This window comes from Thamnophis sirtalis, unplaced genomic scaffold, assembly GCF_051295495.1.
Source record: "Thamnophis sirtalis isolate CommonGarterSnake01/CBP01778 unplaced genomic scaffold, rThaSir2_p1.2 scaffold_1, whole genome shotgun sequence".
Taxonomy (NCBI): domain Eukaryota; kingdom Metazoa; phylum Chordata; class Lepidosauria; order Squamata; family Natricidae; genus Thamnophis; species Thamnophis sirtalis.
The window spans coordinates 170,858,931-170,930,651 of record NW_028261381.1 but is presented as its reverse complement, the minus strand read 5'-3'; the positions used below and the strand labels follow the sequence as shown (position 1 = coordinate 170,930,651).

The following is a 71,721-nucleotide window of genomic DNA, read 5'->3' as shown; positions in this document are numbered from 1 at the left end:
ATGTCTTCTCTGTCCATGGAACAAAAAAAAAAGGGGAGGGGAGGGAATCTGTTTCACCAAGCAAAAAGGGAAAGTTTGGCAGCTGTCCTAAAATATTTATTTACTTCTCAAATTTCTACGCCAGCGTTTCCTAACCTTGACCTTTTTAAGATGGCTGGACTTCAACTCCCTGAATACCCCATGTGGGAGTTTGAAGTCCATCCATCTTAAAATAGCTAAAGTTAAGAAACATTGTTCTGGGCCAGTGGGAAGATGGACATTGTCAGGGTTCCAAATAGCATCCAAAAGTAAATCAGAGTCCAAGGCAAAGTATTGCTCAAAGTTCCAATTGATTAAGAGAGACACGTTGGCACATCTGGGAAAACCCGAATCTGAAAACTTCCCGGTTTTCCCCACCCAGTTGAAAGTCCATGATCTTGCCCCCACAGCCACAAGACCATCCCATGGTCCAATCTCCCACTGCCATGCTGGCACTTCCACACATCCAGTTCCAGTCAGGTGCAGAGGTGCAAAGACAAAGGATGACCTTGGCTTTCTAGAAAGAATGTTGTTATGGCTACATCGCATCTCACTCCTACAACCCCCCCTCCCATTTCCCCACAATACAAAATGCATAGTAGAATAATAGAAAGTGTGGCAGGCCAAAGATCCAAAAGAAAAGATGGCGGCAGGCCTGACAGACATTATGCAAACATCAAGAGATGCTCTTCCAGAGGCCAGAGAACAAGGACTCCCTCTTGGATGCTACTAGATCAGATGAATTAATTTACAAGGAGCAGAAGAGAGCTAACTTGGTCATATCTTACATGGTGGACAGAACCTACCCATGTTCTTGTGATAATTCATTGTAAAAGTTGACCTACCACCATACATTTAGTGATCGTTCAAAAGTACAACAGCACTGAAAAAAGTGACTTGTGACCATTTCTCACACGACCGTTGTAGCATCCCCTTGCTCACGTGATCAAAATTCAAATGCTTGGCAACTGGCATGTATTTATGACGGTTGCAGTGTCCCAGGATCATGTGATCACCTTTTCCTGTTGTGGCCAGGCCAGCGGCCAATGGAGATGGTGGAAGACTCAGACAGTGAGGAGGTTGGGGAGGAAGATGGACCAGTCCTGGAGTCTGGGGAAGGGTCTGATGAGGGTTCTGTGTCGGAGGGAGAGAGGGGGCCTGGGCCGTCTGACAGTTATCGGCTGCCTTTGGAGTCGGACATCAGTGGGGCAGAAGAACAACTGGAGCCTGTTCCCAGTGTGCGCATGCGCAGAGCTGCCAGGAGAAGGGAACAGCTAAAGAACAGGGGTCAACTTGGGAGTAAGGCCACAGGTGGATGGTGAATGGCCTCTCCCATAGGGAATAAAGAGGAGCGAAAGGGGAGGGGAGTTTGCAGGAGACAATTAGTTCAATTCATTAGGGTGAAGATCTGTTCCTGACTTCTTGCCAAGTAATTGCTGCTACAGCGTGGCGTTTGGAAGATATCGGCCTGGCAGCTCTCCAGGCCTGATAAAGGCCTGCAATTATGAAATCTCATGAAAAATGGTTTGCCAGGACTTTGCTGGAGAGGAATTCCCTTTAACCTAGATAAAAGAGGTATTATCTGGATGAAGTGTCGGCTTCATGATCGTGGGAGGCCTAGGCCAGAATATTTCCAACCTTCTGATGAGAAAAATCAACGGGGAAGCCAGATTCACTTCACAATCCTGTGAATAACATAACAACCACATTGATTCACCCCAAAGGTGGGGAATCAAGAGGAAACTGGACTTTTGGGTTTTTCTTTGAAGACGTTTCACTTCTCATCCAAGAAGCTTCCCCAGCTCTGAGGGAAAGTTCAGTTGCCCCTTGACAAAGAGCCTTTGGGGCAACCATGACCTGGATGACTGAGAATCTCCATAGACATGTCATGATTCACTTTAGAACTGTGGCAAGAAAGGCTGCCCAATAGGGCAAAAACCCACTGAACAACTGTCTCTCTTAGCAACAAAACTTTGGGGCTCAATTATGGTCTTAAGCAGGGATGGGATTCAGCCAGTTCGCTAATTTTGCATCTGGTTGGCTGAACCGGCTGGCCACACCCATCCCTCCCCTCCCCTCCACGCGGCCTGTTCCTCATGCCATGTAAGGACAGGGCCAAGGTGGAGGCTCTGGGAAGGCAAAAAATGGGCCTACTGGAAGTTCCGGAAGTCGGAAACTGGCTCATTTCTGGCTTCTGGAGCCCGTGGGAGGCCGTTTTCTCCCTCCTGGAGGTTCAGGCAAAGCTTCTAGAGCTTGGGGAGGGTGAAAACTCCCCACCAGCGCCCTGAAGAAGGCGATGGGGCCATGACATCCATGGCCATGCCCACCCAGCAACCGGGCAGACAAGTGGTTGCTAAAAAATTTCAATCCCACCCCTGGTCTTAAACACTGCAAAATGCACAGGTACAGTATAGGTGGTACCTGGCTAAATAGTAGTAACTGTGAGAGGGATCTTGGAGTCCTAGTGGACAACCATTGAAATAGGAGCCAGCCGTGTGCAGCAGCTGCCAAAAAAGCCAACACAGTTCTAGGCTACATAAACAGAGGGATAGAATCAAGATCACGTGAAGTGTTGATACCACTTTATAAGGCCTTGGTAAGGCCACACTTGGAATACTGCATTCAGTTTTGGTCACCACGATGTAGAAAAGATGTGGAGACTCTAGAAAGAGTGCAGAGAAGAGCAACAAAGAGGATTAGGGGACTGGAGGCTAAAACATATGAAGAACGGTTGCAGGAACTGGGTATGTCTAGTTTAATAGAAAGAAGGACTAGGGGAGACAGGATAGCAGTGTTCCAATATCTCAGGGGCTGCCACAAAGAAGAGGGAGTCAAATTATTCTCCAAGGCACCTGAGGGCAGAACAAGAAGCAATGGGTGGAAACTAATCAAGGAGAGAAGCAACTTAGAACTAAGGATACATTTCCTGACAGTGAGGACAATTAACCAGTGGAACAACTTTCCTCCAGAGGTTGTGAATGCCCCAACACTGGAAGTCTTTTAGAAGATGTTGGATAGCCATTTGTTTAAAATGGTATAGGGTTTCCTGCCTAGGCCAGGGGGTTGGACTACAAGACCTCCAAGGTCCCTTCCAACTCTGGTATTGTATTGTGTTGTGTTGTGTTGTGTTGTGTTGTGTTGTGTTGTATTGACAGATTTCCCATAGATACGGGAGATGAGACCCTCTCCACTCCTGGGATCAGCCGATGGGAGGATGTGCCTCAGGGCAGAGTTATGATCCATCCCTGGTGTGCTTGTTTTTTTCCCCAGCAGACCAGGAAAAGCAATTATGAGGCAGTTATGCTTGCTTTCTGGGTGTGCGGGTAATGGCATTTCCCCGTTTGGTAAGAATCAGCGGAGGGGCCTCCCTCATCCTCTTGTTTTCACCTTCCTGGCAGCCTGGCTTAATTAGATAAAAAAACCCAGGAGCAAAATTGCTGTCTTGCAAACCTCAGAATGTTGGAAGGCTGAAAAACATCTCAAAAATATGTTTTTTCCCCCATGTGTGTAGAAGAGACTGCAGAGGTGAGAGGTCCTTGCTGCTCTCTGAGCACAGTTGTTTCCTTGTAGACCCATTTTCAGGGGTGGGGGGGGCAATTGGACTTTTATTGTTTTAAACAGTCGCTGCATTTGGCCAAGAGACGTGATGGCTCAGCGTTTAAGACGCTGAGCTTGTTGATCAGAAAGGTCCGCAGTTCAGCAGTTCGAATCCTTAGTGCCGCGTAACGGAGTGAGCTCCCATTACCTGTCCCAGATTCTGCCAATCTAGAAGTTCAAAAGCATGTAAAAAAATGCAAGTAGAAAAATAGGGACCACCTTTGGTGGGAAGGTAACAGCGTTCCGTGCGCCTTTGGTGGTTAGTCATGCCGGCCACATGACCACGGAGACGTCTTCGGACAGCGCTGGCTCTTCGGCTTTGAAACAGAGATGAGCACTGCCCCCTAGAGTCAGGAACGACTAGCACATATGTGCAAGGGGAACCTTTGCCTTTTACATTTGGGCAACATAGGTAAATTGCTGGTTGACTTAACCCATGTGGTGGGTTGTCCCAAAGGTGCTTTTTCAAGAGGCAACTGGAGTTCCTTGGTTTTTCTAAGACATTTTGCTTCTCATCTAAGAAGTTTCTTCAGCTCTGACTGGATGGTGGGGAATGGAAAGATTTATACTCCTTGCAGACAGCTGGTCATTTGCTTCCTTTTAGAGTCGTTGAGGCCACTTGGACGTTTGTCTGTGTCCTCCGAGTCACCCGAGTAGTGTAAATATTCCTGTAGCCTACAATTTTTCTCTGGGAATCATGCCGTTCCCCAGCATCCAGTCAGAACTGAAGAAGCGTCTTGGATGAGAAGGGAAACGTCTTCAAAGAAAAGTCCAGTTGCCTCCTGAAAAAGCACCTTCGGGACAACCTTGATTTGGATGATTGAGATTCTCCATAGATTTTTTTTGTCTTGCAGATGTTCCATGTCCCAAACTAGGTAACATCATCAGTGTTAGTAATGGATGATGTTACCTAGTTTTGTTGGATGTAATACCCATCTGGTTCAATTCCCATCAGGGAGAAAGACACTGGAAACATGGAGGCTGATTGGAAAGATGTTTTATTGATGGACGCGACCACATGAAGTTGATGTCAGCTTCTGCCTTGCTGTTGCTTCAGCTGCCATGAATCGGGGAGGGAGGGCTGGTATTTGGGAGGGGTTAATTGATGTGCTGGAGGAATGTTCTAGGATGTACAAGATGCTTGGATAGCGCATGCGTGAGTGCTTCCCGCCTAGACCAACGGCCTCGACATTCCATCTTCGTGATGTCTTTTTGAAGTTATCTCACACCTGACATTTGAAGGACTTATGATTGGCCTGAAGCTATGATCCTAAGGGGTGGGGAATGGACTATTCTATATATCCATCGCTTTCGCGCCTACTTAAGTAGACTTTGCTTCGCAACTGCTCGCTTACCATTTATAATTAGTAAAAGTACTTTTGATTTCCAACCCATGGAGTCTCTTAGTCTTTCTTTCCTAATTATGTAATGGAGTGATGCTGACAGTTGAGGTCCTGGGCAGCTGACCACATGGAGTTGCGTCTTGCCCTTGAGCTTCCTGTTCCTATGCAAGAACATGTATTCTATTGGTTGTCAGACTCCCAGGGGGCTATGCAGGAGTCATAGCTAACTTTTTAGGTTGTCTGAATTAAGTTTGATTGAAGTCTGGACTCTCTGAGATGCTATAATGAAGAGGCTTGTGTCTTGAAAGGATGTTGGGCCATTTCTATTATGTCTTAATGGCTTTCCTGGTTTGGATCTTGAGTGAGGGCTGATCCTACCATTCTACCTAATTCTGCCTTTGTTCAGAATATCCTGTCTTGAATGGAATACCAAATTTGCATTTCTAAAAGCTGGCCTCAGCTTACTATCTGCTTGGGGGCAGAGAACTGTGGCTCTTGGGTTTCTGTTTCCTTTAAGATTTCTATTTCTTTTTTTAGGGGAAATATATGTAATATTTCGCCTTTTTAAATACTTCTCAAAGTATTTCATTCTTCTAGGAGAGAGGTGGGTGTTAACGTTCAAGAAACGTCTGCAAAGAAACAAGTAACACCATGGACCTTTCATTTCAACACTGAACTACAAATATTTTCCTTCATTGGGATTGAAAGTTGGACCATAAGGAAGGCCGAGCGCCAAAGAATGGAGGCCTTTGAACTCTGGTGCTGGAGAAGACTCCTGCGAGTCCCTTGGACTGCAAGGCCATCCAACCGGTCCTAGTCCTAGAGGAGATCAACCCTGACTGCTCTTTAGAAGGCCAGATCCTGAAGAGGAAACTCAAAGACTTTGGCCACCTAATGAGAAGGAAGGACTCCCTGGAGAAGAGCCTCATGCTGGGAACGATGGAGGGCAAAAAAAGAAGAAGGGGACGACAGAGAATGAAGTGGCTGGATGGAGTCACAGAAGCGTTCGGCGTGAGCTTAAATGGACTCCGGGGGATGGTAGAGGACAGGAAGTCCTGGAGAAACATTGTTCATGGGATCCTGATGTGTCGGACACGGACTTCACAAATAACAATTGAGACTGCAAAGGTTTTCACCCAAAGGGAAGCAGGTCAGGAGCTCCAGCTTCAAACCCTGCAGAGTGACTTGCCATGTTAAGATGTAAACAGGCCTTTCCAGGAAGCCTGAAACGGCCTCAGGGGAGCTTAAAAAGAGATTAGGGAGGGCTGGGAAACTCAGAAGTTGCCTGACCGGAAGGAAGCTCTGTTTCTGGGCTTCTGTTTCTACAGGGGCAGCTGAGATCTTACCTAAAATTATTTACAGCTTGGTAATTGGAAAAAAAAACATTATGGACTAGAAACTTGCGTTTGACAAGGAGCCCAAAGCTGAACTTTGAATCGAAAGAGAATGGTCTTCATCTAATTAGCAATTAGGGCTAAGCTGTCTTTTATCTAATTGTCCCCAGCATTTAGAGTGTACTGCATCCAGTTTTGGTCAACCACACTATAAAAAAGATGTGGAGACTCTAGAAAGAGTGCAGAGAAGAGCAACAAAGAGGATTAGGGGACTGGAGGCTAAAACATATGAAGAACGGTTGCAGGAACTGGGTAGGTCTAATGTTTAATGAAAAGAAGGACCAGGGGAGACAGGATAGCAGTCTTCCAATATTTGAGGGGCTGCCATTGAGAGGAGGGGGTCAAGCTATTTTCAAAAGTATCTGAAGGACAGAGAAGGAATAATGGCTGGAAACTGACCAAGGAGATATTCAACCTAGAAATACAGAGACATTGTCTGACAGCGAGGACAATCAACCAAAAGAACAGAAGTTGCCTTCAGAAGTTGTGGGAGCTTCATTCACTGGAGGCTTTCAGGAAGAGACTGGACTGCCATCGGTCAGAAATGGTGTAGGGTCTCCTACTTGGTTGGTCTAGATGACCTACAAGGTCCCTCCCAACTCTTAATCTTTAGCTTCTAGAACTATTTTACCCTGCCACAAATCTAAATCGCTCTGTTCCATAATTTTCTGGGTATTCGCTCTTCTGTTTTTTTAAAAAACTGGGGTTGCTATCACACCAACCTTTGAGGGGAAGGGACCATCTAGAAGATTTCATTCCAGGAACCACGGATGGCTATTGTCTTTAGGAAAGCACCGCAGGAGAAGTCTCCTTTCCCCTGATTTTAATTGGGCTTGCCTCATTTCCACTCCCCCCCCCCCGAATGGTAGAGAAACAGTCCCAGAGCATGAGGGCCAATAGGGAAGCCAACACTTAGCAGAGTTGCAAAGGTTAGGAGGGGAAAAGGCTTTCTGTGACAGCGTCATAACAGGAAAACGGCAGAAAGAGGAGAAGAGGGGAGAGGTAGGAGAAGGAGAAAGGGAAAAGGACGAGGGGGAGGAAGAGGAAAAGGAGGGGGAGGAGAATGAAGAAGAGGAGGAAGAGGAGAGGAGCAGAAAGAAAAGGAGAGGAGGAGGAAGAGGAAGAGAAAAGGAAGAGGAGGTGGAGGAGGAACAGGAGGAAGAAGAGAAGGAAAAGGAGGAGGAGGGGAGGAGAAAAAGGGGAAAAAGAGGAGAGGGAGGAGGAAGCGAGGAAGAGGGGGAGGAGAAGAAAGAAGAGGAGGAAGAGAGGAGGAGGAGAAAAGGAGAGGAGAAACAGGAGGAGGAGGAAGAGGGGAGGAGAAAAACAGAAAGGAGAGGGAGGAGGAGGAAGAGAAAAAGGATGGGGAGAAGAAAGAAAAGGAAAGGGGAGGAGAAGAAAAGAAGAGAAAGAGAAAAAGAGTTTGAGTTTGAGTTTATTGGTCTTGTATGCCGCCCACTCCCGAAGGACTCCGGGCGGCTTACAATAAACAAGGGAAGGGGATAAATAAATAAATAAATAAGAGGAACAGGAGGAGGAAGAGAAGGAGAAGGAAGAAGAGAAGGAAAAGGAGAAAGAAGGGAGGAGAAAAAGGGGGGAAAGAGGAGAGGGAGGAGGAAGCGAGGAAGTGGGGGAGGAGAAAAAAGAAGAGGAGGAAGAGAGGAGGAGAAGAAAAGGAGAGGAGAAAAAGGAGGAGGAAGAGGGGAGGTGAAAAACAGAAAGAAGAGGAGAGGAAGGAGGAGGAAGAGAAAAAGGATGGGGAGAAGAAAAAAAGGAGAGGGGAGAAGAAAAGGAGAAAGAGAAAAAGAGGAGGAAAAGGAGGAGGAAGAGGAGGGGAGGAGGAAGAAGAGGAGGGGGAGGAGGAAGAAGAGGAGAGGAGGAGGGGGAGGACCAGGCTAATTGTCACCTTCCAGTAGTGCACAAATCCCTGGATTCACACCTGTCACCATCAGTTCTAATGGGGAAAGAGGAAGGCAGTGGCAGCAGGAAGGGTCAGTTGAGTAGAAAACATTGGCGTTTTGAAAAGTACAACAGGGGAATGTATTTTTTTCTGGAATCAACACCTTTGTCTCCTGCAAGAAGAAACCACTCGACCTGTGGGTGTATTGGTTGCTAGCAGGTTCCACGATGATATTCTTCTGAAGTGTCCTTTCTTTGATGCTTGGGATTTTTCTCGGAAAGCCTATCGCTCTCCTAGAGGACCGATAGTCCCATCAGGAGGAGGATGTGGTCAAGAAGGAAAATTAAGGCCAAATCAACCAATGACCAATTAAGGGCTCACCCACCAGATATTCTGGAGCCAGAATATGGCTGCTGGTGGGTGACATGGACCAGGAGGGAAAGGATGGGCAGGAATCCATCAGCCGCTGTCCTGGAACTACCCCACATAAACAGTGCAAGAGCAACAACTCTGCTCACCCAAATAGGATATTTTAGTATTGACAACACGATATTAAACACACTGTGAGGACCAGAGGAAAGTATCTTTACTTGGCTTCAAGAAAGTTCCCGAGGGGCTTAGATTTCAGCCGATCAAGTGCAAGAATGAATCAGACTTCCATTTTGAGTCCAGGCCAATGTCTAAAACTCCAGTGCTCCCATTTCCAACATTAGTTGGAAATTACAAATGTTTTGGAAATTAGACCAAGGCACCAGGCCTAAAACCAGGAGATGGTGAGTTCTAGTCTTAAGTACGAAAGCTGGCTGGGTGACTTTGAGCCAATCGCTAGGAGTTGGTGAGTTCTAGTACCACCTTAGGCATGATAGCCACCTGGGTGACTTTGAACCAATCACTAGGAGGTGGTGAGTTCTAGTACCATCGTAACCATGAAAGCTGGCTCAGTGTTTTGGGGCCAATCCCTAAGAGATTGCAAGTTCTAGTCCCGTTTTAGGCACGAAGGTTGGCTGGTTGACTTTGAACCAATCCCTAGGAGTTGGTGAGTTCTAGTACCGTCTTAGGCATGATAGCCGGCTGGGTGACTTTGAACCAATCACTTGGAGTTGGTGAGTTCTAGTCTTGTCTTAGGCTCGAAAACCAGCTGAGTGACTATACCATCACTCTCTCTCAACCCAACTCATCTCAAAGGGCTGCTGTGGGAAAACTTGGTTATTTTCACCACCTTGAGTTATTTATAAAAAATAATAAAGGTGGGTGATGTAAAGAAATAAAAAAACAAACATAAATCATTGCTATCTGAATCATCAGGGGAAAACTTTAAGGAAAGGAAATTTATTCCCAGATCAAATATGTTTTCCTTATCATTTCCTTATATGTAGAACCTTGGGAGAAAACTAGAAATGAGGGACATTGTCTCAAACACACTTATGCTGGTGCATTTGTGAAACCACAGAAAAACAACTGGCGTTAAAAATGATCTTTCCCTCGTTTTCCCCAAGTTTACTTTCATACCAAAATGAAAGAGAATCATTTAGGCTACGACCCATGTGTGGCTCAAGCAATCTTTATTTTGTGTTTATTATTTTTTAAACCATTTTAAAAGTTTCTTTTTTTTAATACAGGTAACTTAAATGAGGTGATAAAACAAGTCTATGTGTTTTCCCCTTGCGTTCCCTCCCCCCCAACATTCTTTCAAATCACACATACAGGAGGATCTTTATTTTAATTTTTTTAAAATAATGCTTCTGGGATTCATTTTTGCTGTTACCTAAACGTGAGTGAAAACAGCTGATCCCCCTCCCCCAGGTGACAAATGGGGAAAAATTGGATGAATTAGGGAGGGGCAAGAAGTAAGGATATATACACTCACACACCATACAAAAAGTAGTACATTTAAATACACACTTTAAAAAAAAACATTTTAAAAACCTTTAAAAAAATCCCACTACAGCATCACATACAAAGGAAATTTCACATCTAGGGGAAAGAAAAGAGGAAGTGTAATGACACAATTTGACCAGAGGGGGAGTGGTTACCCACTTCCCTTAGTTGGCAAGAAAGTTCCCCAAAAGGGATGCAAATTTTTGGTGGCCTCAGAGGGTGGGGAAGGCGAAGAGCTGTGCAATTGTCTTAAAATACAAGCAAAACATGAGATGAAAGGGTTACCCTGGATCTTTGCTAAACACAAGGCTGGGCCAACCAACCAAAAGATATTGTTGCCATTACAGAAACTTGGTGGGATGAAACCGACAAATGGAACATAACAGCTAGAAGGATTTAAATTATTTAAAAGAAATAGACCAAATAAAAGAGGAGGTGGAGTTGCACTATATATAAGAAATAATTACCTCTCTACAGAAATAGAGCACAACAATGATGAGAACTATCTTGAATGCATTTGGGTCAATATTAAAGGTTGCGGGAGGGGGGAGACATTGCCATAGGTCTATACTACAGGCCACCCAACCAAGCAGAGGAAGTAGATGAACTTTTTGGTAGTCAGCTAACTAAGGTGTGTAGGAAGCAGACCACAATAGTAGTGGGTGATTTTAACTACCCTGACATCAACTGGGAAACAAACTCTGCACCAAGTGGAAGATCCAATGGGTTCCTAACAAACCTAGCAGACAACTTTGTTTCCCAAAAAGTAGAGAAGGGAACAAGGGGATCAGCCATATTGGACTTAATTCTCACTAACAGAGAGGAAATGATAGAAGGTGTTGAAGCCACAGGAACCCTGGGGGAAAGTGACCATGCAATATTGGAATTCAACATGATGCAAACACAAGTAGTAGAACAAAGTGAAACGAGAGTCTTGGACTTTAAGAGAGCCAATTTCAATAAACTTAGAGAGAGCTTGGGAAAAATTCCATGGATGAGAATCCTCAAGGGGAAAACAACTCAAGAAGCTTGGGAAATTTTGAAAAATGAGATTACAAAAGCCCAATCTAGCACAATACGAATGAAGAAAAAAAATAACAGCTCCCAAAAGAAACCAGCATGGCTGCATAAAGAACTCTCTGACAAATTGAAAGACAAAAAAAGATAAGTATAAAAAGTGGAAAGGGGGGGACATAACTAAGAAGGAATATCAGCAAATAGCCCGAGCATGTAAAGATGAAGGGAGGAAAGCTAAGGCTCACAATGAAGAAAGTCTTGCCACAAAAGTAAAAAATAACAAAAAAAGCTTCTTCCAACATGTTAAAAACAAGAAAAAAGTTAAGGAAACAATTGGTCCATTGCTGGGAGAAAGTGGCAAGAAGGTGACAAGCAACAGGGAGAAAGCAGAACTATTTAACTCATGTTTTGCATCTGTCTTTACACAAAGGGATAACAGTCCAACCTATCAAAAACAGCACCACAAAAATCAGATTAGGAACACAAGTTGAAATAGGGAAGAAAATGGTAAGTGAGCACCTGTCTACCCTAGACGAGTTCAAATCACCAGGACCGGATGGATTATACTCCAGGGTTCTGAAGGAACTGGCAGACGAGATCTCAGCACCACTGAACTATATCTTTCAGAGATCCTGGAGCACCAGGGAACTACCAGAGGACTGAAAAAAAGCTGATGTGGTTCCCATTTTCAAAAAAGGGAAAAAAACAGTTCCAGGAAACTACAGACCTATCAGCCTGACCTCAATATCAGGGAAGATTCTGGAAAAGACAATCAAGCAACAAATTAGCGAACACCTAGAAGCAAACAAAGTAATAGCCAAAAACCAACATGGGTTGTCAAAAACAGATCATGCCAGACTAATCTTATTGCATTCTTTGATAATGTGACAAAATTAGTGGACCAGAGGAATGCCGTCAATATAGTTTACTTGGACTTCAGTAAGGCATTTGATAAGGTAGACCATAACCTACTACTAGATAAAGTAGAAGAATGTGGGTTAGACAGCATCACCACCAGATGGATTGGTAATTGGCTGACCAACCGCACTCAACGTGTAGTCCTCAATAGAACTGCATCTTCATGGAGGGAAGTATGCAGTGGGGTACCCCAAGGCTCTGTTTTGGGCCCAGTACGCTTCAACATCTTCATCAATGATTTGGATGAGGGAATAAATGGGGAACTCATCAAATTTGCAGATGACACCAAGCTGGAGGAATAGCCAACACTCCAGAAGACAGGCTGAAGATACAGAAGGATCTTGACAAACTTGAACATTGGGCACTATCTAATAAAATGAAATTCAATGGTGAAAAGAGTAAGGTTCTACATTTAGGCAACAAAAACGAAATGCACAGGTACAGTATAGGTGGTACCTTGCTCAACAGTAGTAACTGTGAGAGGGATCTTGGAGTCCTAGTGGACAACCATTTAAATAGGAGCCAGCCATGTGCAGCAGCTGCCAAAAAAGCCAACACAGTTCTAGGCTGTATAAACAGAGGGATAGAATCAAGATCACGTGGAGTGTTAATACCACTTTATAAGGCCTTGGTAAGGCCACACTTGGAATACGGCATTCAGTTTTGGTCACCACAATGTAAAAAAGATGTGGAGACTCTGGAAAAAGTGCAGAGAAGAGCAACAAAGATAATTAGGGGACTGGAGACTAAAACATATGAAGAACAGTTGCAGGAACTGGGTATGTCTAGTTTAATAGAAAGAAGGACTAGGGGTGATATGATAGCAGTGTTCCAATATCTCCGGGGTTGCCACAAAGAAGAGGGAGCCAAACTATTTTCCAAGGCACCTGAGGGTAGAACAAGAAGCAATGGGTGGAAACTAATCAAGGAGAGAAGCAACTTAGAACTGAGGAGAAATTTCCTGACAGAACAATTAATCAGTGGAATAGCTTGCCTCCAGAAATTATGAATGCCCCAACACTGGAAGTCTTTAAGATGTTGGATAGCCATCTGTCTGAAATGGTATAGGGTTTCCTGCCTAGGCAGGGGGTTGGACTAGACGACCTCCAAGGCCCCTTCCAACTCTGCTATTGTATTATTGTAACAGAGAGAAATATAAATGGAGTCATTGGAAGCAACAACCTGACATTGTGCAGGCACCCCAAAATTTGTTTCAAGATCTTATTTGGTTGAGCTCCCCCCCAACACTTCTGCAGTCCATCGAAATGTGTTGGATGTATCCAGATGTGTTGAGGCACCTCATTGGAGCAGCTGGCCAACACATCTGGAGAATGCCAGGTAACTTTCCATTCTCTTAGTTTCTGGAATTGTCATCAATCTACAAAGGAGAAAAGGCCGTATCTTCAACCTGACTTCTAACCATGAAATGCTGCAAAATTGTAGCCACACTCAAATGCAAAGCTTGCCCCCTCTCCTATCCTCCTCTGCCCACATGAAATGGAATGATGGACTGAAAACCCAGTTTAATTTTAAAAAATTATAAACTTATTAAAGCAGCAGAAGAGTTGACTAGTCTCTAATCGCAAATCTCATTGACAGATGGGGGGAATGAAAAGTAACGGACACAGGACATAGTTTGAACAGGCAAGAATATTTCCACTGTGCTACAAAAGGTTTTGTGCATTTTCCCCCCCAAAAGGGGAAAATGAGAATATCCCAGCTGCAACCTCCCAAGAGAACTCTTTTTTATTTTTTGACAATGCCTCTCTTGGCCTCAGATTTTAAGGCACCAACTGCTGAAAAAAAATTATCACTTCAAGACCAGGTGCAAATTTGGCACTAGTTTGTGAGCTTGTAAGAACAGATGAGAGGGAAGATAGTGGAGTAATTGATAGGAAAACCTTTTAAAAAACTGCATTTGCTAGAGAATTTATTCTGGTTTTGACTGCCCCCCTTTTTTTAAAGGGGAAGGGGAATTAACATTGGGTACTTAGTAGTGTTACAAACTCCTAGGCCGAGGATGAAGCTAGCTACGGATGGAGATGTCTTTTTCTCCTGTACCCCAATATTTCTTCGATTACCTGAACTATGGAAAAGGTTTGCCTGAAGAGATGGTGGAGCAAAGCAGGAGAAAAATGATAAAAGGAGAGGGAACGCTGTCTGTTATTCCCCCCCCCCCCGTTATGGTTTTCCCGTGTTTTAATGTCTGCAAAATCCACTTGGACAACGTAATGAAAACTCAAAATGGAACAGAAGGCTGAAGAAGAAAAAAAAGGGGGGATTTTCCAGCTTTTGACCTTTTCAAGCAGCCAAAACATGTGTTGGAAAAGGAGTCTTTGCCTTTCTCTTCAGCCTGGATGGCTGGATGGATCAAAAAAATGCGTCAGATGTTTAACAGAAGAGGCGATGGAGAATTTGTACTAGCTTCATCCCTGGTCAATTGTGAAAAAACGCAACCCAGAAGGTTGAGTCACCCAACGATGTTGGCCACCGGGCAAGTCAAGAATTGCCTATTTGCTTGTAGAGAGATCTAGCGAAGTTATTGTGACCTCTTCTTCTCATAAATCTAAGTTTAAATCTAAGTTTAGATTTGTAGGTTGGGGAACCTAGAAAGAAATTCATGGGAAATGTGGTTGTCAAAAATGATTGGTCAAAGATCGAGCTATGAGTCACCATTACAACCTCTGGCCTCGTTTTTTCAGGGAAAGCAGTGATATTTTTATAAACATGTGTTTATATTCATGTCATGACCCAGAGATGCTTAGCCAGGGACCCTCCCTCCTTAGGTTTCCACAGAAATGGGAGTTGGCGGATTAAATCTTTTATTTCAAAAGTTGGATCTATGGATGATCCCAAGTTATTCTCCACACGGTCTTTTCTTTGAAGCTCAAATTACACACACACACACATATATCCACAAACATACTTGTGGTTGCTAGGTCTGCAAAGAAGAATGAGAACTAATTTCTACTGCCTATGAAAAATTACTGGCTCAGATCATAAGTCAATCAGCAACTTAAAATAAAAAAACACACCACCCTAGCATTTAAGTTTCCAGACATTACTTTTGTGTCCCTTAATTAAAAATTAAAAAAACCAGAAACCTTTAAAAAAAAAAAGTGGATGAGAACAAGGACTTGGTCTCTGTAACCAGAGGGTGCAGTTTGTATTCGTGTGCATGTATATGCTTTGGGGCAAAATGGCCTCTGAGCATGGACAGAAAGCCTGGGTCTCTTCATGGAGGATACGGGAAGCAGGATCAAGGATGAAGGCCCTTTTTAGGGGCTAAAAAGAGGCATTGAAAAACCCTCTCGGCAGCTACCCACATGGATGAGGTAAACACAAAAGGGGACCAGGTGAGCATTCTGCCACAGGGAGAACCAAAGGGATTGAATATTAGGGTTGATTTTGGGTGCAGTTGGCAAAAACAGAAATAGCGCAAACTTTTTTTTTTAATAAAAAAAACCCCCCCGCCTTTCTAGCTGCCTAATGGTGCTTACAGCAATGTTTCTTAACCTTCGCGACTTTAAGTCCCGTGGACTTCAACTCCCAGAATTCCCCAGCCAGCTATGCTGGCTGGGGAATTCTGGGAGTTGGAAGTCCACGGGACTTAAAGTCCCCAAGGTTGAGAAACACTGTGCTACAGAATGATAGGTTTTAAATCTTATTTCCCCTCTGCCTAGCTCGTAACGTACTTCGCTGGTTCTTTAAAAACAAAACAAAAAACAAAAAGCAGGCAAAATCGGATCCCCTCTTACGTTTTAATGCACAGAATTTTCTTTTAAAAAAAACTTGCAGTATCTTGCATTCACGTTGTACAATGCGAAGAGAGGAAGCCCTCAAATGATAGGAATAAGGTATTCTTTTACCCTATGTCCCCCACTCCATATCCCCTCTCACTCCTCCATCCCTCCCCTCAAAATTTGAGGGTTTCGGTGTCCCAGCCCCCACCCCCACCCCTGGCACGAGTCACATTGCTTTAAAATGCCCGTGGCGGAAAACATCCTTGGAAGTGAGTAGGGGCAGGGGAGAGCAATGGGGTCTTAAAGGGAGATCAGACAGGTCAAGAATAATTCAGAAATGCTACATATATCCAGGAAGGGAAAGAAACACACACAGATAAGAGGTGTGCAAACACACATACAAGCATACACCCTCATTTCTTTTCTTTCTTTTTCTTCTTTTACCCACCCACCCTCTACTGGGGCCCCTCCCTTAGGCTGAAGAATGCACAGCGCTTCCCATTACACAAAAGTCACCCAAATAAAAAATAATTATTTTTTTTGTTTTAAAAAAAGGAGGAAGCGTTCCAAGACAAACCCGCCCCCCCTGCCTCCAAGTTTCAAACACACACCCCCTTTTGTCAATGCTCGGGTGGGGGAGGAAGCAGCTTTTCAGCCCACGCAAACCGTTGGTGGGTTCGCCCCTTCCTCTTCGGCCTTCCGATCCCCAATGATAAACGTAAAAATTAGGAAGTCAGAAGGTTAAAAGTCTTTTGTCTCTCTCTCTCTCTCCGTTCAATCCATGATCAATCGGTCCGGCTTTTCCCTCTACAGGTATTTTTTTTTTTCTAAGGCAGCCATTGAAGATTCTTCTCTCCGAAATCAAAAGTTAAGCCCACCCCAAGAAGTGTGTTTGCCGTCTTGCTTTCCAAATTGTCTCTCGCTCGCCTGCTTTGCAACCCCCCCAAGCTGTTTCAGTTCTTAAAATAAAAGCAGAACAGTTTTTTGTGTGTGTGTTTTGAAAATAGAAAATACGGTTCCAAGGCTGGGCTGATCCATTTCGGTGCAGCTGAAGACGAGGTCCGCTCAACGCAATCCACAGCAATCCAGTCTTGTGTTAGACTCAAGCACCCAAAAACTTTGCTTCGCGGACCAAAAAATGTATTATTATTATTATTATTACTACTAAATGGTCTTTCGATTCTTTTTTTTTTCTCCAACACTCCCTTGGCCCCACCCTGCCCACCCCAAAAGATGCCATTCCCCCTACCCAAGGTTTATTATTTTTTTATGCTACGACAAATTCGGATTTCATGTCCGCTTTGACTTCGGGTTTCCAAACCGAATCTTCGAAGTCCAGATCGAGGCTGCCTTCGCTGGAAACGCTGCTGTTGCGGCCAGATTTTCGATTGGGCAGCCAGTGGTAAGGGGCTCGGGCGTCCCGCCTCGCCTTCCGGCGCAGCCTTTTTTGCTGCATCAAAAGCTGCAGGCGTTCCACTTTGCAACGGGTGGCGCGGTTCTCCGTCTGCCGCAAGCGGTCGCCTAAAAGCAGAGACACAACAGAGAAACGAAGGTTATTAAAGGAAGAGTTGAGATGGAATCAGATCACTCATTCAGCTGTGAAAAAAGTGGGTTTATATATATATATATAGGGCTCCCCGGTATCTTCATTTGAACTTTGTACTCACAGGACTGACAAAAAAAATTAATGGACTACAGTTAGTCCTTGACTTACAACCATTTGTTTAGTGGCAGTTCAAAATTACAATGGCCCTTAGATTTACCCCTTGATTCTTATACTTAGGTAAATAGCAATAGCAATAGCAGTTAGACTTATATACCGCTTCATAGGGCTTTCAGCCCTCTCTAAGCGGTTTACAGAGTCAGCATATCGCCGCCAACAACAATCCGGGTCCTCATTTTACCCACCTCGGAAGGATGGAAGGCTGAGTCAACCCTGAGCCGGTGAGATTTGAACAGCTGAACTGCAGAACTGCAGTCAGCTGAAGTAGCCTGCAGTGCTGCATTTAACCACTGCGCCACCTCGGCTCTCCTCTGCAAAGGTTCCCCTTGCAAGTATGTGCTAGTCGTTCCCGACTCTAGGGGGCCGTGCTCATCTGTGTTTCAAAGCCAAAGAGCCAGCGCTGTCCGAAGATGTCTCCATGGTCATGTGGCCAGCATGATTAAACGCCGAAGGCGCACGGAACGCTGTTACCTTCCCACCAAAGGTGGTTCCTATTTTTCTACTTGCATTTTTACATCCTTTCGAACTGCTAGGTTGGCAGAAGCTGGGACAAGTAACGGGAGCTCACTCCGTTACGCGGCGCTAGGGATTCAAACCGCTGAACTGCCGACCTTTCTGATCGACAAGCTCAGCATCTTAGCCACTCAGCCACCGCGTCCGAATATATTGGATAACTTAAGTTAAAATCAGGCCACTTTCTTCCCCAAGGCCCTGGTCTGTCACGTGAGATTCCCCTTCCCATGCACTTAAAAGGCCCACTAGGCCTCTCAGCCATGGGAGGGGCTTCATCTAGGTCAGTCTCCATGGCAACAGAGTCAGGATGCTGAAACAGCAGGTAAACAATGGTGCTGGGCATTCATCCGGACCCTTTCTCAGATTTAGATGGCTTCCCCCCTTTTAAACAAAACCGAAGTTGCTCCATTCCCAGCTCCCAAGAAAAGAGGACGTTTTTGGGAAAGAAAATTCCTCCTCTTCTTCTTCGCCACCCCGCTTTAGCAGGCTGTGGGTGGGTGAACAATTGAACGTTTACAAAAAATGAGACAGAAAAAAGTGGAGCCCACTCAAATAAGTCTTGGCCATGGCCTTTTATTTCGCAGGGTCTCCTGTGACCCTAGGGGCCGCAGGGCGAGAAAGAGGGAGAGAGAGAGGGGGGGAGGGAGGGAGGGAGAGAGAGAGATGGAGAGAGAGAGAGAGAAGAAGAAGATAGAGAGAGACGGACAGAGAGAGAGAGATACAGAGAGATTTTTGAAATAAGGGAGTTTAAGACAGAAAGGCTTTGGTTAAAAAAAGCCAAAATCAGAAATAACAGGGCAACGCTCCTTATTCTGCCATTAAAAGTAGCCTTTGACTTAACAATTCATCTAATGACCCTTCAAAGTTACAACGGCACTAAAAAAATCCTGACTTATGACCATTTTTCCCACTTTTAAGACCGTTGCAGCAACCTCATGGTCAAAATGATCAAAATTCAGACGCTTGGCAACTGATTCATAATTATGACCGTTGCAATGTCCCAGAGGTCACCTTTTGCGACCTACTGACACGCAAAGTCAATGGGGAAGCCAGATTCGCTTAACAATGGTGTTACACACTTAGTAAGGGCAGTGATGCACTGAACTCAGTGTTTTTCAACCTTGGCAACTTGAAGATGTCCGGGCTTCAACTCCCAGAATTCCCCAGCCAGCATTCGCTGGGGAATTCTGGGAGTTGAAGTCTGGGCATCTTCAAGTTGCCAAGGTTGAGAAACACTGACTTAACCATTGGGGTAAGAAAGGCTGTAAAATGGGGCAAAAGAAATTTTGGAATCAATTACGGTCATAAGTCAAGGGCGACCTGAATTCAAACCTCAGATTTGCTTAAAAGCTGAAGTCACAGAGCAGCTTGCTTTTTATTCTGCCGTTATTTAAACCTTGTTTTCTCTCCCCGGAGTGACAAAGAAAAAGTAATGTCAGAATGGGCATTTGTGATGGGCCCTGGAATCAGGAAAAAGGAGGAAAACACGCATGTGAGAGGAAGGCCAGGCGGTGCCAGCTTTTGAAGGCCGAAAAGTAGCCATGCATGTTGAGAATTAACTAGCTGATCTCATGCCCTAAAGCGTAGAAGGGCATTTTTAATCTGCACTACGGGTGACAGGCAGGATAGAAGCTGGAGGTGGCATTTATTTTGGAGGAATTCACCCGAAGAGACCACAAGAAAAACCTGACTGGGTGGGCAGAGTGAGGAAAATGTTGTAAGAGGGGATTCATTCTCTCCATCGACATTTTAATTCAGGGGTGGGGACCGATGGCTCTTCCATGACTTGTAGACTTCAACTCCCAGAATTCCTGAGGCTGCTATACTATGCTATGCTGGCTCAGGAATTCTGGGAGTTGAAGTCTACAAGTCATAAAGAGGCCATTGCTCCCCACCTCGGCTTTAATTGGATAGCTTTTTTTTTCTCCCCCCCCCCCACCAAGAAACTCTAGGAATAGATCTCTAATTTCCTTTGGCATCCACCACAAGCCTGCAAGGTAGGCCAGGATGAGACTCTGCCAGGCTGAAGGTTTCCCCCAGTTAAGGTGGACGGGAGGATTTGAACCAGCATCTCCTCAGTCTTAATCTGGCTCTGTCATGTAGTGTTCCCAAATTGGGCGGGGAATGGACTTCAACTCCCAGAATTCTCAGCCGTGGCCCATCTGACTGGGGGATTCTGGGAGTTGAAGTCCAAGCATCTGAGAAATAGTCAGGTTGGGAAACACTGTGGCATCCTCGGGAAATTGAGAGGGTCCAATTGCTTTGGAAAATTAGTACAGCAATGGAATAACAGCAGCAGCAGCGATATTTAAATGTCCAGAGTTCAAGTGCCTTGAACACCCATTCCCATCATGCTTTTGAACACTAAAGTAGGCCCCTACTGCACATGTAAGCCGATGACTCTCAAATAGAATCAATCAGTTGAACTGAACTGTATTCAGTTCAAATATTTATTATAGCCAAAGATCAGCGTAAAGTTGAGCCAAATGTTAAGAGTTAGAAACCATCCCAAAACAGAGAAAAAAAGAGCATAATCTGAGTAATAATTAGAACAATTAATTAATGGAACAACTTGAATCCAGAAGTTGCGGGTGCTCCAACACTGGAGATTTTAAAGAAGAGATTGAATAGCTGTTTGTCTGAAATGGTGTAGGGTTTCCTGCCTGAGCGGGGGGTTGGACTAGAAGACCTCCAAGGCCCCTTCCAACTCTGTTATTCTGAGAGAATAATTCTCTTCCTGATTTGAAATAATCCTGACCAGCTCAGATTCTCAGAACTGTTACAAAACGTTCCCACCAGTCCTCTGCAGCTACAGCCCTCTCCTCCAAATCAACCACCCACCATTGGGCCAGGCCCTTCGCTTTGTCAAATCTTTTTCTACATCCATTCCAAGCATTTTTACACTCCTCCAAGCAAGCAGAAAAACATTCCAGGCCTTTGCACACCACCGAGTGCAATCCTCTCCCGGGCGTCTCTTTTCTGGGAGGACCCTTCCCCCATCCCTAAGTGTGCAAAACAAATGGATAAAGCCCATGGATAAACACACCGATTCGTGTGTTCTTCTGCCTGTTCCTTCACTCCCTCTTCTGTATTTTGCAGGATTTGGATCCAAAGACCCCTGGTCTGTACATTTCTGTAACTCTTCTCACCAGGGGCCTAACATAGCAACTGCATCCCTTAGTGGCAGAAGAGCCGGTCCCAACTGTGGTCGTTATGTCGAAGGTTACGTGTAGTTTATTGAAGCAAAACTGGGGGATATTCCTCTCATTTTGCACACAGAGTGCAAATGTCTGGCATTTCGAATAAAGAAAAGCCTCTTTATTTGGGGTTCCCCAAAGACAAAAGTGCATCTAGTCAAGGCTGTGGTTTTCCCAGTTGCAATGTGTGGCTGTGAAGGTTGGACCATAAGGAAGGCTGAGTGCCAAAGAATGGAGGCCTTTGAGCTCTGGTGCTGGAGAAGACTCCTGCACTGAGTCCCTTGGACTGCAAGGCCATCCAACCGGTCAGTCCTAGAGGAGATCAACCCTGACTGCTCTTTAGAAGGCCAGATCCTGAAGAGGAAACTCAAAGACTTTGGCCACCTAATGAAAAGGAAGGGGTCCCTGGAGAAGAGCCTCATGCTGGGAACGATGGAGGGCAAAAGAAGAAGGGGACGACAGAGAAGGAGGTGGCTGGATGGAGTCACCGAAGCAGTTGGCCTGAGCTTACATGGACTCCAGAGGATGGTAGAGGACAGGAAGGCCTGGAGGAACGTTAGAGTTCCATAGCGTTGCGATGGGTCTGATGCAACTAACAACAAGAAAAGCCTCCGTATTGCTGTAGTGCTTACTCTGATGAAAATAACCACACCTTTGAGCAAAGGTCTCTCTATCTAACACCTTCTGGAAGAAAAAAGTGAAGCCTTGAGAAGAGAGGTGGGTGAAGGGCCCGAGGAAAAAATTAAACGGGAGGACTGGAAGGGATAAATGAGCTATATTTGAGGGAGGGAGGAAGGAAGGCAGGTAATAAATCACATTTGGATGTCAACAAGTTATGGGGTCCACTGTCTGTTTCTTACCAAGTAAATATCTAATTGGGAAATGTTAACATTCCCCTTTTTGGTAGCTGATGATTGGCAGGCAATCCCCCTCCCTTTTTTTGGCAATCAAAATCATTTCAGAACGCGCTGAAGGGCACCGCACTCTGCCTATGCTCAGAGAGGGTCTCTCTCTTCCGCACATACTTACTTACTTTCCTCTGCGGGATACAAGCAGTGGAAAGGAGACACCAGTAAACAAAGCGTGGAATGAATTTTTTTTTAAAAAAAAAAGAAAGAAGAACAAGAAAGGGGTCTTTGTGTCCTTAATTTTGTGCCTATGAAAAATTCGCCCCAAGGACTGACCCTCCCCCCTGCAATATAATGAAGGGAGCGGGTATAGAGCGCTCCCTCACCCCAGAACTGTTTTTTTGCATCTCTCCAACTTGGCTGCAGACACACTGCCCAAACAGTGTGTGTTTTGCAAAGTGCTCAATGCAGCATTTGTGATTTCAAAACCTCCTTTCTCCGGTTCCTTCCCTTGCTTCCTTCCGTTCCTTCCCCATTCATTCTGGAGCCCTTTGTTTGGGGAAGAGAAAAATACTGTCTGTGTGTGTGTGTGTGTGTGTGTGTGTGTGTGTGTGTACACACCCCAATGCTGTGGGTGGGGTGGGGGTACAGATAGGAACCAGAGACTAAGCAGCATTCGAGATCCCGGGGCTGAAACAGCAAAGGAAGCGTGCAACACAACCGCACTTCCTTCGCAGCACACCCATTTAAAAATGTGGCTCCCCCCTCCCACTTGCAACCGTTGGCTTTGGGGTTTCAGGCAGGTGGCATCTGCTGGCCCTCTTCAGCTGGGCATCTCCCTCCTTGAGTTTTGCTTTTTTTCAAAAAATAAAATAAAAAATGCCGTGCCAAGGAGTGCGCCTCGGTGGTTGCCAGCCTCCCCAGGCGTTGAGGGTGACGTCCTAGCTCAGCCGATGTGCGTCTGTGCCCGAGGAGTCGGGCGGCTTTGGTGCACGAGAAGGGAAGGAGGGGGGAGGGAGGCGGGGAGAGGAAGGCTGCGAATTCCCAGCAAACGGGGAGGCGGGAGGAAGGGATGGGAAGTGGAGGCTGCCGGTTCTTTGGAGCAGCCTTGAAAGGCAGACGGCCTCCTCCGCGGCAGCGTTGGTAGGTTGGCGTGACCCCGCCGCGGAAACAGCAGAGCCGAGAAAGGGACGACACTAAGCCAGGTTCTGACGCAAGCCAGGCAAGAGGCTGCGGCCTTCGCTGGCTCCAGCTGGTTGCACAAGCAAGGGAGGTGGTTGGGAGGGGATCTCAAGATCTCTCCCTTGACTTGAGAGAGGGCGAGGCAGTCCAGATAGCCTTGGAAACCAGCAGTGTGTTGCAACATCCGGCCAGATTCATGTGGGCAAAGGAAGGCGGCACTGCGGGTTTCTCACCCAACCCCTTTTCTCACTATGGGCGGAGAGGGGCAGCACAATACAGGGTAGTCCTTGACATACAATCACAATTGGGATCAGAATTCCCAAGACTCAGATTAACAGAGTTCGAAGGGACCGTGTAGGTCATCTAGTCCAACCCCCGCCACCACTCAAGCAGGGTACCCTACACGATTTCTGACAAATGGCAGTCCAGTCTCTTCTTGGAAGCCTCCAATGATGAAGCTCCCATAACTTCCGAAGGCAAACTTCTGTTCCACGGGTTGATTGTTCTCACTACTGTCTGAAACTTTCTCCTCATTTCCAGGTTGAATCTCTCCCTCATCAGTTTCCATCCATGATTCCTTGTCTGGCCTTTAGGTGCTTTTGGGAAATAGCTCAACCCCCTCCTCTATGTGGCAGCCCCTCAAATATTGGAAGACTGCTCTCCTGTCTCCCCTGGTCCTTCTCTTCACTAGACCAGCCATGCCCAGTTCCTGCAACCGTTCTTCATATGTTTTAGCCTCCAGTCCCCTAATCATCTTTGTTGCTCTTCTCTGCACTCTTTCTAGAGTCTCCGTATCTGTTTTATAGTGTGGTGACCAAAGCTGGATGCAATACTCTAGGTGTGGCCTTACTAGTGGTATCAGTACCTCACTTGATCTTGATTGCATCCCTCTGTTAATGCAATTTAGGATTGCATTGGCTTTTTTTGGCTGCTGCTGCACACTCCTCGATTTTATGACCTTTAATTTTTTTTGCCACGTTTCTCCTGCTAAGGGAATCGCATGGTTATTGAGCGAATCTGGCTTCCCCCATTGACTCTGCTTCTTGGAAGTGGGCTGGGAAGGTCACATTTAGAGACCACATGAGCCCCACAGTGCTGAAAACTGCCAAAAAAAGGACAAGTTGGTTCGCCAGGCAGCCAAATGTTGATAATTTGACGGCAAGAAATTAGAAACGGTCGTTAAGTCAGAGGACTGGTCACATCACGGGTTACGGTTGTAATTTTGAATGTTCATTAAATGAGGGGTTGCAAGCCATGTAGCGTTAACGTGTTGTTTTCTCAACCTGGGCCACTTTAGGATGGGTGAGTAGAATAGTTGAAAAGATATTTGGAATCATGCAAGTGTTATTTGTTCTTCCTCTGACACACCACAGAGGCTAAAGTTGGATTCTGAAACAGGCAGGTAGGTTTTGAAATCTGGAGTAGGAGAAGATGCCTAGGAACACTATAGAGCTGCAACCTTAAAACACTCAAATAGCCATTAGGACCCGTTTCCCACATGGGGAGCATCAAAACCTGGGTGGGTGTGGCCAACTCCACATCACTCAATCCCACTCAGTCACATGACACACACCCCAGCCACGCCTACCCAGGTTTTGTGGCTCTCATAGTTTTCTGTGGGAAACAGGTGTGTGTGTGTCTCTCTCTCTTTCCTTCTCTGTCTCTTTCTCTCTCTCTCTTTTTCTCCCTCTCTCTCTCATCTCTGTCTCTCTCTCTCAGGCCAGGCGAGGAGTGACTGGAAGGGGAGGGCGTGGGGCAGGGCCAGCCAGTGATGGGTTCATCCAACAGGGAGCCACAGCAGGGGGACGAATGCGGCTCTGGAGCTGGAGGTGGCCGACACCCGCTATAGATCATCAAACAAATCCATACAGAATTCGCACTTGGAGCACCAAAGACCAGGCTCAAATTAGTCTACTTTGGACACATGATGTGAAGACTAATGGACCCATAAGAGACAAAACCAATTTGATGGTATGAATCTACACCAGTGTTGCTCCACCGTAGCAACTTGAAGATGGGTGGACTTCAACTCCCAGAATTCTCCAGCCAGCTGGCTGGAGAATTCTGGGAGTTGAAGTCCACCCATCTTTAAGCTGCCACAGTGGAACAACACTGTGTTCAGAGCACTAAAACGTATAAATGCTAAACATGAACTAAATGCAGTTCATGTTTTTTCAAACCAGATAGATCCAAAACTGAATCAATAGCCATTGACAGTAGCCATTGAGATGGATTTAGATGTGCAAATCTTTTGAACACATTAACTTCTCCAACTTAATGTAGGCTGGCATCACAATTCCCATACTTTCTTTCGGACTCAGCCTCCGATATCAAGGAACCTCAAAAGGAGATTTTGATTGCAAAAGCTTTATGACCCTGCCTGTTATCAACCAAATGCATCTTTATTATTACTCACTTGCCTCTCTATTCACAAACTCACACCATACCAAGGAAAATAAAAAATAAAAATAAAACCCGTATTCCACTTCCATTGGAAAAGATGCACACACTCACTCACGCAGAGGAGGGGAGGGAAGTATGAATGGGAAAAGGACTAGAATCAAGATCACGGGGAAGTGTTAATACTAATTTATAATGCCTTGGTAAGGCCACACTTGGAATACGGCATCCAGTTTTGGTCGTCACGATGTAGAAAAGATGTGGAGACTCTAGAAAGAGTGCAGTGAAGAGCAACAAAGAGGATTAGGGGACTGCAGGCTAAAACATGAGGAACGGTTGCAGGAACTGGGTATGTCTAGTTTAATGAAAAGAAGGACTAGGGGAGACATGATAGCAGTCTTCCAATATCTCAGGGGCTGCCACAAAGAAGAGGGAGTCAAACTATTCTCCAAGGCACCTGAGGGTAGAACAAGAAGCAATGGGTGGAAACTAATCAAGGAGAGAAGCAACTTAGAACTAAGGAGGAATTTCCTGACAGTGAGGACGATTAATCAGTGGAACAACTTGCCTGTAGAAGTTGTGATTTGATTTTGATTTGATTTGATTTGGTTTGTATGCCGCCCTATTCCCGAGAGACTCAGGGTGGCTAACAATAAAAAGGGGAGGGGATACAAAAATAAAATAAAAAACAGCAATTTAAAATGCTCCAACATTGGACATTTTTTAAGAAGATGTTGGATATTCATTTGTCTAAAATGGTGTAGGGTTTCCTGCCTAAGCAGAGGGTTGGACTAGAAGACCTCCAAGGTCCCTTCCAACTCTGTTATTCTAAAGTTTTCACATATACAAACACACCCATTGAATATCAGTGAAGGAATGTTGGGAGTCCTTGACCAATATTCGATGAGTGTGTTTGTATATGTGAAAAGTATTTGCACACTGTAATCCTGCTATCACTTCTCCCCTAAGCAACAGGCAGTCTATTTACATATGCAAATTCAAAGTTGATAAAACAGTAATCAAATGTCTTGAGGGAAGAAAAATTCAAGGTCTCTTGGGCAGGCAATGGGTTAATGCCATCTATTAGCAAAAGCAAATAGATAACCTATTGTTCCATTATGCTTCAGGGTGCCAGTGACCCAGGTCTTATTAGATTGATAGATCAGGAGTGTCGAAACCTGGGAACTGTCAGCTGAGGAATTCTGGGAGTTGAAGTCCACAAATCTTAAAAGTTCCCACTTTTGAACACCCCTGCCTTAGATAGTTGCAAAAAATTTAGAGACAGAGCTCAGGTGTGGTTCTAAACCGCTGGCTGGGGAATTCTGGGATTTGCGAATTGAGTTGAGAAACACCGCTTTAAACCAGGATTTATTTTAATATCTGAGTTCACACCACATATAAGTCACATTTAATTCCTGACTACAAGAACAAACATATTCTAGCCGTTTTTCTCGGCAAGTGATATAGAGGAGGAAGATTTTCATTCCTCAGCAGGAAATCTAGTTTTGAAATTTCCTGGTGGCCTCCTTTCCCAAGAACTAATCAACCCCCAGGCCGGGCTTTTGGACTTCAGCCAAGGCCAATCAGATAAAGAGGAGGAAGTCTTGGGCTGATCTTGAAGGAAATGTTAGGTCTGCTTTGATTTCACAGCTCCTTTGTTGCATTTTGGGCTAGAGTGGATTATGGGGTGGAGGCTTTGCACGCCTGCAGGAAGAGCTGACAGTTGGGGTAGGGTTAGGGTAGGGACCGAAGCAAGACACTCTTGACACATATGCCACAACACCCACAAAGCAAACAAGCATAAAAACGCCTATACTTAAAAGCCACAAACAATAATATTTCATCCATCCAAGACAGTATTTCTCAATCTTAGCAACTTGGAGACGTCTGGACTTCAACTCCCAGAATTCCTCAGCCAGCACACTTGAATTCTGGGAGTTGAAGTCCAGACATCTTCAAGTTGCCACGGTGGAGAAACGTTACACAGAGGAACTAGACAAGCCGATCTAGGAGACCAAGATCACGTGGCTTAAATCACAAACGATCCTACCTCACAGGGTTGTATCCTGCCACACCTACTCCTGGCGGGAAGAAAGCTAATTGTATGCTTGAGAAAAAAGACTCGGTTGTTGAGAACCTGCGGAGGCGGATTGCTATTTTCCAGGAATGGGATTGATGCAATACCCATTCGAGGATCCCGAGAATGGGGTCATACCTCTGGAAAAATTAGTCCTAATTCCTCATAGCCCTTATCATTAATTTTTCAAGCTGCAGCTGAAGTATACCCCCATATAATTTGCAATATTCCACTACTGTGCAGTCAGGAATCCTATTGGCTCATTTCAGACAGCCGGGATGACGAACCTATGGCACGCGTGCCGCAAGTGGCACGTAGAGCCATCTCTCCGGGTGCGCGAGCCATCGCCCGTTGCTCTTCCGGGTTCCGGCACGCCAGCCAACTGGTCTCCAAACCGAAAGAGCAGCTACCGAGTGCATATGCGCGCAAGAAATTGAAGAACTAGGTGGTGCACTGGAAACCGGAAGATCATCTTCCCGGAGCCGTCCGCTCTTCCAGTTTCTGGCACACACGCACTCCCGTTTTGTCACGTGGTGCTGAAAAGATTCGCTAACACTGATATAAAGTGCACCTACTGCTTGTTGCCATTCTCACAAATGTTCATGGTGGCTAAGGCAATCAGCCACCTCCTCATGAATGTATCATGGTGATAAGCAATCTATGGTTTACTGCAGTGGTTCCCAAACTTGGCAACTTTAAGACTTGTGGACTTCAACTCCCAGAATTCTCCAGCTGGCTGGAGAATTCTGGGAGTTGAAGTCCACAAGTCTTAAAGTTGCCAAGTTTGGGAACCACTGGTTTACTGAGTTCCCTTCCTCCTTCAGGGCATCCTGCAGCGCTGGTAATAACTGGCACTTCCTGGCGTTTTTTAGATTCCCCCCCCCCCCAAAAAACCCCAACCATAAACTTCTTTGGCAAAGAATTAAAACAGCTCACATCAAGGGGAAAAAAAACCACATTACATCAGGAGTAACACGGGCTTATACAGAGGGAAGCCCTCTTTTTCCGCCTTTCAGACAATTTTTCTGGATGAATAACAACCAATCACTCCAATTCTACTCTGCCTGAGGAATTCAACATACGAATCCAATTAAATCATTCAGAAAAGTTCACTGCAACTTAAGTTTCTTTGGCAGAGTCTATTCTTCCCCGTTGCCCAACATCACGGTGCTGGAAATCCAAACGCAGGACTCCAAACACGACTGGCAACAAACAGATAAAAGTGCCAACTTAAATCAGCCTCTCTTTAAATCAGGATTCCCCAAACTCTTTTTCCCCCCCAACTCTACATGCACCCAAGTTCATCCCCTTCATCGACCCCCAAACAATTTATTACATGAAAACAACTTAACAACAACTACTTTAAAAGTACTACAAATAATAATCCTGCTAATCCTCAACTTATGACCATAATTGGAATACCACAACTCTGGTCAACAAGTGAGACAGACATTAAGTGAGTCACACCCAATTTTACATTTTTTTTTAGTGAATCTGGCTTCCCTGGGGGAAACATTGGCTGGGAAGATTGATCTTAATTATAAGCCACCCAGAGTTACTTTTCAGGGTGAGAGGAATGGCTTAAAATGTAATAAATAAATGGGGAACATATGAGTCGAGGCCACTGCCTGAATTCTGATCAGGGGATGTTGTGACAGTTAAACATGAAGAACAGTCATAAGTCACTTTATTCAGTACTATCGTAACTCTGAACAGTTGCTAAACGAATGGTCGTAAGTCGAGGAATACATATAATACTGTAACAAGAATAATACTGGATATTCCATTGATGCTGCGCTAAACTCCTGAAGAATTAGGACAGTCCCGGGGTGGGTTGCTCCTGGCATTGCTGCCGGTTCAGTGTGTGCAAATATTTTGCATACGCAAAACGTTAAAAAAATTTTTTTTGTGCAATTACAATTGTTCTGCGCATGCACAGAACCGAAAATCAAAATGGCGGCCCCGTAGGAGAACCAGTTCGGGGGCATGGCAGACCTGGGTCTCTGCCGGTTCCAGCGACCCAGGCCACCAAATCACTACCAGTTCAGCCAAACTGGTAGGAACCCACCTCTGGGACAGTCCCAATCCCAAGCCATTATTGACCCTGCCCCCTTTACACATGCCCCTCCCATGAACCAGACCCTCCCCCAAGAATAAGACCCGTCCCCCAAGCCCCACCCACCGGAAGGACTTTCTAGGCTGCTCAGAGACCAGTCTGCAGAAAACAGCTTGTTTCTCCGCTTCTCTGGAGGACTGAGAAAGGTGGGAAAGGGGTACACAAGGAAAAGGACCCCCAAAACAGGTTTGTGAACTCACCGGTGGGCTTGCAGGTGGCTGCTTGGCTCGGGCACTGGACCCCCAAGTGCAAGGGCTGGTTAGCAGCAGCTGCCGTTCTTTCTGAGGTAGTGTGGTTGTTGAGATCCAGGGAAGGGGTAGACAAGGAGCACTGCGTCTGGCACCGCAGCTGCGTCAGCGACTGGGGCATGCCCTGGTAGTGCCGCGTGGCACTCAGGAGGTCATTGAGGATCTGCAGGATGGTGCCGATGTCTCGACGCGGCCGGCCGCTGCTGTCTTGGCAGTTGGGGTGCAAAGTGCCTGCAGGGTGTAGGGAAGGTTATAGCAGTGCTTAAAATCTATTGCGGGAAGCAGTATTGGTTTATAGCTGTGTTTTTCAACCATAGGCACTTGAAGGTGTGTGTGGACTTCAACTCCCAGAATTCTCCAGCCAGCATAGGTCCAGCCAGCGTAGCATAGCTGGCTGGAGAATTCTGGAAGTTGAAGTCCACACACACACACCGCTATATGTTGCAGTGAGACTTTTTCAAAATGTTTAATATCTCTCGCGGCTTTTCCAACAAGCCTGCTAGTCCTGTAGGGGGAAGGATCAGCAAACTTTCTTCTCTTTAAGGAGCCAGATCCTGCCCTTCCTTCACATCTGCAAGCACAGCTGGCAGGCCAAGGAACATGCCAGTCCTTGGGCAAGACCAACCCTCCAGCAAGGAGTCTGCTGATAGGCTGCTCTCACCCATAAGCCCCGCCCCCTTGTGTCCTGGGAATTCAGCTGAGATTTGGGTTTGATATTACACACAGACACACACACACCACACACAGCGACATAAAAACGGGGGGCAGGTTGGATTTGGCCCAGGGGCCGCAGTGTGCTGACCCTCCTTCAAGGCTATTATTCAACTTTTTGTAACAGAAGGCAATACATGCAATTTTTTAAAATTCTTTTTAAAGCCAAGTGCATTCTCTTATGATTCAGACTTTAGCTGCAGGAAAAGTTTTTCTTTAAAAAAAAAAACAGGATGAAAAGATAGTTTTGAAACCCCTAAGGGGCTGTTTGATTACTGACTGCTTTAGGACTAGTGACCATTAGCCATGATGTATTTTTTTTACAAGCTGAACGAGGTCTGCAGCCATCAACAGCGAGTTCCACAGGCTGGGGGAGGTGAAAAGCCAAAAAAAAAAAAAAAAGGCATTTAGCTTAAAATAAGGATAAATCCATCAGATATGTTTGCTGCATTTCCTGGGAGAATATCAACCCAGACAAGTATTGGAAATTTCATTGATATCTTTTATCTAATCCAGTATTTCTCAATCTGGGTGATTGTAAGATAGGTGGACTTCAACTCCCAGAATTCCCCAGCCAGCTTTGCTGGCTGGGGAATTCTGGGAGTTGAAGTCCACCTATCTTAAAATTGGCATGGTTAACACTAATCCAATCAGAGCATGTATTCCCTTCTACCCATATGTCCTCTGATGGGGCAGACAGAGAAATGTAATGCAGACGTACCAGAAAACGTTCCCGAAAAAACCCCAGGGGCGTGGTTAACAAAGCTTTCTATCACGGCGCCGTGTTTCCGGGTCCGAGAGGCCTGAGAAGGGCTGCTGCTGGGCGAACTTTTACTTCTTGAGGTGCAGTCTACCTGCAAAAGCAAAAAAAAAAACAGATGCTAAGCAGGGACAAGGATGGACGGGAGGACTCGTGAGACCCCAACCCTTTTGTTGAGCCAAGGTGGCGCAGTGGTTAAATGCAGCACTGCAGGCTACTGCTAGATCAGCAGGTCAGCGGTTCAAATCTCACCGGCTCAGGGTTGACTCAGCCTTCCATCCTTCCGAGGTGGGTAAAATGAGGACCCAGATTGTTGGGGGCAATATGCTGACTCTCTGTAAACCGCTTAGAGAGGCCTGAAAGGCCTATGAAGCGGTATATAAGTCTACTGCTATTGCTATTGCTATTGCTATTGCTATTGCTTTTTCAGACAAGGTGCCATAATCCCCAAAAGCCAATCTTCCTGCTCTCTCCTATCCCTGGGAAAACCAGAAACCTTGCAAAGGTCATCTTTAAGGACAGCATCTTCACGAGGCTCCCCTCCTCTGAGTCCTCTGGAGAGGAACCTAATGTTGCTCTTCCTTGCCGGAAAGTCATTTCTAGAAACAAAGGTTACTCTTTGTTTTTTCCTCCTCCCTCCGGATCGATTTTCCTTTGTAAGTGAAAGGTTTCAGTCCTCAAACTCCCGTGGAAAAGGACCAAGTAGCAGAGTTGTTGGATAAGAAATGGGCGGCAAATGAATTTTATATAAACAGCAATAGTACTTATATACCGCTTTACAGTGCTTTACGGCCCTCTCTAAGCGGTTTACAGAGTCAGCCTATTGCCTCCAACAATCTGGGTCCTCATTTTAGGATGGCACGGCCGAGTTAACCTTGAGCCTGGTGGGATTTGAACCGTCAAATTGCAGGCAGCCGGCAGTAGTAGCCTGCAGTACTGCACTCTAACCACCGCACCACCGTGGCTCATAAATAAATAAATTATGGGGAAGGCTCTTTTCTACAAACTTACAAGGTTTGGAGAATGGCAATCATCAACGTGGCCATCCCCAACCCAATCGAATATGGTGGTGCCTTCCTGACAGATTGGGACTGCATTTCCCAGAATTCTGAGGCAGCCTTCTAAAATGGCTGCCAGGCTGAGGAATTCTGGGAATGGTGGAGCTGCCGTTCTAACACGCCGGGTTTGAAAAGGCAGACTTAACCAAGCATACAGTTATATAGACCAGTGTTTCTCAACCTTGGCAACTTGAAGATGTCCGGACTTCAACTCCCAGAATTCCCCAGCCAGCATTCGCTGGCTGGGGAATTCTGGGAGTTGAAGTCCGGACATCTTCAAGTTGCCAAGGTTGAGAAACACTGATATAGACCACACAATTGACAAAGAGCAATGCCCAGCTATGCATCTCCCTGGATCAATAGCAGGGAGATTATAAAAAAAATACTATGTGTATTCAAGAACCTGGATTAGAAAGTGATTTCTGAACCAGATAATATTTGTAGGAATAACCCATATAAAAAGCCAAGATGCCTAGGCTTACAGTGGGGCTACAGTGCAGGAAGTGAGGGGAGCTTGCTGCCCAAAATCACTTGGTAATGAGATGGGCAGCATATACATATTTTAAAAATAGTAATAATAAAGCTGCTCCAACTTTCTCATGAGATAAAAAGCTAAGAAACACAGGAAGATTCTCCCTGATTCTGGCCCCAGTTCCTTCTCTGCTCTGCCCTACAGCCACTAATGATAAAAAAAAACCACTGAGCCTTTTTAAAAATCCAGAAGGCAATGCCTCTCAATTGTCCATAGCAGAAATCTCCCAATGCATGTACATATTATTTTCTTGATTCCCGGGAGGGTGGAAGGAGACTTAATGACCAATTCTAAACCTTGTGATCTGTTTTATTTATTATTTTTTAGAAATAATTCAAGGTGCCAAACATGTCCAACCTACTTCCTCTTCCTATTTTCCTCGCAACAACCACTTTTTAAGTGGGCTGGGCTGAGAGTCAACCAGCTGGCTTTCATGACTAAGATGGGACTAGAACTCACAGTTCACCTGGTGATTGGCCCGAAGTCACCCAGACAGTTTTGAGGCCTAAGGTTCGACTAGTATTCTCTGTCTCCTGGTGACCGGCCCAAAGTTACCCATTTGACTTTTCATGCCTAAGGCTGAACTAGAACTCTCTGTCTCCTGGTGATGACCCCAAAATTACCCAGAGTTTTGAGGCCTAAGGTCAGACTAGAACTCGCTGTCTCCTTATACTAGCCCAAAGTCACCTATTTGACTTTTCATGCTGAAGGCTGAACTGGAACTCTCCGTCGCCTGGTGATGAGCCCAAAGTCACCCAGTGTTTTGAGGTCAGACTAGAACTCGCTGTCTCCTGGTGACTGGCCCAAAGTCACCCAGAGAGTTTTGAGGCCTAAGGTCAAACTAGAACTCGCTGTCTCCTGGTGACTGGCCCAAAGTCACCTATTTCACTTTCATGCTTAAGGCTGAACTAGAACTCTTTTGCCTGGGTTCTAGTCTGGTGCCTTAAAAGCTCCCAGGGGTCAGGACTCCACACCCCAAAGTCCGGCTTCAGTCTTTTCTGCTCATGCCCCACCCTCGTTGGTTTCAACACCCAGCAAAGCACTCCAGGACTGACCTCTGAACACGAAGACACGACGCTGCCACTCCCGCCTCCGTTGACCGTCTGTGCGCTGGTCCCATGGGAGTGGAACATCCCTGCCGTGACGGGGGTCGGGTTAGCGGTGGTACAGTAGAGAGGCATAGTCTGCATTGGCGACGGAGAAGCAGCAGGACTGGGCACGGGGCTTGGCGGGCAAGCGGGCGCCGTAGGGAGCCGGGCAAAAGTAGGGGAGGAGGCGGGAGTGCTCCCAGGCAGGGTGCGGCAACTGGAGGCAGCTGGTCCGGCCGCCGGCGCCGGCGCGGGGGCTGTGGCGCCTCCAGCTTGTTCTCCGCGGCCGGCAATCACGTGGCGGTGCTGGAGCTGCCCGCTGTTTTGCTGAGCTGCCAGCTGCAGCTGGACAAACATCATGTGATCGCCCACCCGCAGGGCAAGGGTCAGGGGGGACCTCCCGGACAGGAAGTCGTTTACCTGGAAAAGAGAACAGCAGGTGGAGTGGTTAGATCAGGTGGCTGATTTTTAAGCCGGGAGTTTCAACAGGGCACAAAGCTATTTCCGGAACCCCACCAAGACAAGTGGTAGATGGAAATTAGTGCTACTCGGTGCAGGATTAGATCAAATTAAATTAATAAATAAACCTTAAGTTACTGCAGTTACAACACTACACTTGCAAATGCTATAGAAGCAGTCCTTGATTTATGACTGTCCACTCAGTGATATTTAGAAATCACCGCTGATCTGAAAAAAAGGAATTTACTACTCAAAGTTTTAGACCAGTGTTTCTCAACCTTGGCAACTTGAAGATGTCTGGACTTCAACTCCCAGAATTCCCCAGCCAGCGAGTTGAAGTCCGGACATCTTCAAGTTGCCAAGGTTGAGAAACACTGTTTTAGACGGTCAGACTCCATCCACGACCAAAGTTTGGGCACTCAACAGAGCCACATTTATACCCATTTGCAATGCCCAGTGGTAATGTGACTGTTTTAGAATGTTCTTTCCAAAAACCCGACACTGAACTTTCACGGTTCAACAAAACTTCACTCATAGTGAACCACAGGTTCACTTAACGACGGTGGCCATTTGCTTTATGACTGCAGCATTTGCTTCACTGCCACAAAAAAAAAATTGTAAATCAAGTTGGTCACAGGACTGACCCGGTTTTATGACTGTCGCGACCTACAACTGTAATGGGAAGGCTCCAATGTGGTCGTATGTCAAGGACTACCTGGACCTGAAAACATGTTTTAAGATTTCTTGGTCCTTTCTTAAGGAGACAGGGGGCTTCAGCACTCTAGTGGGTCTGTGGGAACGCTTCCTTGTTTGCTATGAAAAGCAAATGTACCCATGTATTAATTAATATGATTTATTATTTCAGATTGCCTTTGGTTGCACTGCTGACATAACAATCAAACTAAGAGACGCATCGCCCAGATCTTAAAGCTGCTGTGTTGTGTCCAGACTTGCCTTGATGCAGTGAGATTGGTGACAAACGACTTTAATAAATAAAATAAATAAAATAAAGTGTTCAAGAAAATACAAACCCCCTGCTCAAAATTGTCTTCCTAGACCAGGGAATTAAAGTCCCTTTATGATTGGCGGACTTCAACTCCCAGTATTCTACATGCACCCCTACATGCACCCAGCAAATGGCTAGTTAGAATAGAATAGAATAGAATAGCAGAGTTGGAAGGCACCTTGGAGGTCTTCTAGTCCAACCCCCTGCTTAGGCAGGAAACCTTACACCTCTTCAGACAAATGGCTATCCAACATCTTCTTAAAGACTTCCAGTGTTGGGGCATTCACAACTTCAGGAGGCAACTTCTGTTCCACTGATTAATTATTCTCACTGTCGGGAAATTTCTCCTTTAGATCTAGGTTGCTTCCCTCCTTGATTAGTTTCCACCCATTGCTTCTTGTTCTACCCTCAGGTGCTTTGGAGGAAAGCTTGACTCCCTCTTCTCTGTGGCAGAGGCCCCTGGAAGACAGCTATCATGTCCACCCCTGGTCCTTCTTTTCATTAAACTAGACATCCCCAGTCCCTGCAATGTTTTAGCCTCCAGTCCCCTAATGGGAGATCTCATGGAGGACGCCACATCCTTCAGCAGCACCGAAACACCCAAGAGATGGAGGGACAGCAAAGGACGCACGACAAGCAAGGACACAAGAGATGGAGGACCGCAGATGATGCACAGAGCCCTCAGAAAGGTGCCAGATGGCAACCCCCGGCTTCCGAAAACAAAGCACACGCACACCGAGAAAAGGACCTGTCTCGCCTCCTCCTCGTTGACAGCAAATCACCCTTCTGCACAACTCCTTGCTTCCTGTCAATGCGCGGATCAGCAACCAACCCCCCCCCCCATCTCCTCTTCCTTCGCCTCTGCAAAAACGTCAGCAAAAGGAGAAAAGGGGGGGGGAGGGAGGGAGGAAAGGAGGCCGGCTGGATTACGCGTTATCCATGCCTCCAGCTCAAAAACACCCAAGTTTATTATTGCAAAACCTTCTCCCACTTCTGCCTCCCTTCTTCACCCTCCCTTGCCCTCCCCTGGTGCCTCACTGCAAAGACGGAAGCACGGATGGGAGGGAGGTTTCTGAGAAACCCGTGGGAACGGCAATTCGAGGAAAGGTGGCGGCCTGAGAAGCGGCCGTCCGTGCACAACAGATCATCTACGGGAGGAAGAGGTGGGTGGGGAGGGGAGTTTCGGACACCAGGTAGGAAAAAAAGAAATTGGGGGTGGGGGGAAGCAACCAAAATGACTGAGTAGGACTTTTGAAGAAAAGAAACTCTTTTTAAATATACAAAACAAGAGTGGGAGGGAGAGCTAGAGAAAAACCTAAGACCTATTCTCCCCAAGAGGGCATTCGAGCATGTGCAGAGGGCACCCCTGCCAGCAAAAGAAAGGGTGCTTGTGTAATTCACACCTCTGCTCCTTCCTTTCGGTGTTATTATCACAAGCCGAAAGGTGCATCCTTTTTGAGATCAGAGGACTCAAAGCACCGCTTAATTTCTGGGTAAGCAATAATCCTTCTTTAAACAGACCGGCTTCTTCCATTACTCCCCCGGCTTTAAAATCCAGCAAGGTTAATCACAAAGGATTGCAGAACTCAGTAAGGTCTTTGGAGATACTTAACCGGGAGTGGAGCCTTCATTTACAGGGGCATTCTACCCCCAAAACTCTAAGCAAACGCTTCAAGGAAAATATTTTTTCAAATGGCATCAAAATGGATGGAGGCCTCTGGAAGTCAAATGAAGCCTGGATCAATCACAACCAGCATCAAGAATTTAGGTTTCCTTGTGGATCTAAAAGGCATTAATGGAATAGAACAGTGAACCCTAAACGCAAACTCCATAGGGTGTAGAATTGCGATGGGAAAAAAAATCTTCTCCCACTTTGTCCCTGCAGGAGTGCCAGTCTACAATGGCCATTGCCCTTGGCCAGCCAGCACAATTGATGGGGAAGAAAGCTAGGGCAAATCTAGATAGCATACTAAAAAGCAGAGACATCCCCCTGCCAACAAAAGTGCGTCTTAGTCAAGGCTCTGGTTTTTCCAGTTTCAATGGATGGCTGTGAAGGTTGGACCATAAGGAAGGCTGAGCACCAAAGAATGGAGGCCTTTGAACTCTGGTGCTGGAGAAGACTCCTGCACTGAGTCCCTTGGACTGCAAGTCCATCTAACCGGTCAGTCCTGGAGGAGATCAACCCTGACTGCTCTTTAGAAGGCCAGATCCTGAAGAGGAAACTCAAGTACTTTGGCCACCTAATGAGAAGGAAGGACTCCCTGGAGAAGAGCCTCATACTGGGAACAATGGAGGGCAAAAGAAGAAGAAGGGGACGACAGAGAAGGAGGTGGCTGGATGGAGTCACCAAAGCAGTTGGCGTGAGCTTAAATGGACTCCAGAGGATGGTAGAGGACAGGAAGGCCTGGAGGAACATTGTCCATGGGGTCACGATGTGTCAGACACAACTTTGCAACTAACACCACCACCACCACAGTTGATGGAGATAATAATCCAGTACAACTTGGGGGGGGGGGGCGCACCAGTTTGGGGAAAGCAATTACTATCCTGTGCTCACAAGGGGAAGATGGGCCCAAAGCAGCCTTTGCTACCAATAAATGGGACCACCAGATTAAAGTGTCAAGGAACAAAGCCCCCCCCTTCAAAAAAGTGGGTTGCAGACAGAATGCAGCCCTCGGAGGCAGAAACTGGGGATACAGATAACAGATTAACAGAGCTGGAAGGGACCTTATAGGTCATCTAGTCCAACCCGCCCGCTCAAGCAGGAGACCTTTCACCATTTCTGCCAAATGGCAGTCCAGTCTCTTCTTGAAAGTCTCAAGTGATGAAGCTCCCACAATTTCCAAAGGCAACTTCTGTTCCATGGGTTGATTGTTCTCACTGTCAGAAAGTTCCTCCTTGTTTCTAGGTTGAATCATCTCCTTGGTCAGTTTCCATCCATTATTCCTCCTCTGGCCGTCAGGTGCTTTGAAGAATAGCTTGACCCCCTCCTCTCTGTGGCAGCCCCTCAAATATTGGAAGACTGCTATCCTGTCTCCCCTGGTCCTTCTCTTCACTGGACTAGCCATGCCCAGTTCCCGCAACCGTTCATCGTTTTAGTCTCCAGTCCCCTAATCATCCTGGTTGCTCTTCTCTGCACTTTTTCTAGAGTCTCAACATCTTTTTTATAGTGTGGTGACCAAACCTGGATGCTCTGGGCCAGCCAGGAGATTCCTGGGCCTTAAAAGCTCAGGTCTCCAACACTGGTTACCCCAAAACGTGGGAGCATCGGTTAAAACCTTTTATTTATTTTTTTAAAAAACTCTCTGCAGCCCAGTTCTTCCGTCTCCGATCGCCCAGCCTTTCTTTATGCTACCAGTCACGAAATTCCAGATCGGTCACAAAAGGCTCCCTTACCAGCAGGCGGCCTTCCCTGCAGTCACGACATCCGCACTCAGCTCCCAGTGCGGACGCAAGGCACACGACCCCACTGGCAGCACCTTAAAAACCGCTGGGCACTCCCCCCACCCCAAGGCAGTGCCTACCGCAAGTGGGTTAAAATGCAAAAGGGGAGGGAGAAAAAGAGAAGGGAGGGGAAGGGGGGGGAAAGCTCCTTTAAGGAGAACAAGAGCACCAGCTGCACAGACACCCCTCCCCACTAACCTCCCTCTTCATACATGTATGCATGTCGTTTTGATGTGCTTCGGCCCTCTCCCTCCCTGGAATTCCCTCTTCTGGGTGTCTGAATGCAAATCATTCCTTTGTTCTCCCCGGAACATCCAGCACAGATGGTAATTACCATATGCAAAAAAGAAAAAAAAAACCCCAGCCAGAAAGGTTTGATTGACTGGGGGTCCTTGGCTGGGGAGCCCCCCCCCTTCCCCAGATCTGCTCTCGGCGCTTCTTTGTCTTCTCGGTTGCCAAACAACACAGCTCTTTTAATTCCCCCCCCCCCCAGTCTGCCTCCTTTTTATAGCCTCTTTCCGATCTACTGCAGCGGCCCGCCTTGCAGGGAGGGCTTGCCGAGGGGGACAGCCCCTCCCTCGACAGCCGCCCCACACAAAGAGGGGGACACACAAAGCCGGGTGGAGAGGAGACAGTTCCTCAACCTTAAGGCAGTATTTCTCAACCTTGGAGACTTGAAATCCTGCGGACTTCAACTCCCAGAATCCCCCAGCCAGCTGTGCTGGCTGGGGGATTCTGGGAGTTGAAGTCCACAGGATTTCAAGTCTCCAAGGTTGAGGAACACTGCTTTAAAGGGGTCTCGATTTCCAACTCCCAGAATTGCTATGGGGGAGGGGAGGATTCTGGGAGTTGAAGTCCTCCAGACCTCTTCAAAAGTTGCCAAGGTTAAAAAACACCGGCTCAAGATCCACCCCAATCTGCTTTCTTCTAAGCCAAAGGAGATTTAGAGCTGGGCCTCCAACCCAGAAGGGATCACAGAAATCTCTCTGGAACAATATGCCCAAGAATTGATCCTCACAATCCCCCCCCCCCCGCTCCTCTCTCTCCATCCCCAGCACGGGAACTAAATCCACGGGCTCTTGAGATCTAGCCTCCTGCTTCTGGTTTTGGGATGAGAGCTGGCCATCTTAAGACATCTTAAGTTTGCCCCCCCCCACTCCCCTTCCTTGCTGAGGATCAGGCTGGCACCTTTCCCTCAGACAGTGCCCAGAGGGGGGCCCGTTTCCCTCCTTCCCATCCCTTCTGCTCTTCCTCCAGATCCCTTTGACGTCAAGAGAGCAATCTTCGGTTAGCGGAGATCTCCCCCCCCCCGCACCCTGGACACCTCCCTCCCCCCTTTTGTAGATGAGTCACTCAGCCTCAGCGTCATCCCCCCCCCTCCCCTTCTCCGGAAAAAGTGGAAACACTCCGTGACCAGGCCCTGGCGTGCCACAGGATTCTTGGCAGCGCCAACATGTCCTTTCCTAAGCTGCTTGCTGCCCCCCCCCCCCCCAGGATATGGGGTGGGTGAGCAGGGAATAGAAATGTTGCCCCCTTCCAACACCCACGATTTGCACACCAAAACCTGGAGGTCACAAAATGGGAGCCTCTCTGTGCAGGGAAATCAATAAGCCACCCTGGTTTGATTCAGGCAGCCCCTTTAAGGGGGGACCTCCAAAGGTATCTAGACTATCCTCTTGCTCCGTAGTGCAGTCTACTAAAACACTATGGATCCCCCAGGCTATCCAGCTTGGGATTCGAACACCTCCAGCAAGGGGGATACATGCCACATATCAAGAGACCAACTCTCTCCTAGTGATTGACAGCTCTTAGCTTCAAACAAATCCATCCTAATCTCAAGCGTGACTTTCATTCCCTCTGTAGGTGTCATTCCCGATTTTCATGCAGAACGGGTGGGGTAGAAGATCTTTAAAAAGCCCATCCGAGAAGGATTTTTTTTTAGGCTGCAAAAGCAGAGTTTCAGAAGAGAAAGAAAAAAAGAAAAAAAAAGCACAAATGATAATTCACCGAACTGGAAAATGCCCCTGAGGTCATCCAGTCTGACCCCCCTGCCCAAAGGTGAATGAATGTCAAAGAACAACTCTTCAGCAAAGGAAAGAAAAACTCCCTTCAGAGACAGGCCATACATACCATATCAAAAACACCGGGAAGTCTTTACTAATGTAAAATATATATATATATTTCCCCATTGATCAGACTCCTGCCCTCTAACCCAAAACAAATCAGTCTTGTTCCTCTTTAGGTGTGACAAACTCTTTAAAAGTTTGTCCTATTTTGGATACACATATTTATAGCCCTTTCATGCTTTCCTCCCTTCCACCATCCTTGCCAACATATAGCTAGTCCTCAAACTTAGGATCATCTGTTCAACAACCATTCGAAATTATGACGGAACTGGGGGGGGAAATGTGATTTATCATCACACCATCGCAATGTCCCCAACAGTCGCACCATCAAAACCTGGGAGGTCGGCAACAGGCATGGATTCACAATGCTTGCAGTGTTACCACTGCAATCACCACCTTCCCAGCTGGCTTCCAACAAGCAAAGCCAATAAGGAAGCTGGATTCTCCCTTAACAGACAGCTGGGGAATTCTGGGATTTGAAGCCCAGGACATCCATAAAGTTCCCTGAGAGTGAGAAACACTGCTCCAAAGGGACGGGAGCTAGTAAAAGAGGAAGAAAATCCGGAGCGAAGGTTCATTTGACTCAGAAAGCAAAGTCCAGCTTCCAAAAGAGAGAGAGATAACTCAGATTAGACTCCAGTTTTTTTTTTTCCCCCCTGGTGGCATTCAACCACGCCTGGCCTAACTTAACCCTGGCTTCTATCCCAGCTGTGGGTGGTGGCATTGTAAACACAGAGTGAGCTGGGCCTGATAAATCTCCTTGCCAGCAACGCCGCCGACCTCATTTCATAACCAGGAATGCCCTCTGGGTGTCAGATGATAACCCCCCCCCCATGTCCCAGCATCCACAGCCAGAAGAAACAATGGGATTTGTAACACAACCAGGAACATCAGGCAGGCTACGGGTCGCTTCTTAGTTGAATAGATGGGGGGCAAAAGTAGTAAGCCCTTCCTGCTTTCCTTCTTATCCCTCCCTTGGTGGGGCTGAGGAATTCTGGGAGTTGAAGTCCACAAGTCTTAAAAGGTGCCAAGTTTGGGGAGGGGGGGAATTTTTTTTTTTTACTAGAGCCCCTGCTCGGCCTTCCTCAATTTGAAGCAATCAGAGGGCCGAGGGAACCCCCACACCCCGAAAGCATCAGGGGGCACATGTGGCAGGTAGTAGGACAGCACTCCCCAGCATCATTCAGCCCCCCCCCAATTAATAATTAAGAGCAAGAAGTATCCAAATTTACCAAATATGGGCTTCCTAATACTGGGTCTTCATAATACTACTGGGGATGGGTTTAATTCATATTTTTGAAAGATTGATCCACAAACATGTCTTGTTGGCCAGTGAGGCTAGGAATAAGAAACATCCCGGCAACTTTTAGTTTTTTGTGTGCTTTCTCCCACCCCCCCCACCGCCCACCCCCGGTCCAATTTCTTGAGAAATAAGCCATGCCAAAAGTATTTTCCAAAGCCCAGAACTGTTACAGATTAATCCACAGACCACGGTGCACCCTTCGTCTTCTTCTTTCCCTCCTCATCGCTTCTTCCTTTCATCTCCTGCCTTATAATATCAGAATGGTAACTTTAAAAAAAACTTCCTGCTTTATAATATTATTGTGGGCCATCGATTCACAGAGGCTTGGAAGGGACCTCGGAGGTCTTCTAGTCCAACCAAAGACCCTATCAAACCCCACTGCCTGCATTGCTCCTTCCTCTCTTCCAAGAAAGACTACCTTAGTCTCACGGAGAATTCTCACCCCTGAAAATATGCCAACCTGTCTGGGCGGAAGAGGAAGGAATGTGCAGATAACAAAGGCAATTTAATGAGAGCCAGAGCTGTAGACAAACAGAAGGCCAGCTAGCAAGTCACCCTTCACCGCTCTTTAGTATCCTTCCTGCCCGCAATCCTCTATCTATTTCCTCCAAAGGTCTCCCTATTCCATCCAATCCTTCCTCTTTTGCATTTTAAATACAGTAGACTTTGACAGACTTCCGTACCCCTCCTTCCACCCTCCTCCTCCTCCTCCTCCTCCTCCTCCAGGGAACTCTGCAATCCCTTAACCTCTTCTTGCAACTCGGTTTTCTAAAATTGCAAAAGAACAGGAAGGGATGTCACGTCGGGTTAAAAAACAAACGAGAAGAGTCCCATGCAACAAGGGAAGGGACTGGATTGAGCGGAGAAGAAGTTGGAAGGGAAGAAACCTTTTTGGGTGTGTTTGCAAGGTGAGGGAGGGGGAAGGCTGGGGGCAGCAGAAGTGAAGGATGCGAAACCCTTTGGATAAGGGAGGGGGGGGAAATGAGCAAGCATGCAATTAAAATGAAAGGGGCTGTTGAGACAGCCTAGGCAAGAATGTTAAGGGCAGAGGTGGCATTCACCATAAATGTGCGTGCGCATGGCAAACCAGTGGCACACAAAAGTGAAACCACCGCTGGTTAAGGGGGTCCAGCTTGAGTAGGGAGTGAGGAAGTCATCCTAGTAACAGTAACAAGAGTTGGAATGGACCTTGGAGGTCATCTAGTCCAACCCCTTGCTCACGCAGGAGACCTGTACTAGGGATTCGAACCACCGACCTTTCTGATTGATAGCTCTCTTCCCAGCTAAGAAATAGTATTATCTGGCTGGAGAAAAACTCTTATTGTTCTCAGCTCTTTGGAGAAGCAACTTTGTCTAAAAGACTTCCTTTAAAAAAGGGGGTGAGGAGAGGAGAGAACCTTTGAGAATAAGGCCCACAAAATCATAGCCAATCTTTCTACACCTCACCTCAACCAGGCTTCACCAAACTTCGCATTTGTGATCGAGCGCACCACAAACCTACTCACAGTACAGGTAGTCCTCGGCTTACGTCCACAATTGAGTCCTGAATGTGTTGCTAAGTGAGACATCTGTTAAGTGAGGTTTTGCCCCATTGTACGACCTTTCTTGCCACAGTTGCTAAGTGAATGACTGCACTCCCCCACCATAGAGTCTCCGCCTAGCGTGGCGTCCTTTTTCTTCTACCTGTCCTAACCGAAAGCCCCTATCCATTGTGGCGCCGACTGGCGACAGGGAGCCACAGCAGAGGATGAAAGAGCCACATGCGGCTCCAGAGCCATAGGTTGCCGACCCCGGAACTAGGTCATCAAGTAGAGGATAGGTTTTTATTACTATTATAATAATAATAGTACTGAGTCATAAATGCAAAGAGAAAAGCAACTCCTTAAATAAAAGGGAAATAGGCTGAAAACCCATTCATCTTCCCATGGACTAGAATCTTGACAGAATATTTTGCTTTGTTTCTGATAAATTTTAAACTTAAGAGGAACCAATCCTGGTGTCCTTTCAAGGTTCGTGGCCTGAGGTGACAAACCACTTGGGACTCCTGGGGATTGTCATCCAAACTTCTACAGCAGTGTGTCTCAACTTCAGCCACTGGAATTCTGGGAGTTGAAGTCCACATATTTTGAAGTGGCTGAGATGAAAAAACATGGGGGGATCTACTCCCTTTGCAGTGACCCCATAGTGACAAGTCCTATATCCACTATAATTCCCCCCTTTTTTTTGCAGAGATGTCTGCACCTCTTAAAGATTGAAGAATTGGCCCAAAACAGACTCGTTTAAAAGAGAACAGATCATTTATCTACCTGTGTGGCATCTTACCTGAGTTTCAGTTAAACTTTCTAATGCTTGCATCACCGACTGTTCTGGCCTAGATGCTTGAGACTGTGGAAGAACAGAAGAGAGGAAGTTTAAGTTTCTGAATTTCCTGCCCTTATAGAGCAGGGCTCTCCAACCTTGGCACCTTTAAAGACTTTAAGAATTCTGGGAGTTGAAGTCCATAAGTCTTAAAGGAGCCAAGATTAGAGACCACTGACCTGGAATAATCTTGGCCAGATTCTCACAGCCTCTGGCCTGAAACCCTGATCAGCAAAAGAGGCTAAAAAAAAAAACACAACTTACCATCAAGCCAGCTTCCACCGTGGGTACCAGAGTCAGCTTGCTCCCTTCCCCAACTCCCAAATCTTGCAGCTTGCCTGAAATTCAGACGACTGGAGGAGAAGGTGGAAAGAAAAAGTGAAGGTTTGGTTTAACAATGTCAGAAAGAGCCACCCTAGATGACAAAACACTTCCTCAAATTTTTTTTTTTTAAAGCCAGAGAACTACAACAACTGTTATGAAGACAGAAAAGAAAAAGGGAAAAAAAGCCAGCATGTGGTTGCTAAGGAGGTTGAGATTTTTAAAATAACAATAATAATAATAATAACAATAATAGGGCAACTGTTGCTTTCATTATTATTAAAACGGTTCTCTGGGACAAAATTAGTTCTTCCGGATCTCTAATAAAGATGCAGCCACCAAGATTATTTTTTTTCATTTTCTCCCTCCCACCAAACAGGCGCTCCACTTTCCGCTCCTTATGTAAACATAATATTATAAGTCTCTCTCTTTCCCTCTGCTGCCCCCACGAGAGAGAGAGAGAGAGAGAGAGAGAGAGAGGGAGGGAGGGAGGGAGGGAGGGAGGAGGGAGGGAGGAGGGAGGGAGGGAGGGAGAAGGGCTTTGATTCTGCAGGCAACTCTCCAACAGAAAATGATCCCTTGCTTTGCGAACTGACTACGGTTCCAGACAATGATATTGACAGATCTGGGAAGCTAACGTTAAAAAAATAAGGGGGGGGGGGCAAATAAAGAATCCCATCAGGAGCTATTGAATATTTTTGGTGTGGGGGTGGAGGCTGTAGAAGAAAGAGACTTGAAGGTGGGTGATTTTAATTTTAATTTTTCCAAGTCTGATTCTCGAAAGATGATTGGGGGGGGGGGGAGGCAGCTTTGGGAGGAGACTGATTGATAAAACCGCCCCCCCCTTCAATCTATCATTTTACCCATTATTCCAAAATCAGAATATTTCCCTAAGTTTGTATGGATACTTGGAACTTCAGAATTGCCAGAAAGGCTGGGAGATGTAAACGATATTTGTTTTAAAAAAAATAAAATAAAACTAGATTTGATAACGATTTTTAGATCCTCTTTCGGTGCCCTGTAAGCTCAGAAGGCTGGGAAGGAGTCAACGGAGGGGGGTGGGCTTGGGAGTTTTGGGGGGCCCTGCTGCAGCCAAGAGAGTTGGTTGTAGGAAGGCAAGACCCGTTTTGCATCTTAAGGACCGATCCGCTCTGCATTCTCTAACAAAGCTAAGGGGGGGGATTTAGTTAAACAAAGAGAGTGGTTGAGACACTCCAGATAGCCCCATCCTCCCCACCCACCCCCCAAACCAAACCCTTCCTTCTCTTCCCCCTCAACAAAGGACATTCAAGTCAGCCCCAGCTAGCCTTCTCGGTGCCTCCAAGATTTCTCTAGAGATCCCCCCGGAATTATGATTTTTTTAAAGCAGTTAAAAGGTCTGCATAAGCGGTGGCCTGCATCCGTGTGCATGCAAGCGTGAATGTGTGTGTGTGTGTGTGCGTGCATGTGTGTGTGTGTAGGTGTACATTTCTCTCTATGCACTTGCACGCTACCCAAATTCAACCTTCAGAACAAAGGACACCTCCAAGAGAAGGGAGACAAGGACAGAAAGGGAATCTGAAGCCTGATTCCCCAATAAATCTCTTTTTTTGGGGGGTGGGGAGTGGGCTTGCTTATAAATCTTTATTTTCCCAGTCTTCCTCTCTTCTATCTTCAGCAAAGGTGCCAGGAGAAATTTCTGACCCTGAGATCAGATCGATAGATATTAATATTTCTTCCCCAGCCGGGAGAAAGAGGGGGGGGGAGGGGAAGGGGGAGGTTGACTGGAAAGGCGAGTGCCAACTCTGCCAATTAAGACTACCCAGCATGTTATCTATGGGGAGGGGGCTACACTAGCTCTTTACAAAAGCCTTCTGAGGTTTTTTTTTCCCCTTTAACAAGGGAATAAACGAGGAATAAAGGCATTTTCCAGAAACCCACAAAGAGCGTTTCAAGCTATATTTTTCTCCTCTACCCAAGTACTTCACATAAACTCCCTCTGGCTATTTTTTATATTATATGCCTGGATGTCAAAAATGAACCCCACTGCAATCCCTCCCATTCTCTTCCCCAACCCCTCTGGATAGTCTCCCTTCTGTAGAGATACACCGGTTCCTATCTAAACAGTATTCCAACAATAGGCACATTTCCAACATTTTTTGTAAAAAAAAAAAGACTATATGTATATATTATATATATATATAAAATGACAGGCATGCACAAAGGTTTTTGCAGGCATTTTCACACGCCATACCCAAGAAAGTTCAAGGCAGTTTGTTGAGTTAGCCTAGGCCCTAGAGATTGTACACATTCTACTTTTTCTCCATACACTTTGAGAAGTTTGAAGGCTGCAAAGAAATCTCGAGATCCAGAAAAGAAAAGAAAAAACAGGGAAGCTCCAAGCTGTTCCTGAATAATTACCTTCTCACCTGAACTCAAGGTGACTGAAGCAGCTAAAACAGCTTTTAATTAAGATCTCTCCCAATGAAAAGAAACAAAGGGGTTAAAATTCTAACTTCCCACTATCTTCTAACCCCCCCTCTTTATTTAAAAAGGGGGGGATGAGAAATGGATGAAAGGTGTGAGAGAGAGAGAGAGAGAGAGAGAGAGAGAGGAGAGAGAGAGAGAGAGAGAGAGAGAGAGAGAGAGAGAGAGAGACCCACAAAGAAAGACAAGACTGAATACCTTTCTTTATGTAAGAGCGCCAGCCGCTCCTTGGGGACTTTCAGCCTCTGAGACAGCCTCCGCTTCAGACCTTCCACCGTCTCTTCCACGGGGACAGCGAGCTCATACCGGGCCCCGGTGGTCGTGTGAATGAAAACATTCATAGGAGGGTCACTCTGGACAGTGTCGCAGGCTGGGGGTCCCCGGCTGCAGCTCCTCGGGGTGGGTTGGTGGTCCATTCGATTCACCTGGGGGTGGGGGGTAGGAAAAGGGGAGGGGGGAGAGGAGGAGGAGGAGGCAAGAGATGAGGCCACGAAGCTGGTAGACAAGGCTGCCCCGCAGACAAAGGAGGGCCTTTTCCTCCCCGCCGCGTTTACACGACCCTGGAGCGACCCACTCCGTCTCTCCTCCCCCCTCTCTCTCCCACTCCCTCCCATCCAGCGCAAATTCAAGTCCAACTACCGTCTTCGGATCTTTTTTAAGAAAAAAGTTCCGCTCCGCCAAGCCTCAGGGCGCAGAGATCGCGGAGAAGGGGGGAAAGGGGCGTCTTTTGTCCTTTCACGACCCCCTTTCCCCCAAAAGCTCACTTATTCCGTCCTCCCACCCAGGTGAAAAAAAAAGGTTGGCATTCTCTCGCAGATCGCACTCATCCTCCACATCCCCCCACCCCCCAATAATACTCTCTACCTTCTTAAGCTAATGCAGCAGGGAAGGTTTTAAAAAAAAATAATCTGAAAAAGCCCCCACCCCAAAAGGAGGAAACAAAAGCGGACCCGCGCAGGCTTAGCTCGGCTTCCCCACCTGGGCTTCGAACCCTTGGCCAAACGCGCGCACCCACCGAGCAGCGAAGCAGCCGGCTCCCGCCGCCGCGCCGCTGCTGCTGCTGCTCCCGGAGCTTCTGGTGTGAAAGTAAACCAGCGCCGGGAAGACACAGGGCGAAGGGAGGGGAGATGAAAGAGGAGGAAGAGAGAGAGAAAAAAAAGTTAGAATGTATCAACGTTCTAAAGGGGCGGAGCGACGCTCCCCCTCCCCATTCATTCTTTACTCCCTTCTCTCTCTCTCTCTCTCTCTCCCGCCGCGGCCAATCGGAGCGCTCCTCCCGCTCAGACGCCAGCCCGGCCCGACCAATGGGCGTCGCTTCGCGGCTCTGCCCCCACGTGGAAGGAGACCGGATGCTTCGCCTCGCCGCGCTCTCCCCCCCCCCACCTCCCGCCTTCGCCCAGCGATCAAGCAATAGTGGGCGGGGCTTTGGGTGCCAGAATGGAGTTTTTCCTCCGCCCACACGCTTCTGCGAAGCCGGCCCCCGTATTTCCTCACCCTCCGCCCCCCCCCCACTTTTTAAAGGGCCATTCATGATGTATTATGTCTACAACAAAGAAGCTTTTATAAAAAGAACGATACGGCGTGCGGGAGTTTTTTTTTTTTAACTCGGGACGGAGAGGTGCATGCATGCACTAGACGGCGAAAAACGGAGGGGATCGCAACGGGGGGGGGGAATGGCATTAAAAGAGGCAGAATTCAAACGTCATACATTTTTTTGGCTTCCCCCCAAAAAAATCGTTTGTTTTTTTTTCCCAAAGAAAGGCTGCAATAGCTTTTGCATGTCTTAATTAAGGAAGGATTACATTTGGGGTTTCTTTAGCTGTTCGATTGGATATTCCTTCGAATGCTGGACTACTACGTTTTTCTCGGGAAGTAACTTCCTACTGTTCCCTGGGGCATATTGGAAATACGGCCGTTCCCATTTATGTTTCCTATCTCCACTATCTGTCAATAAGCTTAAAAAGGGGGCAGGAATAGAATCAACCCAATAAGCTGAGTATGCAGTTGTCTGACGGGGTGGTGGTGGTAGAAACAAGAGGGGCTAGAAACTTTAATGGGGGAACTCAAAATAGTTCCCCATTAAAAAAGACGCTTGCTCCTGGGAGGAAAGCTATGGCAAATCTAGACAGCCTACTAAAAAGCAGAGACATCCCCTGCCAACAAAAGTGCGTATAGCCAAGGCTCTGGTTTCCCCAGTTGCAATGGACGGCTGTGAAGGTTGGACCATAAGGAAGGCTGAGCACCAAAGAATGGAGGCCTTTGAACTCTGGTGCTGGAGAAGACTCCTGCTCTGAATCCCTTGGACTGCAAGGCGATCCAACCGGTCAGTCCTAGAGGAGATTAAACCCTGACTGCTCTTTAGAAGGTCCTAAATCCTGAAGAGGAAACTCAAATACTTTGGCCACCTAATGAGAAGGAAGGACTCCCTGGGAAGAGCCTCATGCTGGGAAAGATAGAGAGCAAAAGAAGAAGAAGGGGACGACAGAGAATGAGGTGGCTGGATGGAGTCACCGAAGCAGCCCAGCCGGCGTGAGCTTAAATGGACTCCAGAGGATGGTAGAAAACAGGAAGGCCTGGAGGAACATTGTCCATGGGGTCGTGATGCATCAGACACAACCCATCGTGATGGGTCAGACACGACACAACTAACAACAACAATCTCCACTATCTAAGCTTTAAAACATGCAGGGATAGAATCAACCAGATAACCTGAGTATATAATTGTCTGACTGGGAATGGTAGGAACAAGAGGGGCTAGAAACTTTAATGGGGGAACCCAAATAGCTAGCATGTTGTCAAAACTGCATCATCTGCTTAACAACTTTGGCAAAAAAAAGAGGATAAAATTGGCCGCGGCTCACTTAACAACAGCCTGACTTAGCAATGGAAATTCTGGCACCAATTGTCGTAAGTGGAGGACTGCCTGTAGACAATCACAATGATTTTACAGTGGGCATCTAGCAATTTGGAACTGGCCAACTAGGTCACGCAGACCAGACTCATGTAATTTCAGGCTTCTGTAATGCCTTTGCTTTCTGCCTCTACACTAGGGAGCAACAATCCACGGCTCTGGAGCCGCATGTGGCTCTTTCATCCCTCTGCTACAGCTCCCTGACACAGGTTGGCTCCACAATTGATAGGGCCTTCGGTTAGGACAGAGAGAGGAAAAAGGATGCCATGCTAGGAGGAGACTCTATGGTGGGGGAATCGGACTTCTGGTCGGCTCCAGAATTGAACAGGGGGCTTCTGGTTAGGAGGTTTGTGGCTCTTTAGGTGTTTAAAGTTGCTGACCTCTGCCCTACCTATTTTGGGGGGGGGGGGGAATAGGCAGTATTCTAGTATTTGAAGGGCTGCCACAAAGGAGAGGGGGTCAACTTGTTTTCCAAAGCACCAGAAGGCAAAACAAGGAACAATGGAAGGAAACTTATCAAGGAGAGAAGCAATCTCTCCTTGAGAGAAGGAGAAACTTCCTAACAGTGAGGACAATTAACCAGTGGAACTGCTTGCCTCCAGAAGTTGGGGATGCTCCATCACCGGAGGTTTTTTAAGAAGAGACTGGACAGCTACTTGTCTCAATTTGTATAGGGCCCCCTGCTTGATCAAGAGTCTGGACTAGAAGACCTCAAAGGTCCCTTCCAACTTGTTCTATTCTATTTCTATTTGATCGAGGTTTGAGAAACACTGATACAATATAATGCTTTAGGCTTATATTTGGCAGACTTGAGTGAGAGATGGGGCACAATTAGCCAAAGTTTGACCTGTTTCACACGCTGCCCCATTAGACTGGTGGGCAGGCAGCCTCCCTGTTGATTTCAACAAACCTGGTTTAGGGTAAATAAACCTTGGTTTACAAGTGGTGCTCTCTACCTTCCCAGGTCTTTTGTGTCTTTGCAAGGAGGCCATCAAGAGCCACGATTTAGCCCAGAAGGAAAAGGATCTCCTGCTTGAACAGGAGGTTGGACTAGAAGACCTCCACAGGTCCCCTCTAGCACAGTGTTTCTCAACCTTGGCAACTTGAAGATGTCCGGACTTCAACTCCCAGAATTCCCCAGCCAGCATTCGCTGGCTGGGGAATTCTGGGAGTTGAAGTCCAGACATCTTCAAGTTGCTAAGGTTGAAAAACACTGCTCTAGCACTATGAATCTATGTTCTAATCCAGTGTTTCTCAATCTTGGCAACTTTTAAGACCTGAGGACTTCAACTCCCAGAATTCCCCAGCCAGACTGGCTGGGGAATTCTGGGAGTTGAAGTCCTCAGGTCTTAAAGTTGCTAAGGTTGAGAAACACTGTTCTAATGGCTTCTGCTGTCCCTTAGAGCTTGCCAGATTTCAGCCTTGGGGAGCAAACGGCGCGGGGGGGGGGGGGGAGCAGGAACCAGCCAGAAATCTCCCTGCCAAGCCAAAAGGGCAACACTCTGGCTTCCTTCTGACCAGCCCAGTCACATAATTTGGCCCTTGTGCCAATCATATTCACAGGACATACCTAAGTGGGTTGGTCACTCCAGAGGGGAAGTGATTTAACTTCCTGGTTCTCACTTCCCTTTAAAACAAAGATGCAAATACAAACACCTGGTTTGAAAAAAAATATTATTACCAAATTTATTTGCCGCCCACCTTGCAGTTTGAAACAACTTTAAGCGGCTCTCAGGAACTTAAGCCTCTGACTTTAAAAAGTTCACAGGCCCCCTACCGAATCAAAATTCTGCGGGAAACAGAATTCCCTCTCTTTCTCTCCTCTCTACACGACTAAAGTGCATTCAGCTGAGAAATCTCACTTAAAAACTGACACCTGGCTCAAGAGCCAAGGTGGCGCAGTGGTTAAATGCAGCACTGCAGGCTACTGCTAGATCAGCAGTTCAGCGGTTCAAATCTCACCGGCTCAGGGTTGACTCAGCCTTCCATCCTTCCGAGGTGGGTAAAATGAGGACCCAGATTGTTGTTGGGGGCAATATGCTGACTCTGTAAACCGCTTAGAGAGGCCTGAAAGCCCTATGAAGCGGTATATAAGTCTACCGCTATTGCTATCATAGCATATATCCTCTCGCTCTGGAGAGATATAAGTAGTCCTCGATTTAACGGCCATTCATTTAGCGAATTCAAAGTTACAATGCCCCTGAAACTTACAACCAGTCCTTACACTTACAGTCATGAATCAAAATTCACACCTACTCTGTGCCCATGGGGTTAAAAAAATGGGGGGGGGGCTGGCTTTATTGTTATTTCAGCTTCCTTTTGGGGGGGTGTCAAGGAGTGAAAATAAGGCATGGATATATATGAAGAAGAGTTGCAGGAATTGGGCATAGCCGGTCTAGAGAAAATAAGGATTAGGGATGGCATGATAGCAGCATTCCAGTATTTGAGGGGTTGCCACAAAGATGGGGTCAATTTATTTTCCAAAGCACCAGAGGGCAGGACAAGAAACAATGGATGGAAACGAATCAAGGAGAGAAGCAACTTGGAATTAAGGAGAAACTTCGCAACAGTGAAGACCATTAACCAGTGGAACAGCTCGCCACCAGAAGTTGTAGGTGCTTCATCACTGGAGGTTTTTAAGAAGAGGCTGGACAGCCACCTGTCTGAAATGATATAGGGTCTCCTGCTTGAGCAGGGTTTGTCTAGAAGACCTCCAAAGCCAGCTCTATTCTGATCGAAACTGGGATACTGGCTGGGCACTCGCAAAAGATAACCAAGATGAATGCTAACCAAGTTTAATAAGATGGGGTGGAAATGCAGCTGCCTGGTGCTCAATCAACCAGTTAAGCTTCTTAGCACATTGTGGTTTGCTGTGTCCTGACTGAGCACAATCTATGGGCTGAAAATGAATTACCATCATTTGTAAGCCATGACTGACCCCTTACTACAGTGTTTCTCAACCGTGGCAGCTTGTAGATGTGTGGATTTCAGCTCCCAGAATTCTCACCAGGTTGGAAAAGACTGGCGTAGTCTGAGGCATGGATCTAGCTAATGTTCAGCAGGCTACGATTTCACAGATCACGGCTTAACCCCATTGCCCTGGCAGGATGTATTCAATGGGATCGCCATTTATATCTGTGAGCAAAAGACTTATCAGAAGATTATGAAGTGGGCATGAGTTCGTGATGATTGGAGATACAGCTGATGCTTCGTTTTATGATTTGGGAAGCTTGTATTATCTACTGGGTGATAAAGTGTCTGAAGACTAACCCACAACTCCAGACTGAACTGAATCACTGAGAAAGCGTGTTGAAGATACAATATATTGCCAAAAGTATTCGCTCACCTGCCTTTACTCGCATATGAATTTACTGTAGGTGACATCCCATTCCTAATCCATAGGGTTCAATGTGACGTCGGTCCACCCTTTGCAGCTATAGCAGCTTCAACTCTTCTGGGAAGGCTGTCCACAAGGTTTAGGGGTGTGTTTATGGGAATTTGTGACCATTCCTCCACAAGCACGCTTGTGAAGTCACACACTGATGTTGGATGAGTTTACGTGGCCTATCACTTCGTGGCTGAATTGCTGTTGTTCCCAAACACTTCCACGTTCTTATAATACAGCTGACAGTTGACTGTGGAATATTTAGGAGTGAGGAAATTTCACGACTGGATTTGTTGCACAGGTGGCATCCTATCACAGTTCCACTCTGAGCTCCTGAGAGCGACCCATTCTTTCACAAATGTTTGTAAAAACAGTCTGCTTGCCTAAATACTTGATTTTATACCCCTGTGGCCATGGAAGTGATTGAAACACCTGATTCTGATTATTTGGATGGGTGAGCGAATATTTTTGGCAATAAAGTGTATCAGGCAAATTTCTTTAAACCTAATGCTGTACGTATAATTAGATTAAAATCAGAAATAGCAGTCACACTTAGACTTATATACAGCTTCTTCAGCGCTTTACAGCAGCACTCACCAACCTTTCAGACCTCAGGGATCACTAAATTCGTAATTTTAAATCCCATGGACACCACTAATATGAATTAGGGACGGGATGGGGTCCTTCAGCAGTAATTGCTTCAGCGGGCCATATCCAGCCCAGGGGCCGTAGTTTGAGGATCCCTGATTTAGTGCAATATGAAAAAGGCAAAAATGCAAAGGTCACCAACATTTTCTCGCTTTTCTAAGCGGTTTACAGAGTTTGCATATAGCCCCCAACAATCTCTATGCAGACTTTGGGGCTTCTCTGGGCTGAATCGAGAATTAGACCACTTTCAGATAGTGACAGAGAGAAAAAAAGATGCTCACAAAGTTAAAAAAGAAGAGAGACCAGGGAAATCATAGCTGGATTCCTGTTTCAAAGCAAGTCCATACTGTGGATTTGTTCAGTTCCTGCTTTAAAAAGTGATGTCCTCCAAGAGATTTTATCTTGGAAAAGACTTTCCAGACAAGTCACCAAGAAAAACAATAGTCTTGTGAACGTTGAAAGCTAAACAAGAAAAAATAACAACAGAATAAACTTTGATGGATTACAGATCAGGGGGCTCCAACCTTGGCCCCTTTAAGACTTGTGGACTTCAACTCCCAGAATTCCTCAGCCAGCTTTGCTTCTACTTTATCTTTAGGCCATCAATGGGAAAATAATTTGGGCTGGAGGGACACAAAAAAAAACCAGATCTGATTTCTCTAGGGCTTTGAGGATGCAATGAAAGCTTAAGTTGGGCCTTTTGTCTTTGTTGTTCTTATTTGTGAAGTCATGTCCAACCCATTATGACCTCATGGACAACATTCCTCCAGGCCTTCCTGTCCTCTGCCATCCTCTGGAGTCCATTCAAACTCACCCCGACTGCTTCAGTGACTCCATCCAGCCACCTCATTCTCTGTCGTCCCCTTCTTCTTTTGCCCTCCATCTTCCCAGCATGAGGCTCTTCTCCAGGGAGTCCTTCCTTCTCATTAGGAGGCCAAAGTACTTGAGTTTCCTCTTCAGGATTTAGGGCCTTCTAAAGAGCCGTCAGGGTTGATCTCCTCTAGGACTGACCGGTTGAATCACCTTCAGTCCAAGGGACTCGCAGGAGTCTTCTCTAGCACCATAATTCAAAGGCCTCCATTCTTCGGTGCTCAGCCTTCCTTGTGGTCCAATCTTCACAGCCATCCATTGCAACTGGGACTAAGAACAGACGCCAGGCCTAGAATGAGCGTCGAAGGGACTGATTCTGTTTTTATTGTAAAAAGCCAATAGGGAAATGTTTGTCCACCTTAGGAACTTTAAGAGGTGTGGACTTCAACTCCCAGAATCCCCCCAATGGCCAGCTACCCAGCCAATTCCCCATGGCCAGGTGATTCTGGGAGTTGAAGTCCCCATCTCTTAAAAATTGCCAAGATTGAGCAACATTACTATAGGGCTTCAGCCCACTTTCCAGGCTAACCTGACTACAGATATTCTGTATGAACGTGGCGGCTTTAAAGTGTGGAAGCTAACAAGGGTATTATCAAGAATGAGTCAGCAAAGCAAGAGCACCCTCTGCTGGGAGAAACCCAAGTGGTTGGGGAACAATAGGATTGAGTGACAGAGAATCCAAGGAGATGAATGGTTTGAGGATGGCGGGGTGGGATGGGGTGGGGGTGTGAGGGGAGAAGCTTTTGGGAGGGGGGATGTCAGTGAGTAATATCATGATTGCCCCCATATTAAACTGCAACCTTTCCTATCTGTAACCTTTGTCTGAAAGCCCAGGATGGGCTTTGGAATTAAGATTGCGGTCTGAAACTAATTTCAAATTTCTGGAGAGACAGAAATATTTTCTCTTTCTCCGTCTCCCTGCAAAGAGCATTTCAGACAACCAGTCTTAGATGAAAACAAGCAACGGTCTTGTTCATAGCATCCTCTAGCACTGGAAAGATACAGCTAATCCTAGACGTAACAACCATTTAGCAACCGTTCAACGTTCCAAGCCCCTGGGGGAAAAAAAGGACTTCGGAATGGTCCTCACACTTACAACTGTCGCAGCATCCCCACAATCACGTGATCAAAATTTGGGAGTTTGGAAACCAGTATCTATTCACCATACGTGGTCACCGTTTGCAACCTTCCCAGTCGGCTTTCCAATTCAATAGAGGAAGCTGGATTTGCTTAACGACCGCATGATTCACTTAACAACTGCAATGGTTCACTTAATAACTGTGTGGGGGGGAAGGTTGTAAATCAGGTGCGACTCTCTTAACCACCGCCTTGCTTAGCAATGGACATTGGGATCCCCATTGGGACTGTGAGTTGTGGTCTACCTCTTACATGCGGTTTAGCCACTGCTGTTTTTGGTTGTGTGAGCCCCCCGCCCCTTAAAAAAGTGGCACAAGGAGCAAGCCAAAGGGAAGTGTGTGGTTAAAGTGACCCTCCCTAAGGCCAAAGGGTGAATAACAACTATTATTCCTCCTTCATTTGCATGGAAGGAGAGACACCCCAAAATTTTCCCCTACAACTTAGGGCAGAGGTTCAAACTTGGCAACTTTAAGACTCGTGGACTTCAACTCCCAGGAAGCTTTGCTGGCTCGAGAATTCTGGGAGTTGTTGAAGTCCACGAGTCTTAAAGTTGCCAAGTTTGGGGACTCCTTAGTTAGGGCAATCAAAGCTTTTGTTTCTTTTTCAGTGTTTGGGACACCCCAAAGCTTGGGAAGTTTCTGCCTCCAAACTGACCTTGTAAGTTTGAACCGGTCAGGGAAAAGAACAGGATTCAGCCTGTCTGGGTGTGTGGAGGGCGTATTAATTGCAGCTGACTTATTAATTCAACATAATCTTCCACAGAGGAAATTCCCATTCCCTCCCCCTTCCTTTGGAAGCAAGGGCCTTTTTCCGTGTGTCATCCACAGGTCCCCCACCCCCTGTGGGAGCACCCACTCCTGTTGTAAAGGAAAGGAGAAAGAGTCCCCCTTCAAAATGCCAGAGGGCCTGCCGGAAGACCCTTCCCCTGGCCTGCAAAACTAGTTTGGAAATTTTCCAGCCCCGCTGCATTTTTTCCAAGTGAGATGGGGTGGACGGGGGGCTCTGCAAGCTCACGCACACCCCTTCCGCACCAACAGCTTAAGCCTGCGAGCCGAAGCGGCGGATTTATTTTCAAACCGAGGAAAAATAAAGTCAACTAAATTCTCTCTGCCCCACAGAACCCTACGGAGCGGGTGGGCGGGTGGGTGTTTGTCCCCCTTCTCCAGGACATCCTCCGGACAAAATAGGGACAAGAGGTGTCAAAGCAAAGGGAAAAAGAGAGAAAGGGGGAAAAGCCCTTTGCCATTTGCAAATCGGTAGCGCTATTCCTGTTTCCCCCTTTTTCCTTCTTTTAATTCAGAGGAGCCACAACTAAGGTTCAGGAGTTTTCAGAGTCCTTGCATCAACGTGTTCCGGGGGCAGATTCAGCGCCATAAAGCCAGACCTACAAACTCAGATGCAGAAACACGGGTTTACGGAGTGAGAAAAGACTCAGTGCCTTGGTCTGAAGATGGTGGCACAGGAATAATCCAAGAGGCCCAAAGTTTGCCTGTGCCTCACCAAATCCACAATTCTTTTGAGAATCAGGAAGGGGAAAAAAATTGGCTTCTTTTTTGTTTTACTGCCCCCTGCAACCTACTCTGAACAACTAAGGTGGCAGGATCTGGAATCTGGAAGGTGGCTTTCCAATGGATCTCTACCCATTCCTCAAAGGAAAGCAGTCTGCCCCCACCCCCCACCCCCATAGAGGAGTTCTGGGCCCTCCTTACAAGCCAACATTTTTGCACACGGAAAACCTCCCCTTTTAAACTGGGGCATTGCAAACGCTGGAGCAATATTCCAAGCGGGCAAAGAAGGGCTCAAGACCTGCGTGACTCAGACAGGCAAGCTCTGATGGCCTGAGATTCCTTCCTTCCCCCTCTTCCCCCCCACCCACCCCGCCAGCCTTTGCCAATGTACAGGGCGTTGCGCGTGGCCGAGTTTAATTTTCTGAATGCTTCAGTGACACATCTTTGGATTCACCCACCTTCCCACTTCCAGCAGCCTCCTCTCCCCAGCGCCAAACGAACGCTGCCTTCCATCTCCACCCCGGCTTTTCCGGGATTTCGGAGAGCTGGGGGTCGCCACCCAAACTGTCCTCCCTCCCCTGTCTTCCATTTAGGAAGGCGAACCCCTCGTCCCCAAGGACACCCAAGTGGGTGGCCAGCGGAAGCGGCGACTGGGAGGAGAAGGAATAGAAAAGTCGCAGCAGCAGCAGCAGCACAGAGGCAGAGAGGAGCAGGATAGGAAAGGCCATCCCCAGGTGGGGAGGGTTTAAATGGGGGGTGGGTGGTGAGGAGGAGGAGGAGGAGGAGGAGAGGAGCAGCTGGCTGAAAGATGGCCTCCCTGCCCACGAATCTAAACCTCATGAACGAAGGCAAACCAATATACGTGTCTCAGGATAACGTCCCTGGATCCAATCTGGATCCATCCCCAGGACCAGAGGTTTTGCTTCCATCCTTCACACATTCTAGCGAGAGAGAATGTGTCCCCAGATGATGGGCTCCAGCAGGAGTCCGAATGCTCGGAAGATTAAACCTCTAGTCCTCGAGGTGACTGACCCACATCGGATCCCGCATCATCGGAACCAGTTCCGGCCCACAAAGTTAATTCTTTCCGGCTCCTGAGTTGGGGAGAATAAAGTCACTGTCTCTCTGAGCATATTCAGAGTACAACCTCTCTCTCATCAGAGAGTAAACAAAGGAAGCTTGCACAACACCCAGGGTTTCCAGGTCAGAAGCCATGCGGGAGAATATCGCAATTAATATGTGTGTGTGTGTGTCAATCTATTTGCCTAGAAGGAGGCATCGGACTCTGGTCACCCACGCCTGTACTCCCACCCTATCATGGAGTTTCTGGGAAGCCTGAAAACGGAGTGGGAGAGAGAGAGACAGAGAAAGCTGGGACAGAAGAGCAGAGATCAGTTTTTCCCACCGGAGGGGTGGGTTTTTTTTGGGGGGGGGGAACCAAGGATGAACGGAAGAGATCCTGACAATGCAACAAAGAAAAAAGAGGGGACAGGGTGGGCGCCAGACACTGGGATTAAGTCAGATCCTGCCGACGTGGGCAAAAAATCAATGGGAGGTGGAAGGGCTCAGCAGAAGCTGGCTGCCCCACCTCTCCAAGGGAGGGTGCTTGCGTTGTCTTTGGGCAGGGAAAAAAGTGGATAAATGAATGGGATTCCCTCAAAAGGGAGACACAGATTCTCCCCAACAGACATGGCATTCATAGGTGATGTTTTTTTCCCCATCTGTGTTACTCTCTAGGACAGGAGAAAAAGAAAAATATAGAACTGTCTTTCCTGCTTCTCTGGATTTGTCTAAATGCTTCCCCCAAAATCAGGACAGGGGAGTTTTGTAAAAAAAAAAAAAAAAAACCACATCTTAAGTCCTTGCAATATTACAGAAATGGATCGGGAAGGTTTGGAAAAGTTAGCAGGCCATCCAAACCACCAACCCAAGAAATGGTCTTTTTTGACAGGGGTCCTTCAAAGCAGGCTGAAAGTCCATGGAGATTCTTAAATCATCCAGATTTAAAAAGGAACCTGATTTTCTTGGGGGGATTCCCCTCCCCCAAAAAACCTTTCGCTTCTCATCCAAGAAACTTCTTCGGTTCTAACTGGAGCAGGCCTTTTTTTCCCCCCTAATTTTTTTTTTCTTTCCTTCACCCCAGCAAATTGGTAGTTCAGGAAAGGCTCCTAACCTCCTTACAGGTATTTGCAGGTAGACACACAGAGGAGAATCGAGGAAGGCTAAGAAAGAGAAGCCCACAGCCAGATGGACTTAAAATGCCAACCTCTCCTCTCTCTCCCCCAGGGTAGCCGATTCTGTTCAATTAACATATTATTTCGAATGGTTCCAAATAAAACCATAAAGTTTGGTTCAGAGAGAGCATCTGGCTGGTTGGGGAAAAAAATAAAGCTTTTCTCCTCCACAAAGGCTGGAGAGAACACATAAAGCTTTGTTCAGTCACGCTCGCCCCATTCTCACCCCGAAATCCCACATCTGGGACCATTGTACTGATTTTTTTTCTTCCCTGGAAAAGGGTGTTGTTGGGGGGGGGAATCTTTCTTGGATTAAAAAGGGAGAGAAAAACAGGGTATAATTTTTCCCTTCTTACCCGCAGACCTAATTCTATATTAATTCGGTGGGAAGAAAGCCCCCGGATGGAGTCGCCTCCTAATGAGAGCCCTTCCCTTGTGATGCTAGGCTTGCTTAATCCGGATTGAATCCTCCCCGGGACAATAAACTGGATCTAACTCTCCCAAGCAGTTGCCACCCTAAAGATATAAAGGTTAGCTACGACCGATCTGTGTGTGTGTGTGTGTGTGTGTGTTTTAACCTGCTTCTTTCCAGCACCGCCCGATTTATTATTGTGACAACGATTTCTCTCGATCGTGCCAGCAAGTCTTCGGCGGGACAAAAGAGATCGACTCAAGAGGAAGCGGCCCTACTCCAACGTAAAGTGCCCCTAATCCAGGTTGTGGTTTAAAACAGTTTCGGGAAAGGAGTTGTGGAGTTTCTACTACTCACGGCTCGGCTTTGAGCGGGATTTACTCCGAAGTAAAAGAAAGACCAGAGAGGGGGAAAAAATATATATCCCAAAGAAACCCCGATCATCTACCGTATCAAAGCTGGTTCCGACCCGATCGCTTTGTTTCCCACGGGAAAGCTGGCCCCCGCGTCTCCTCCGCGTAACGTGGGAACCCAAGCCCGGCTCTAACCCAAGTTACAAGGGACTCGCGTTCCCCGCCCCGAGGGGTCCCTTTTTGGCCACTCCGAGGCGCTTTCCAAGGGGACTCACCGATGCCGTCAGACCGATCCCGAATCCCAACAAAACAGGAATTTGAAGAAACTTGGAATAATCGACAATCCGAAATGTCCTCTCGGCAGAAAGGGGGGTATCCTCGCTCCGGACAAGACGGGAGTTCTGGAAGCGCCGGCAAAAGATCCGTAAAACGGGAGGAAGGAGAGAGAGAGAGAGAGCCAACCCGGGTGATCGATCGGTCGTGGGAAAGCAAGCGGCAGGCAGGCAGGCCAGGAGGGAAGGCGAGGATCTCTCGCTCTGCAAGCAGCAGCAGCAGCAGCAGCAGCGGCCGCCGCCTGCGCTGCCCGGTTCGCCAAAGGTGTCCGCTGCTGCCCGCCCGGTGGCTTTTTTAATGTTCAGGGAGGCGCTCCAAAGTTTTTTTTTTTTTTTAAAATATATCCCACACGCGCGGTCCCGCGCACGGGCGCGCGCACGCTCACACACACACCAGGAGAGTCACACGGGGCTGGGTGGGGCTTGCGAAGGAGGAGAGGGAGGGAAAAAAAGATCCAAGTCAAGAGAAGGGAAGGCCGGGGGGGCGGGGGGACAGGCGGGGGGGGGGATGATGGGGCAAAGCGAGGCTGCAAAGTCAGCAGTGGGATTTGCCCGCTGACGTCACGCTCGCCAACCTCGCCGCGGCTCAGGCGGCGGCGGCGGCGCTCGCGGGCGACCAAAGCGAGGCCAATGGGACTCGAGCCGGAGTTGTGGGGGAGGGGAGAGTGTGGGGGGGGAGGGAGGGGGTGAAGTCCGTGATCGCCCCGGGCACGGCGGCGCAACCCCACCGCCTCTTTTCCTCCCTTTTGCCGCTCCTACAGCCGTGGTTGGCTTAGGCTTAAGGCTTCCCTTAAGGTCGCAAAGTGAAGCTTGGAGGTTAGGGGCGGGAGGGGTAAATTGTGCGTTCACCCCGAGCACGGTGGCGGCACCCGATCGCCCCCTTTCCTCTTTTTTGCAGCTCCGATCACCGGGGCTTTTCCGGGATGGTCCGCTCAGCCTTAAGGCTTTCCCCCGACCCCTTAAAGTCGCAAAGTGGGATTCGGAGATTAGGGAGCGGGGGGGGGGTAGGATTAGCCCCGGGCATGGCGGCGGGACCCGATCGCCTGCTCCCCCCCCCCACTTTTGCAGCTCCACCCTACGGGGATTTTGCGAGATGGCGGGCTCAGCTTTGTGTTTCCCCGACGCCTTAAGGTCGCAAAGCGAGGCTTGTAGACCAGAGGTGGGAGGGCATAAAGTCTGCGATCCGCCCGGGGAACGGCGGCACCTCCCCACCCCGCAACGTCTCTTTCCGGCCGGTGGGAGTTTTTGCGGCATGGCCAGCCAGTCTTAGGCTTTCCCAGACCCATTAGGGTCGCAAAGGGAGGCTTGGAGATGGGCAGGAAGGCATGAAGTCCGCTGGAGATTAGGGGCAGGAGGGAACTCGGTCCCTTTCCTCCTTTTTGCAGCTCCGGTCACTGGGGCTTTTGCGGGATGGCCTGCCAGCCTTGGCTTTCCCCGACCCCTTTAAGGTCGCAAAGTGAGGCTTGGAGACTAGGGGTGGGAGGGCATAAAGCCCGCAATCGCCCTGGGCACGGCAGTGGCACCCGATCGCCTCTTTGTTGCGGGATGACCAGCTCAGCCTTGGCTTTCCCTGACCCTATTAGGGTCACAAAGCGAGACTTGGAGAGGCAAGCCAAGCAGCTTGGGAAACGCTCCCAGGCTCGCTCTTCCGTGGGCAAGAAGAAGCATTTGAAGACCGTGGTGGCATTCACACGACGCCCTGGAGCCAGTGGGCTGCAGACGGGTTTGGGCAACAGGCTGTTGCGTGTTTAGTTTCTGGCTTGGTGGGCTGGATAGTAGACAGTGTGCTTCCCCAAAGGAGTTAACGGGGTAAATAGGTATAGAAGAGAGTTGTGTGAAGGCAGCCAGCGAGGATTTGAGGCTATCAGTGGCTCAGGAAAGAGCTGCATCCGTGATGGCCAACCTTTGGCACGCGTGCCACAGGTGACACACCAGAGGCCTTTCTGCCGGCACGTGAGCTGTCGCCCCAGCTGAGCTCCACCGTGCATGCGCACGGGCCTCCCACCGGCCAGCTGGTTTTGGGGTCTCTGCAGCACATGTTGTTTAATCAAAACACAGTTAAAACACTATACAAGTTATGGATAATATAACTATATACAACCCACAGGAAGAGGAAATGCCTCCCAGGAGCAGATGGAGGTAAATCCTAGAGAGGCAGGCAATGCATCACTAAACAATGGAGATGAACGCTAGAGAGGAATAAAGCTGCATACAAGGCGGACTTAGCGCCTGTAACAGCCTAGGCGTGCATGGGGATGGGGGGGGGCAGCGTACCTCCCGTTCCCTCCCGCACCCCTTTTTTGGTCCCAGGAGGCTTCATGGAGGCCTGCTAGGCCCAAAATGGGGTGCGGGGGGGGGCGTGCGCTCATGCAGGGGGGGTGCAGGGGGAGTGCACGGTCACAGGGGCAAAGGTCACGGGGGGGGGTATCATGCACACATTGTATTATGGGTTTGGCCACGCACACATACGCACTATCATGAGCGTGCGTGCACTTTCGGCACGCAAGGACAAAAAGGTTAGCCATCACTGGGCTATGTGAATGGGTAAAATCCAAGGCCGGAGCTATTTTTGAGCTTACACAGTCTTGCCAATGGAAGGGGTCACTTCAGCAGATCTTTCCAAAATTTGGGCTGCATCCTGAAGGGGCCCGCATCCCTCCGCCTAGTTTATTTGCTACACCACGGTCAACTGAGTTCACCCACCACCCTATCTGGGCTGGGAGGGAGGTGGGAGGTTTAGAAATAATAGGGATAGGAAAAATAAATGAATGAATAAACAAATCAATAAATAAACATCCAAGATCATCACTGAGGAAAATAAAATATAAAGTAAAAATCGAGATGGCCACTAGAGGGAAGTTAAGAGTTTGCCAGGGGCCTTTGCTGCCCCTAGTGGAGATGAGGGACATTTGTGGGAGAGAGTTAAAAAAAATGTTAATGTCAATTATGGTCACGGCTGCCATCTTGACTTTTTTTGTCCTTATGGACATTCCTAGATAGAAGGGAATTATTTAAATGTGACTGGAGAGTAATCCTTATCAACTCTTATCTCCATTTGTTTTTATTTAATTTATTCCAAATGCTTTTATGGTTCCCAGGAGGCAACATATACCTATACAATAATACACTAACCAATAAAAAAAAAATCAAACATACCAGCCCATAAAATTGCAATAACTGGCATAACATTATAAACATAAAACTTCAGCCCCATTCACCCAAGGAAATTCACTGTGTAGAGTACTCGGGTATCAATTTTCATTCTGGTCTCAAAATGCATATAGGTAGTCCTTGGCATACGTATGACAGTAATGGAACCTTCCCATTATGGTCATAAATCATGGCGATTGTCAAATGAGTCACATGGCGTTACTTAATGTTACAAACAGTTGTTTAAGCGAATGCTGCAGTCATTAAGTGAACCCATAGTTCACTCTGGGCATGATTCGGCAGGAAACCGGAAGCAAGTGCCAGTTTTCAGCAACATCGTCGTAAAGTGTGATCGTGTGACTGCAGGATGCTACAAATAGCAAATGAAGCCGTATTATGCCTGAAATTTGGTCACTTGTCCACAACTGCCAAAATTTCAGATCCAGAATGCAAGCACCCTAAATGATCAATCATAAGTTGAGGACTACCTATATTTAAAAACACCTCTTAGAAGAATTCCCAAATATTAAAAAGAGAGGATGCGAATCGTAACATTCTAGGAGAAGAGGAAGGCCACAATCCAAGTGTAAATGAAATGGTATTAAATTTAATATTGTGTCGTCCTCATTTTTGTGAGCCCTATGACAAAAGCCACACATTGTTCTTTGACCCAGTAAAATTGCAAACGCTAGCCTTGGTGCCATTTTTTCTTGTATTTTTCCTTGTTTCCTTGTTTCCTATTTTAATGTTATTATTCATCAAATGTAACCAAAATAGTAAGTTGTTATGACACAACACTGATGGCACAATCTTAACTTTTTTTTATACCCCAGAGAGGTTAAAATGAAGAAAAAAGATTCACATAATATTAAAATAGAATGAATTCTGCCCTTTACCATGTAACTTAATCTAACCCATATACAAACATAGCACAGGCAGTCCTTGATTTATGACTACATGACTCATCCTTATGACCAGAATTTCCATTGCTATACAAGGCAGTTTTTAACTCCCAGCCGTGCCGTCAGAGGAGGCGTTCTGTGGGTCCTGTCAGGCCGAATATTCCAACTGGCTGGGACCAGGAGCAAGGCCTTCTCTGCTGTGGCTCCTGCACCTGTGCCAAGGTGGCACAGTGGTTAAATGCAGCACTGCAGGCTACTGCTAGATCAGCAGGTCAGCGGTTCAAATCTCACTGGCTCAGGGTTGACTCAGCCTTCCATCCTTCCGAGGTGGGTAAAATGAGGACCCAGATTGTTGGGGGCAATATGCTGACTCTCTGTAAACCGCTTAGAGAGGCCTGAAAGGCCTATGAAGCGGTATATAAGTCTACTGCTATTGCTATTGCTATTGCCCTCTAGAACAAGGGTGTCAAACTCAAGGCCCGGGCCCCGGATCTGGCCCACAAGGTGCTTAGATCTGGCCGTGCCACCCTGGAAACAGTGAAGGACCGGCCCGCGTTGCCACTGCCAGCCAAAACGGAGCTCAGGAGGGCTGGCAGAGGGTTGCGGGAGGCGTTGCAGCCGAAAATGGAGCTTGGGAGCCCATTTTCGCTGGTAGAGCCCTAGGATCTCCACAGGTGCCCCAACACAGGTGATATTGAACTGGCCTTGCACATCCTGGACACACCAGTAGTGGGATATGACCGGTACGCCCCGATACAGGCGTACCGGTGCCTGCTGGGAGCACCAGATACCGTTCCGGTACGGTGCTCCGGAGGGCCCACCTGCATTCCTTACCTGCATTTGAGCCGATTGGGGCTTTTGCGCACATGCACGGAGTGTATGGCACCTGCGCGACACTCCGCCGAGCAGCTGGAGCGTCGCAGAGCATCACAGGCGGTAAGTATGCATGCGCCCGCTGCACGCGTGCATGTGGTGGACACACGGCCCTGTTGCACCATACCGGTTGCACCGGGATCCGGAACCCACCACTGGGCCAGAGCCACCCCGGCCCCCCCAAAGTCAAACACAACCCTGATGCGGCCCTCAATGATATCAAGTTTGACACCCCTGCTGTAGAACATCTTGCCCCCTCCTGATGTGAGGTTGGCCCCCACCCTCCCATCCTTTTTTAAGGGTCTAAAGCAGGGGACCCCAACCTATTGATCCCTGGGCCACGTGACTAGCTGGCCGGTGCCCGCGCGCATCCCCACTCGCGCGAACTTTGTCATGGGCACTCATGGCCCCAGTCACGAGAACAACTGTTGTATCTGGTGCTTAGCTCTTACTGGTTTTAGGTGGGTGGTCATGTTGTTCTCTCAGCAGCTTTGCAGAAGAAGACGTAGTCCTCGACTTATGACGATCATTGAGCCCAAAATTTCTGCTGCTAAGCAAGACGGTTGTGGAGTTTTGCCAAATTTTGCACTGCAGCTGATAAGTTAGTAACCCGATTGCTACCGTAAGTGAATCTGGCATCTCCATTGACTTTCCTTGCGAGTAGGTCACAACAGGGGACCACATGACCAATGGACATTGCAACGGTCATAAATACATGCCAGTTGCCAATCACCCACATTTTGAACACATGGGATGCTGCAACTGTCGCGTGTGAAAAATGGTCATCATTCACTTTTTCAGTGCCATTGTAACTTCTAAAGGTCGCTAAATGAATGATGGCACGCCGAGGACTACCTGTACAGTTTGTTTAGTGACCGTTCAAAGTTAAAACGGCACTGAAAAAGTGACATGTACAAGTGGCTACGAAACAGAAGCCAAAACAGGAGGTAGAAGTCTCTCTTTTTTTGCTTTTTTAAAACTTACCTTATTTTTTTCAGAGTATAAGACGCACCGGAGTATAAGATGCACCAAGATTTTGAGAGGCAAATTAAAAAAAAAGGTTTTGCACTCTGCAGACCTCCCAAAAATGCCCAATTTTTCACAAAAACGGGCCCTTTTTGTCAAAAAAGGGGCATGCATAGCCTTTAGGAGGCTTATAGAGTGCTCTTCGGGGCTGGGGGGGAAAGAACACCCAGTTTTTCACTCATCTTTACCCTCCCCAGCCCCCAAGAGCACTCTGGAAGCCTCCTAAAGGGTATGCACGGCCATTTTTGCAAGGGGGGAGGCCAAAAATGCTGTATTCAGCCTATAAGGCGCACCCAGATTTTCAGCCTCTTTTTTGAGAGAAAAAGGGTGCGTCTTATACTCCGAAAAACACGGTAGTATTGAATAAAAATTAACCAGTTACTAATTACTATCAAACTTAAAGCGTTGACCATAATGTAACTATAATGGTGATATAAACAAATTATTGTTGTTACAACTGTGAGTAGAACGGTTATTACCCTATTACAGATGTTAAAACCGATAGGAAGGCAATGTAGAATAGAGAACTATAAAAGCTAAGTATGTAAGCCGAATATGGAAGCCTGTAGAATTGTTTTATATTGTTACGTGTGTGTCTTGTTTTTTCTGTATTCTGGTTGTTCTTTTCTGTTTTTAAAGCTTAAAATGTTTAATAAAACTATTTGTTTTTTAAAGGAAGAAAAAAGTTGACGCGACCGGTTTTTCCCCCCAGTTATGAACCTTGGCTGCAACATGTGATCAAAATTCGGATGCTTGGCAACTGTTTCATATTTATGACCGTTGCTGTGTCCCAGGGGCACGTGATTCCCATTTGTGACCTGCTCACAAGCAAAGTCAATGGGGATGCCAGATTCACTTAACAATCAGGTTCCTAACTTATCAGCTGCAGTGATTCACAACTGTGGCAAGCAAGGGCGTAAAGCGAGCCAAGACTCACTTAACAAACCTCTCATTTAACAACAGAGATTCGGGGCTCCTTTGTGGTCGCAAGTCGAGGGCTGCCTGTATTGCGTCCCACCAAGAGAGATCTAATAAGCAGACGCAATCGTAGCTTTACGGAGCCCTGGATCGCGGTAGCATCCATCCCCGGGTGTCTCAGCTGACTTCTGCCTTCAGAGATGTCCTTGTGGCCGGTGACTCAGCTGGCAAAGGTCGGCTTTCTCTCCCTTTTTTTCTTTGCTTTGGATTCACCCAGGGTTTCAAAACAACCAGCGGAATATTCCAAAACGTTTTGGGTGGGGTGGAACAGAGCAAACAACAGTGTTTGGATAAGGATTCCCAGCCCCTTTTAAAACCCACATGAATTGATTGCTGCCCTGCTGCAGCTGCTGCCTGTGCTAGCAAGACCAACACACACACACACACACACACACACACACACACACACAGAATGCCACCTTTGACTAGCTGCACTTTTGTACTTGGGCTGTGCCCGAATTTGGCCCTTCTGAGGTCCTGGGAAGGGAGGGTGGACAAGCTAAGGATCTGGATCTGGGAAGGTTACCTAGATGATTAGGGGACTGGAGGCTCAAACATATGAAGAACGGTTGCAGGAACTGGGTATGTCTAGTTTAATGAAGAGAAAGACTAGGGGAGACATGATAGCAGTCTTCCAATATCTCAGGGGTTGCCACAAAGAAGAGGGAGTCAAGCTATTCTCCAAAGCATCCAAGGGCAGGAGAAGAAGCAATGGGTGGAAACTAATCAAGGAGAGAAGCAACCTAGAATTAAGAAGAAATTTCCTGACAGAACAATTAATCTGTGGAACAACTTGCCTGCGGAAGTTTTGAATGCTCCAACACTGGAATTTTTTAAGAAGAGATTGGACAACCATTTGTCTGAAATAGTATAAGGCCATGATGGCGAACCTATAGCACTCCCAGCAGCCAGCTGATTTTTGGGTCTCTGCTTGGGGGCGCAGAAGGTTCGCCCGCAAATGCGCAGGGGGCAGGGGGGAAGCACAGGGGTTGTGGTGCCCCCCCCCCACACCCCTTTTTTGGTCCTTTTTTGGTTTGGTGTGTGTGCGAGTGAATGCGAATGCGCACGCACACTTTTTTTTTTGCACCGAACCGGGAGTAATGCCGGTAGCAAACAACCCTTGGCCAACATGTATAGCAGGGGTGGGTTCCTGCCAGTTCTAACTTCTTCTGTAGAAGAGGTTCCACAAATCTACAGTGCCGTTTAGAACCGGTTCCAGCTCCCTCCCCCCGCCCATCCGCCCATCATCAAGATGAAGAGCGAGAGGAGGAATTCTGGGAGTTGAAGTCCACAAGTCTTAAAGCTGTCAAGTTTGAACACCCCTGGAAGTTTTTTTCCTAAAGGGTTAAGGGTGCGAGGGTCTTGTACCTTGACAGCTTTAAGACTTGCATGCTTCAAATGCCAGAGTTCCTGAGCCAACATGACTGGAGGAGGAATTCTGAGAGTTGAAGTCCACAAGTCTTAAAGCTGTCAAGTTTGAACACCCCTGGGGTTTTTTTTTCTAAAGGGTTAGGGGTGCGAGGGTCTTGTAACTTGACAGCTTTAAGACTTGCACGCTTCAAATGCCAGAGTTTCTGAGCCAACATTTTGGTTGCTAAGCAAGAGCGTTGTTAAGTGAGTTTCACCACATTTTACAAGTTAGGTTTATTCGATTTATTCGATTTATATATGCCGCCCTTCTCCCAAGGACTCGCCCACCCAGTCACATGGCTGGCAAGCCACTCCCACCCGGCCACATGGCTGGCAAGCCACTCCCACCTGGTGACATGGGCGGCGAGCCACTCCCACAAAGCAGGCCAAACCTACAGAAGAGGTTCTAAAAATTTTTGAAACCCACTACTGATGTATAGCATCAAAGTTCCACGAAATTTTCCCAAATCTTTTTCCATTAAGCCCAGAAGAAAAGTGTCTCGTTTTATCTTTATATTCACTTGAAGAATTTTCTGTATTAGAATATGATACAAATAGGAATGTATTTGCCATTTTTGACCATCCAAGCCAGCTTCTGACAAGGAAAGCCAATGGGGGAGGGGGGTGTAAGATGGATTCACTCAATGACCATGCTGTTGTTAGTTGCGAAGTCATGTCCGAGCCATGGCGACCCCATGGACAACGTTCCTCCAAGCCTTCCTGTCCTCTACCATCCTCTGGAGTCCATTTAAGCTCACGCCTGCTGCTTCAGTGACTCCATCCAGCCATCTCCTTCTCTGCCGTCCCCTTCTTCTTTTGCCCTCCATCTTTCCCAGCATGAGACTCTTCTCCAGGAAGTCCTTCCTTCTCATCAGGTGGCCAAAGTCTTTGAGTTTCCTCTTCAGGATCTGGCCTTCTAAAGAGCCGGGTTGATCTCCTCTAGGACTGACGGTTTGGATGGCCTTGCAGTCCAAGGGACTCAGTGCAGGAGTCTTCTCCAGCACCAGAGTTCAAAGGCCTCCATTCTTTGGTGCTCAGCCTTCCTTATGGTCCAACCTTCACAGCCATCCATTGCAACTGGGAAACCAGAGCCTTAAGTAGACGCCCTTTTGATTGGCAGGGGGATGTCTCTGCTTTTTAGTATATTGTCTAGATTTGCCATCGCTTTCCTCCCCAGGAGCAAGCATCTTTTAATTTCTTGGTTGCAGTCCCCATCTGCGATGATCTTGGAGGCCAGGAAAATGAAATCTAAATAAAATCAGTGACCATATGATTCACTTAACAACTGTGGCAAAAAAAGGGCATGATTCATTTAACAACCACCTTGCGTAGCAATCAAAACTGTTCCAAATCGTGGTCATAAGGCAAGAACTACCAGGATCTAACAAAAAAATAATAATACAAAAAAAGTATAAACAATTTAAAAATTAAATTAAAACCAGAAAGCCAGTTTCTCATTGGCTTCGTTTGGGAGAAACCAGTAAAGGAAGGCCACAAATTCTGATTATGTGACTGCAGCATGCTGCAAGTGGTTGTAAGTGGTTTGCAAAGCAGCTGGATTTCCTTCACATGACACAGAGGCTGCTGCAATGGCCAAAATTTCCGAGTACCAGTCCTAAATCCCTTCATTCAGCATTATCATAACTTCAGACTGTCACTATGTCAGGCCTGCCGCCATCTTTTCTTTTGGCTCTTTGGCCTGCTACACTTTCTATTATTCTACTATGCATTTTCTATTATGGGAAAATGGGAGGGGGGATTGGACAGAGTTAGATGCTATGAAGCCATAACAACATTCTTTCTAGAAAGCCAAGGTCATCCTTTGTCTTGGCACCGCTGCACCTGACCAGA

General features: G+C 47.1%; 1 protein-coding gene across 1 annotated transcript; it reads right to left on the bottom strand.

Moving 5' to 3' along the window:
• Positions 1-16,798: 16,798 nt before the first annotated feature.
• MIDN (midnolin) lies at positions 16,799-61,822 on the bottom strand. Its single transcript, XM_087703289.1, is given in 8 exon segments — positions 16,799-17,326; positions 30,062-30,340; positions 31,542-31,674; positions 34,226-34,678; positions 44,919-44,981; positions 45,219-45,307; positions 47,914-48,166; positions 61,475-61,822. Coding segments are annotated over 7 exon segments (1,515 nt in total). The 5' UTR covers positions 48,158-48,166; positions 61,475-61,822; the 3' UTR covers positions 16,799-17,072.
• Between the last annotated feature and the right edge of the window lie 9,899 nt (positions 61,823-71,721).